Below are 72,089 nucleotides of genomic sequence, written 5' to 3' on the forward strand. Positions count from 1 at the left end.
AGTGGAAGGCAGTGGTGCACAGAATAACTAGAACTGAGAATTCCTTTTGAGATGTCTAATCAGTGTCTAAGTAAAAAGTAGCAAATGGAGATTTTCTTTTCTTTATAGAGTCAGTAAGATCATTATTAGATCTGTTTTTCTCAGTAGTAATGATATTACTCATTTTTATTCATTTATTAATTCACTCATTCAAGAAAAAATGTGCAAATTATTTACTCCCTCAATAATGGTTTCAGATATTTTTAGCCCTCTCCTCCCAACTGAGCTTTATTTCACCAACCATCTATAGAATGTATTCATTAAGATAATTTACTAAAAATGTACCAAGCTGGACTTTGTCCTAATTTGGACCCTTTCTTCTGTTTGTCTAATGGCCCTGTTGAACTTTATTCAAGCCCTGTAATGCTAGAAAATAGGAGATATTAAGAAATTATCCCACATTTTATGCTCTAGGAAATTGCTTACTGCACAGACTACCTCTCCGCATATGACTTAGATGAAACTCAAAGAGGCCCCCATTGTTTATCTATGATAAAGCCAGACACAGACCCTCCAAATCTCCATTTATTTCCTCATAAATGATTAGTTTAACCACTTGATCCCCAATGATTAATCAGAACAAAGTGCTTATTAATAAAATATTAAGATTCTTTCCCAAGTCCCTGGTTTTGGTACATCTTCATCCTGAGCCAATATACAATCACTTCTTAAAGGCTTCTTCCAAGAATAGACTCTGTGCAGGGTAAAATATTCTCTGACCTACTATCCAATCATGCCATTTTTTCATCCCATTTTCCCACACTCAGTTCATCCAACCTTGTTCAGTCACCTCTATAAAAGAAAACCTGTTTTAGAAACAGACCCACAAATACAACAAACTGTTGGTTGCCAGAGGGAAGGGGGTTGGAGGGATGGGCAAAATGGGTGATAGGGAGTGGGAGGTATAGGCTTCCAGTTATGGAATAAGTCACAGGGATGAACTGTACAACAAAGGGAATACAGTCAATGGCATTGTAATAACAATGGATGGTGACAGATGGTAGCTACACTTGTAGTAAGCACACCATAACATTTAGAGATGCTGAATCACTATGCTGTATACCTGAAACTAATGTAACATTGTGTGTCAACTATACTTCAATTAAAAAGATCAAATCAAATCAAAATCATTACTGAAAAAGGAAAACCTGTTTTCTTCCCAAGCCTTCAGATACTTGCAGAGCTTATTTCAGTTCTCCCTAATGCAATGGTTCTCCCCCACCCACCCATTTCATCAGTCCCTTCCTCCTCAAATAAATAATGCTTTTGAACATCCCCCCTTTACTAAGCCAGGATTTGCTTCCTGGATACCAGATACTCTAACTTCAGTCTAAAAGATTTAGAGAAATCTTTGATTTATAGTATCAACTGTAATTTCTATATATTAACCAAATTCTATCTCACTCTGTTTCTCCAGAATGTGTTTACCTTCACCCTTCTACTCTCCGCAAGGATTAGGTAATATTGCCACAACACAAAGAGCCATAGAACAGGGAACCAGCCACTATGACTAATGAGTATAACCATTTTACCCATTGCTCAACATTGCCAGATGATTTTCCTTAAATGATTTTCCCTAAATCTCATCTTGTGATCTACATGTCTAAATACAAAATATTCAGGAAAGAACAACAACAATTTTCTAGCCTAACGAAAAATCCAGAGAAGGAAAAAGCAGGTGGTATCAGCTAACCTAAGCTGGAATCTGGAAAATAGGTAAAGATAGAGAAGAACTCAGATATAAGTTAAAACATCATTTAAATGGATGGTCACTGAATCTATACTGAATAAAAATAATGGATGAAAAAAAATGGGAGGATTCTAGAGTATGAAATTCCAGTTGAAGAAGTAACATTAAGAAAATAATTTTGAGGATTTCTGGGAGAGATATAAACCAAGACGGTGACATAGGAAGCTCTAGAACTCCCTTCCTTCTATGGACACATCAAACATGCAGCTACACACCAGGCAATTACCTCTTAAAGAAATCCAGAAACTTAATGAATGACTTCTCCACAGTGAGCATCAATATGGGTAGGAGAGGCTGAGATACATTCTCACTGTAAACTCCAACCCTGGCCCCTGGTTTTATGGCTGCCACCCAAGGGGTGGGTCTCCAGACTGCCTGGTTCTGACAGTTAAGAGGGCTTTCATTCATGAGTTCCAAATGACTGTGGCAAACTCAGGATTTCTTAACTGGTTATCTCTTCAGGGGTCAGCTAAGAGGGAACAGACAATAATGTCTATCTCCCAGCCTCATCCTGAGAGGACCATCTGCATACTTTAAATGTTATTGCCTAAGGGTCAGGCTTCTAATTTAGCTGAATCTATGGTCCAGCTCTGATCTCTCAGGCAATGAAGAAACCAAGGGTCATCTCCCCAACCATCTCCCTGTATCACAATACAAGGCACCAGTATCTCCCTGAAAGGAGCTTGTAACACCTCTGTGCCACAACTTTTGCAGTTGCTACCAAGAGATGGGTTTCCAGATCAGCTGACTCTCTGAAAGACAATGGGGGCTTCATTCACAAGTTCCCCAGGACTGTAGAAACAAAGAAGCAGTTCCTAACTGGCACAGGTGAACCTCACCCCTTCCCCAGCTGTACAGCTATACAGCCTGGCCCAGGGCAGAAGTGGCAACAGTGCCCATCTCCCAGTTTCTCCATGGAATGGACTTATTTTCTCAGCTGCTGCCTAAGGCTCTGACTTCTAATTAGTCTGCATTGAGCTGAATGCAATCTTCCCCTTTGGGACACTCAAGATCTTAGCATATCCTCAGCTACTGTGAGTCAATAAGAACAAAGAATATGGTTTGGACGTTACAAAAATTGAGAGATAACCCTAGGCTCAGACAAAGTTGATTGATGAGGTTCATTTATTACAGAAGATCACTCTGTCAAGATTGAGAAAGGGGCTATTTTATTTATTTTTGACAAAGGAACCAAAAATATACAATGGGGAAAGGATGATCTTTTCAATAAGCGGTGTTGGGAAAACTGGACTGCCATATACAAAAGAATAAAACTGAAACCCTTTCTTACGCTATATACAAAGATCAACTCAAAATGGATTAAAGACTTTAATGTAAGACCCAAAACCTTAAAAATCCTAGAAGAAAACATAGGGGATAAGCTCTTTGACATTGATCTTGGCAGTGATTTTTTGGATTTGACATCAAAGGCAAAGATACTAAAAACAAAAACAAACAAGTGGGACTACATCAAACTAAAAAGTTTCTATACAGCAAAGGAAACCATTCAGAAAATTAAAAGGCAACCTACTGAGTGGGAGAAAATATTTGCAAACCACATATCTGATAAGGGCTTAATATCCAAAATATACAAAGAACTCATATAACTCAATAGCAAAAAGGGACCCAATTGAAAATGGGCAAAGGACATGAATGGATGTTTTTCCAAAGAAGACATACAAGTGGCCCATAGGTACATGAAAAGGTACCCAATATCATTAGTCATCATGGAAATGCAAATCGAAACCACCATGAAATATCATGTCACACCTCTTAGGATGATTTTAACAGAAAGACAAGAGATAAAAAATGCTGATGAGAATATGGAAAAATGAAAAAAAGGAACCCATGTACATTGTATGCAAATGGTACAGCCACTATGGAAATAGTATTGAGGTTTCTCAAGAATTATCAACAGAACTACCATATAGCCAGCAGTCACGTTTCTGGGTATGTATCAAAGAAAACAAAATTATAATCTCAAATAAATAGCTGAACTTCATTGAAGCATCATTCACAAAAGCCAGAATATGCAAACAGCCTAAATGTTTGTTAACAGATGAAAGGATTAAGAAAATGTGGTGTATGTATGTGTATGTGTGTGTATACATGTGTGTGTATATATATATATGTATTGCATCTGTGTGTGTGTGTGTGTGTGTGTGTGTGTGTGTGTGTGTGTTTATGTAAATCCAACCTTAGGAAGGAAATACTATCAATTGTGACAACATGGATAAACCTAGAAGATTCACAAAAACCCTACAAAACATATTTAGCATTATGCTAACTGAAATAAGCAAGACAGAAAGAGACAAATAATGTATGGTACCACTTACATGCGGACTCTAAAAGAAAAAAAAAAGTCAGACTCATAGAAACGAAGAGTAGAAAAGTAGTTGCCAAGGGCTGGGGAGTGGGGGTAAGGAAAACAGAGGTGAGTAAAAAGGTACAAACTTTCAGCTATAAAATAAATAAGATCTGAAGATCTTATTATAATATTGTTACTGCAGTTTATAACACTGCTTTGTGTACCCGAAATTTACTGAGAGTTAGAACTTAAATGTTCTCATCAACAAGTTAAAAGGGTAATTATATGAGGTGAAGGATATGTTAACTGGATGGGGGAATATACAATATAAAGAAAAGAATCTGCCTAAGAATAAAGCACAGAAGAAATCAGCACACAACGTGTGCACACATCAAATCATACATATGTACATACATGCATACTGTACACTTTAAATGTCTTACAATTTTGTCAATTACGTCTCAATAAAGCTGAAAAGAAAGTAAATTATTTTGATAATCTAGGTTAACAGACATTAAGGCGCCCATTAAATTTTTATAATCCATAAGGATATGAGAATTGATAAGGCAGCAGAGTTGAGAGCTTTTTCACAAGTTCACACTTGGTCAAGTGTATAAAGCAAAGATCGGAAATGATTTTATATTTCAAGCTTTTGTGACTAAGCCCAGAGACACAAGGTGGTGCAATTTACTAAATGGATATTTACAAAAAGGGACAAGCTTTGGATAATTGATAATGTGTTCAGTATTAAATATACTTCATTTAAAGTGCCTGTGGGATACTTAGTCTAAAAGGAAATTTCATATATGGTTGTGAAGTTCAGAGAAGTAGTTAAGGTTGGAAATTTAGGTATATTATTTATCAGCATATATAAGGTTATAGAAGTTAGTTTAAGATTCTGAGAGTAGATAAGAAAGATGAAAGATTAGATTGAAAAGTTCTGGTGTGGTATCTCACCAGAACTGATCATTAATCTCCCTCATTATCCTGATTATTGTTGAAGTCAGTTAAATTAATTCCAAGTCAGCAAGTATATTATGCAGCTACTCTGTGCCAGCTATCTGGTTTTCAAGTTTTCCAGGTTTTCAGGATATAATAGTAACAAATATAGATTCACTGTTTTTCCTTTAAGAGACTATAGAAATCTTTGAGAACAGATCTTTATATCCATGATTGATGGTTTCCTAACATCTAGAATATTATTATTCCAACTCCTATACTGGGCGTTTAATTATTTCCACGACTTGAATGAATGCTTATTTACCTCTAGTAGGTACATATACCTCTTGTTTGCTCACAGCAGTTTGACTCTTCTTCTGGAAACAGCACATGTTTTACTTAAAATCTCTCCTCAGCCCTCAATCCAGGTGTTTACCTGGTGAGGGGAGGGAGGAAGTGACCCCACATGTAGTTCAGAGTGGGCTTGTGACTGAAAGCTGAACCACTGGAGCCTTTTATATCAGAGACCATAAGACAGACAGAAACAACTGGCCCTAATCATACCACCCGGAGCTAAAGGGACTTCTGGAGAAGCATGGTAATCCTTGGAAAAGATCATTTCCCTTTCGTAAGTACTGCTGCTAGGAGTTAGACTGTAGGCTGAAGCTGCTGGAAGCTAAATATACAATATAAAGAAAAGAATCTGCCTAAGAATAAAGCACAGAAGAAATCAGCATCAACATAGATTACTGTGGTCCCAAAGTATCTTCTGACTGAATCCAGTTCTACCTGAAACCAATTTTGTTTTCTAGATATTCCTAAGTAGGCTGGGATAAGGATTTTGTTGCTTGTAAGCAAAATCTTCTACCCTATTTGTAGCATAGATATATAAATTCAGGTTATGAAATTAGATGTAGTATTTAACTTCTCTTGTTATTAAATGAATGAAGTTAAGTAAGTTGCTTAACCTTTCTATGCCAAAGTGTCCTTATCTGTAAAACAGGGAGGATAAAAGTGCCAACATCTTGAGGCACTTGGGTGGCTCAGTCGGTGGCTCAGCCAACTTTGGCTCAGGTCATGATCTCGCAGTTTGTGGGTTTGAGCCCCACATCGGGCTCTGTGCTTCATATTCTGTGTCTCCCTCTCTCTCTGCCCCTCCCCCATCTCTGATGTGCCCATGGTCTGTCTGTTTCTCTGTCTCAAAAAAAAAAAAAAAAGAATAAACATTAAAAAAATTTTTTTTAGGGGCGCCTGGGTGGCGCAGTCGGTTAAGCGTCCGACTTCAGCCAGGTCACGATCTCGCGGTCCGTGAGTTCGAGCCCCGCGTCAGGCTCTGGGCTGGGCTGACGGCCCAGAGCCTGGAGCCCGTTTCCGATTCTTTGTCTCCCTCTCTCTCTGACCCTTCCCCGTTCATGCTATGTCTCTCTCTGTCCCAAAAATAAAAAAATTAAAAAAAGTTGAAAAAAAAAATTAAAAAAAAAATTTTTTTTAAAGTGCCAACATCCTAAGGTTGATATGGGGACTAAACAAGAAAATGGGCTTTGTTATCAATAGTTGACACAAAAGCAAAACAAAGTATGACAGACGATGATGATGACGATGATGATGATTGCTATTCACATTTTAACCTGTAGCTCAAATGGAACAACTCAGTTTCTGTGAGTTATTTTGTACATGCCTGTCTCAATGCCCTTATTATGCTTAACCTAGCATCATTATTTCAAGTAACAAATATTTATTACACTTTATTTTGTTAAGCATACACAGATGAAAATATGTGATTCTTGCTTTTGACATGCTCAAACCAAGTTGCAATGCAGAATAAAATATAATTAATAGTATTTATAAAAGTGTATGTGTGCATGTGAACATACAAATGTGAAGACAACAGAGAAATGAAATAACAGAATACAGAAGTGAAACAGAAGGAAAACATGGACTAAGCACTGAAGGAAGAGAATTGGGTGGATAGTGAGGTTTGTTTGGATTTGGCCTGAAATAATTATGCCATAAATAGTCATTACACATATATTTCTAACAATTATGCAGACAAAAAGCTAATGCCATGTTATAAAAAAGAAGAAAGGCAATTGTGAGGAATCTATGATAATGCAGAAATGCCAAGTCTCCCAACTGTTGCTCTGTAGAACCTCTCTAATTCTCATCAGCCTGTGATTGTACATAATGAGCTCCTTATTATAAAATGGTGAATTTTTATCTTCTATGCATCCTTGTAGTATAGATTGTTCTATTAGTCAAAGGTCCTAAGGACACACATGCAATGGAAGAGTAGGAAGAATTCATATATTTTGCTGACAGAAGCTGTGTCTGTCTAGCCCCTATCCAGAGACTATCTGGAGTTTTCTAGACTTGAAGTTGTTGATTTCTGTCCCTGAAATATTCTCCCTCAGATATCTAATATGCTCACTCACTCTCATAAAATATCTTCTTCTGAGAAATATCTATCTTCATATTATCAAAAGTGCCCTACCTACCAATGCCTGATCCTTTATTCCATTTTATTCTAGAATTGTTATAATAATCTCTTCATTTATTTATTTTGTGTCTCCTAATGTGTAAGATAATTTGGAACAGAGACTATGTTTCTCTTTTCACAATTTTAACACCAGGGCTCAAATGCCATATTCACCCTAAACACTCGGGACATATGTGTGAAACACAACAGATGCTAATAAAATATTTACTAAATTAGTGATTAAAAGTAAATTAAATAAAATTTATTTTGAATTTTTTAAATCTTGAGACAATTATGGATTTACATGATGCTAAAGAAAATATAAAAATTTTGGACAAAACACTATTAATTAAATTGCTTATTTATTTATTTTCCCATCATGGAAAATAGCATTTCTATAATCAGCTATTATCTGCTCCCTTGAAAATTACTCTGAAAACACTGCTCTACCAGTCAAGTTGAATATATTGCTCTATTTTTTTTATGTCACATTCCACACTCTTCATATGATTCATCAACCATATCAATTTAACAAAATTACAGGAAAGAAATCACATGCCAAATCACAAAAAGAAAGAGAAAAAAGTTTCTGCAATTCTTGTATTTTTACATGAGGATATTTTACAAAGATATAAAGAAAAGTATGAATATTATAAACCTATGAAGTCATTCTATTTTCAGATTTTTCATTATATGACTACTATATATACTTCATGATAATTTAAGACACAGAAAAGGAAATAGAAATTATAGTAAAAAAACTCTATAAATATAAATCCTAAGATGAAATTTGTTTAAAGTAAAACTTTACTACCTAATAATTCAAATTGCTGTCTAGGATCATGTGTTTGTTTTATTCATCAAATATTCATTCAGCACATAAATATCGAGCACTAAAAATGTGCCAGGAACTATTGTTATAGGGGTTGTATGGTTCAGACAACAAAATAAAGATCTTATTTTCATGAATCTTAATTTGTAACTGGATAATATAGACTCATACAGAACATATATATAGATGCATGCACACTCAGCCAAATCAATAAAATATATACTCTAATGGTGCTGAGTCTGTGGAGGAAAATAAGTCAGGGAAGACAGAAGAGAATGGCCAAACAGTGAGGAGAATGGGCAGCTGTAATTTTAAACAGTTAAACAGAATGGTTAGATAAAGTCTTCTTTGAGGTGACATTTGTTTAAAGACCTGAAGGAAGGAATCAATGAACCACACTCAGTCTGTGGGAAAAGCAGGCCAGGCAATAGAGACTCTGAAGCAGTTATGTGCCTACCTCATTTGAAAGAGCACAGCGAGATGGGGATAGAGAAGACGGTGCTTTGGTTAGAAAGGAAACAGGAGATGAATAATTTAGGACTCTGCAGGCCAATGTGAGGCCTTTGGCCTTTATCCTGAATCTGATAGAAGGGATTTGAGTATTCTGAGCCGAGGAGTGTCATGCCCTTATTTTCGCTTCTCTGGATCACTCTAGCTGTCAATAAGGACACAAGAGACCAGTCAGAAGTTTTAAGCTGTAAACTAGATTCAAACCGTCATCAATTTGTCAGAGTGGAGAAATGGAAAAACAAAAACCAACAAAACAAAAAACCCTCCTTATTACTATATGTATGGAGAACAGTGAATAATACCTCAGAAAGCTTTCAGTGAGTATTAAACAGCCGAAAAAAATTTTCCCTGGAAGAAAGCTCCAGGCTGCCCCTTTCATCATTGTCCTTTTTAACTATATAAAACTTTACACATGTTCTCCTTAACTGTGTGTAAAACATGCATATTTCTTTCTCTCCGTTGTATTCACCTTTTTGTTTAAGAGAGCGTCAGTGTTAAGCTTCAGCTATTCTCTTTTCATCTTTTAAAGCTTTGTGCATTATGCATAATCCATACTTTGTATCATACATCAAAACAATTAATGTACAGTACAGACTTTATAGAATTGAACATAAAGAACTTTATCTCCACTTGATGTACAATATATGCAAAATTTCCATATGAATTAATGGAAGTCATACGTGGGCTTTGTGAAAAGATCATTTTCAAGAGCTTTTAGAAGATTTATCAGAATATGTGTATAGCTAAGTTTTTCTATATGTCTATTGACTTTATTGTTTAATTGGTTTATAACAGTGCTTAAAATTGACCTGATTAGAAAACTCTTATTATTTCAATGTAAAAGAGTATCTTCAGATACAGTATCTGTACAACTAATTGCTTAATGTCTTGCTTTTATATAAATGACTTACCTCCATTCTTGTGATTTTTTTCCCCACTAATCTCCCACTTAGTGGTCATAGCCTCAAATATTTACACTCTTTAATACTGTTCAACTTCAATGCTCTCCTTCTAATGCCAGCCCATTTGGATGGCCATCTAGATACAAGGAAACTTAGTAGATACTGCAAGAGACTTAAAAAAAAGATAGAGAATACTTATCCTAACAGAACTTGCAATCAATTGTCTTATTATTATTATTATTATTATTATTATTATGCTTATTTTTTTAAGTAGGCTTTACTACAAGCACAGAGCCCAACACTGGGCTTGAGCACACGGCGCTGAGATCAAGACCTGAGCTGAGATCAATAGATGGAGGCTTAACTGACTGAGCCACTCAAACACCGCTGCAATAAGTCCTTTTAGTTCAAATCTGGGTATATTAACTGTTATATTCAAAGTATCGACTTAGAAATTTTTCTAGAACAGAGAATCATGGAACTGGGACTGAAGAAAGAATGAGTTCAATAATTGGATAGGATGTGCTCAGTCATTCCCTACCCTAAAGATAACCTACCCTACCTATACTTTGTTTGAAAGTGTTTTTTTGTTTTTGTTTTTTTTAACAATCACAAGCACCATTGCATTTGTAATTCTGAAAACAACTTTGAGTAAGCCAATTTTTCTTACTTATTTAACACACTTTTGTAGTGCTTATTACATGCCAGGTACTATTCTAAGAGTTTTTCATGCCTCCACTCATTAAATAGTTGTAACAATTTTCTGAGATAGATACTATCCTGACCCCATTTTACTGATGAGTATTTTCTACACTTGCCCCCCTACAGCACATTCTCCACACGGCAAAGCAAGCCACTCAGGGTATATGGCTCCCCCACTTTAAACTCTCCAGCAACTTCTCAAACCAACTAAAATAAAACCCAAATTCCTTAGTATGGCCTATAAAATATTACGCAATCTGGTCCCTGCCTGATAGTCCGTACATTTGACACTGGCTTTCTTTCTGTACCTGCGGGTTTCCGCATTTACTATTTCCTCTTCCTCTAATGTTGTTCTTACCTTGCTGTCCCGGCTACGGCAGCAGTCCCAGAGGTCCTTTGGGGATGCGGCTGCAAGGATTTGAGATTGACCGGCTTGATCTGCGAGCACCACCGCAGAGGTGAAGTGTCCTGGCACCCGCAGTCTGACTTTGACAGCTGCTGGGCCTTCCTGTTCCCAGGTGTGATGCTGATAGAGGCCTTCGTGACCCAGGAGAAAGAATCCAAGATGGCACAGCTGATGGACCTGATGGGCCACGAGCCCTGGAAGCTCTGAAGTCTGGATGGAGGAAGCAGGACTACTTGCCCAAAGTTAATTTTCGGAAACAAGCTAAAGACCGCTTCAGGGGCCTCCTCAGCTTCAACCGCGCGGGGTGGCAGGGCTCCTGGAGGACTTCCTGCCCTGTGGAGCAGTGGAACCCGGACTACTGCCCTAAGCGGCGTTCGACCCATGCCCCCGACATGAACGACGTCTGTCTTGCGTGGGGAGCTGCTGCTGAGTCTCAACTTCCTGCCCAGATGGGGCTGCCCATGTCCGCAGAGACACCCACAACCTGCTGCTCCGCCTAGCTGCGTCTGGTGTCCCCCAGGCCTGGGTGGAAGGTCGGCCCCCTTACCCTGCCGCTCTTTGCCTGGGCGTTCCCCAAGCCTCTTGCACCAGTGGGAGTGTGCCTTCCACCTGACACACGGAGGTCCGCGCACGCGCGCCACCTTCCGGCAGCTGCTGTGAGCCACCTCCTTGGGGACAGGGGCTGGCTCTGGGCCTGTCCACGGATGCTGGCTACCGAGCTGACCATTCACCCCGATTGAAGGAGAAAAGCCCAGTGCCAGAATCTCTTTCCTGACGCCTTTCTGTTTGTGTGAGTGTGTTTCCCCAATTTATTTTTATTTTGAGAGAGACAGCGCAGTAGGGGGAGGGGCAGAGAGAGCGCTATAATCCCAAGCAGGCTTCGTGCTGTCCGCCAGGAGGCCTGGGGCTTCAACTCGGGAACCCTGAGATCATGACCCGAGCAGAAATCTCCACCTGGTCGCTTACCCACTGGGCCAACCAGGCGCACCTGCACTCATTACGTTTTAACAGAGATCTTAACCTGTTTCTTCTGTGGTGTGGGTGCTGCTTGAGAGCTGATTTTGTTGGGGATGTGCCTCACATCAGTATCTTTTGACCTCCTGCATGCCAGCTTGTTTGGGTTATTTAATTTGCCATAGTTTGAGGGCAGTGGGAAAATTTGAGTTTAAAAATGCAGACACCACTTAAAAACAACAACAGGAGATCTCAATAAAAGGTCTAATCTGCAGAGAAATCCTTTGTTTATATAATCCAAGTACACTTCTCCAACTGTTAGATCCTTTTTTATTTCATTCTCCTACATAAATTAATGTCCTTAACAAACAAATGGACTATTTCTCACCCCAATGCTTTTTCCCTAATTCTAGTTTGTCTCCCCTACTGTAGTGTTTTTAACTTATTGAGGGCACAGACCTTATTCCACAAAGTCTCATGTGGCTATGAGAGTATGTAGAAGAGTAGGATCTTGGTAAGTAGCCGCTGACTGACTGAGTGGACATATAAAGTAACTTTTTAAAGCTTTTATAACTTTTCACACCTCACAGTTCATAAACTTAATTTCAACATATTTACTTGATTTTAAACCATTGTTATGAGTTAACATGCTCAATGTTTAATAGTACTATAGAAATTACAATTTTATATCTAATAATTATTAAATAGTTGTTATTTCCATGTACAGTGCCATACTCATGAATGACTAATTTTTAGAACAATAATATTAATTGAATATTATTGCAGATGAAAAAACTCAGTCTAAGGTAAGGTTGTCCAAGAGATCACAGACAAATGAGCAGAGTTGATGGTATTTAATGCATTCAGTCTAACTGTTGAGCCAGTGGTGTAGATGACCCCACTTTAGATTCTCTTCAGTGTACATACTCACTATCAAGATTTCCTAACATGATATGCTTTTATGACTGGCACTAGTGTTCTAATGAAAAGCTCTTAAATTTCAAACATATCTGGGGGTGGAAGATGCATATCTTCCACACTGAGGCAGTTACTAGTTACCCTTATTTTCCTACAGAGCGCTTTTAAGGCGATGTTTTTTGGAGGGAGTAGCTTTGAGGAGGGAAGCTGCAAAACCACATCTGACTTTACACTGGCAACAAACAAACCTTCACTTTGTTGTGTGACTGTGATCACTTGGTTAATTTATTACCACAAAACTACAGCATAAGTCCAGTCTAGTCTAATAACACTGGTAAATTACAGTTTGGGAAAATATGCAATTATTTTCCAAAATCTGTTATGTCTATCTATCTAGTAGAGCCACATAATAGCATCAACAGATTATACTTTTTCAAATTATGTAATTTTCTACTATGTAATGCCTGTCTAATAGAGCCACATACAAAGCACACTAATTAATTAATCAATAGCACTATATATTTCCATCCTTCCACTCACAGTCCCTTGGCCAAAATTAGTGATATGGCTCCAACCTACCCACAAGTGACATATAAGCAATCACATCAAACATATGTATGGGAGAAAACTTTTCCCTTCTTCACTTCTAGGTTCTCTGGCTGGTCTAATAGTTGTATTGACATAACACAGATTACCAGGGGAAAAACAATTTTAATTTTGTATATTCAGAAGCCTCACAAAGACATGAGAGGCTCCCTGGCAGTCAGGGGTAATCGATGCTTATATAACATTCTGATCTAAGGAGAAGGGGATACAAGTGTGGAGTGTCAAAAGGGAGGAAGACAAATCTCAGGAAGATGAGACAAGCAGACGTTTGGTAAACAAATATTTGCCAGGCCCTACAAATAACCAAAAATTTTCTTTGGCATTAGCTCTCTTTTGCTATAGACTATCTAAAAGTTTTTAGGCAGTTAAAGGGGAGATAAAAAGCTCTTCTTGAGTCTGTTGGCTTTCGTCTTCAGCTGGAAACAATCCACATGCCAAAGTGGCATATTCCAGAATCTTGTCTTTACTTCGCCTTGCATGCGATGGTGAGTCTGTCTCCAACATTTCTAACATTTCAGAGTGTTGTATTCTCAGAGGAAACACTGTGAAACAAACATAGACTCTAATTGTATTTCACTAAGCATAAAGCCTTCATGTCAAATCTCAAAATATATTTTAAATCATTTACTAGAGAAATATTGCAAGTAAAAATCCACCTCAGTGCTTTTCTAGCTGAAAATTATGCTTAGCTCAACAAGTATTTTACTATCAGGGTTAATAATGTAATTATGTAGATCATGAATTAAATATATATACTTTAGTAGCCAGACTCCCAGTTACAAGTAATTGGAAAGTTGCAATAAAAACAGCACTTATAATTACACAACAGTCATTATAAGTCAATTTGGTTTGGGCTGTGTACATCTAAACTAATAATTCTATGAATTTAATTATTATTAAATGAAAGGGTACAAAATAGCCATGCCTTACTAAATGATATTTCTACTAAAATAAAAGTTTATCTCAATTTTCATATTTTTGTGGCTGCTTAATATATATTGAATAGCTACACTGTAGCAGATTCCATTTTTCAAAATTAACAATTTGTTCCTGGAGTAAAGGCAATTTACACACCATGTAAAAAATGAATGGGTAACGTCTTCGTCATTTGGGGCTGCTATAACAAAAATACCATAGACTAGGTAGCTTAAACAAGAAACATTTGCCTCCCCCGTGCAGGGGGCCGTGAAGTCCAAGATCAAGGTGCCAGAAGATTTACTATCTGGTGAAAGCCTTCTTCCTGGTTCAAAGATGGTAATCTTCCTGCTGTGTCCTCACATCGTGGAGGGAGAGAATTCTGGGACCTTCATTATAATCCTATTATAATCCCAATCCCATTATGGGGACTCCACCCCACCCATGACCCCATCCAAAGGCCCCAGCTCCAAATAGCATCACATTGCAGATTAGGCTCCAACAGATGAACCTGCGGGGACAGAAACATTTGGTCCATAGGAATGATGCCTCAATACAGAATTTGACTTTCCTTTATTTTTATAGGGACAAAATAAAAGTGATTCTACAATTTTATTTCTTTTAAAAACACACAAAAAGCAATAAAAAAGTAACTCATTGTCATAGCTAACAGTTGCCCAAGGAGACATGGCAATAAAAGTTTATGTGGTATCCTGGATCAGAAAAAAAGACTTTAGGTAAAATCTAAGAATTCCTGAATAAAGTATGGATGTACTTAAAAATATTGAAGCACCTGGGTGGTTCAGTTGGTCAAGTGTCCAACTCTTGATTTAAGCTCAGGTCATGATCTTGCTGTTCGTGAGTTCAAGGCCCACGTCAGTCTTTGCACTGGGATTCTCTCTCTCCCTCTCTCTCTACTCTTTCCCCACTCTCACAATATCTCAAAATAAATAAATAAAACTAAAAAAATAATGTATCATTGTGGGTACATTAATTACAACAAACACATCATATAATAGTACAACAATTGAGGAGACTGGGTATGTGGAATGTGGACACACTTTGTATTATTTTCAAAATTATTCCAAGCCACTAGTAAGCCAAACTATTCTAAAACGAAGTTTATTTGAAAAAGTTAGTCATAACATAATCCTGAAAACCATATTTTTTTTTCAAAATAACATAACTCTTCTACCTGAAGGCAAACTTTGCCTTTTTCTAACTGAATATCATTGTTAATGATGTTCTTGATACCAATACTTCAGTGTTTCATAATTCAACAGTTCATAAAGAAATAAAATTTGAAATCTCATAGAATATAATGAATATAACAGTTATGAATATAACATTGCTTGCATCCTTCAAAGTGATGTACTTGAAAAAGTAATGTGTTATAACTCTCAATGTATGTATAGTATTTGACCATGGATATTAGACTGATATTTGCCTTCTCCACCGCCCCCCTCAAATACTTATTTCACATTGGTTGATCGTTTAAAATAAAGGACAAATAGTTATCAAATGAATGATTTGATTGGAATGTGTTGTTTGGTAAATCAATTAAAAACTAAATTTTCTCCTGCCCCTGATAACCTCTGCAGAAGCAGAAGAGGAAGAAACAGTTGTATCATTGAATAAACATTAAAGTAGAATGTAATCTACATCACAGGCAATCTGCTAGAGATTGCAAAGACAAATAAATCTTACCTTTAAATAGTAAGCATATGTAGCCCATCACATACATGTTTTCAAGATAAATTATAACTAGTCCTTAAGCAAGAGGACTTGCCAGCATCACTCGTCACACATAGTTCATCCGAAATTCACCAGGTAATTGGGTGACAGTCTGTGTTAGCTAACTGATTTTATCCAAAGGAAAAATAAATGCATATCTTTATGACAGAAACTAGTTTTAGAGTAAGGCGCCCATAAATTTAACCTCCTATGCTCTCATGGAAACACAGAGATGGGGCAGTATCTTCTTTGATCACCTCTAAATACATGGTTCTGAGACATTTGAGAAAGACGTTGCTGGGTCATAATGCTGGCAAAAGTCTTGTTTAGCTTTTAAGGGGATTTACATTCATTTTCAAAAGACAAAGAAAACACAATTATACGTTTTTCAAAGTAAATGATCTAGGGAAAGGGCAGAAGGGAAGTCTCTTCCCTTATTTTCAGCAGGGAGAATTATGCATCTTATTTTTAATTTGTATTTGCCCTGACAGTATCCACATGTACTTGAATCATTCAAAGTAACACTCTCGGAAATATCAGAGGACCTTAGAAGTAGGCACAAGAGATAGATACAACTAAGTTGGTTTGAAGAAGAAACAAGAGTGAGTGAGAGACAAATTATCTAGATGTTTAACTTACAATGATATGGCTATTGTAACAACAGACTGAAAACAAAAATAATTACCTCTCCTAAGTACCATGTTAACATGTAATTATTATGACAATAATTATTGCCCTAGGGTTCTAATTATAAGCAAATGAGTTAAGTGAGATTTCAATACTAGAAGTCCTTCACTGAGAAGTTCCACTCCTGTTAATTTTTTGTGAACTTATTTCAATGTATGAAGTATCTGCAACGCTGTACACGTTGCACATTAGTGTTATTATACCGATGTAACCAACACAGTTAAAATATGGAACTCTATCAGTACCTATTTCAAAAATCTTTCTTGGGGCGCCTGGGTGGCGCAGTCGGTTAAGCGTCCGACTTCAGCCAGGTTACGATCTCGTGGTCCGTGAGTTCGAGCCCCGCGTCGGGCTCTGGGCTGATGGCTCGGAGCCTGGATCCTGTTTCCGATTCTGTGTCTCCCTCTCTCTCTGCCCCTCCCCCGTTCATGCTCTGTCTCTCTCTGTCCCAAAAATAAAAAAAAATAAAAAACGTTGAAAAAAAAATCTTTCTTTACTCATCCTAAATTCAGAATATTCTTCTAGAAGCTTTATTGTTTTACATTTTACATTTAGGCCTATAAATCACTGGAAACTGAACAGGATTTTTTTTTCCCCATATAGGCATCTGAATGACTCATGACCACATATTGAAAAGACTATCTTTTCTCACATTGCAGTGGTAATTGTGTCATTAATCAGTTGACCACATATAGCTGGATCTGTTTCTGGACTGGGTATATATCCATTGTGGTTTTTGTTATCCTGTTTCTTTCATTTATTCGTTGAAGCTTGTACCAATACCACAAGTTCTAAAATACTGCAGTTTTATAATGAGTCTTGACATCTGGCACTGTAAGTCCCCCAAGTTAGTTCTTCTTTCTCAAGCTTGATAATTCCAGGTTATAATGATTCCACCTCATGCATATTCTGTGTTATTTCAGTCACCATGTTTTCCTCTTCTGTGTATGTTCCTTTCCTCAGTGGGTAGGGGCTATGGAAAATCATTATGATGGCAATAGGAATAAGTACATGGTGAATGTTGAGGGTTGTTGATAGATATTTGCTAATCCCTTCTATGCATGGGATACACTATTATTTGATTTATTATTTATTGAGAACAGGTCATTTTTCAAAAATGGTTTTTCAGCTAGTTAGAGATGTAACATGACCCCTCTGTGACTTTAGTCAGGTTCCCCTTAAGATATCTAGACCTTGACCTGGTCACAGGTCCTTGTGAGATCTGTATTGTCCTATTTTAGCAAGAATCCTGCTAAGACAGTTTAGGCAGAATCACTTAACTGTGATATCTTATCTAATCATGTTCCTCATCTGTCCTGTCCAGTTCCTCTGGTGATAATTAATTGATTAGCTGACAATCCTGGCCTTACCTTTAGCAAGAATCCTATTAGGTCTATTTAAACAGGATCTGCACCCCACTCCTGATGTTTTCTCTTAGTAATTTTCTATCCACTAACTCCCACCTTGTTCTGTCAATGAATCTCTTCTTGTCCATGTTTCATTAAAAATGGAGCCAAGTTCTGTACTAGTTCTCTTTTGCTCTATTATAATAGATTCTGAATAGATTCTGTCTCTACCATCTTACCGCCCAGCTCTGGTTTCTTGAACAGTTAGAGTGCTATGACTCAGACGGGATCAGATTTGTCACTGGATCCCTGGACTTCTCACCCAGGACCTCAAGTGCACACCTGTGAAGCCTTTTCTTCATTACTGGCTGACTGATCAGAGATCTACTGGTGAGTCTGACTCCTAAGCCACTGCTCTGGATGACAGCCCATTGAAGTACAGTAAGGGCAGATTTTGATTCTTAAGATTCTGAGTATACTCTCTGAAGATGAATTAGAGGACTGGACTTCTTTGTTTGAAAGGTACCTACTGGGCGGGCTAGAAGCTTTTCTTCCTGGCTGTGTATGTCCTGTGGGGATTTTACACCCTGATTCATGTAAAACTCGCTGGAAACTCCCACCACGCCCCACAGATCATTGTTTCAAGTTAGAACTGACTCCCTAGGCTAGAAAATTCTTCTTGATTCATTGCTTCATGTGGGAATTCATTCTCCAACTCTTGGTCTAGAAAAATCTTCCTCAATCCCTGTGAGTCCTCTCTGTTCTCTATATTTGATCATGTTTCCTCATGGGAATTTCTCAACTAAGTGAAACCTCATTCTTGAAACCATGCTGATTATATCCTCCATCAACTCTGTCTTCTTCCTTCCCCCCCTTTTTTTTCCTAATGTTTATTTATTTTGAGATACAGAGAGAGAGAGAACAAGTGAGTGTGCATGCATGGGAGAGGGGCAGAGAGAGAGGGAGAGAGCAAATCCCAAGCAGGCTCCATGCTGTCAGTGCAGAGCACAACGCAAGGCTTGATCCCATCAACCCTGAGATCATGACCTGAGCCAGAATCAACAGTTGGACACTTAACTGACTGAGCCATCCAGGCACCCCTCTCTTCTTCCTTTCTTGATGGCTTGACTTTATGAATAATAATATGGAAATTCACTGGCTTCTTTGGGAAACCTAAGATCTCCCCCACAGGTCCCCTGTGAGACCTCTTTCCCTTCCCATTGCTTCTATTCTTCCTTCCTCCTTTCTCCACCTTTGATCTTCCATTCAGTTCCCTTGAATGCTATTCATATGTCTTCCTCCATCCCTCTTGTTCACCCTTGCCAGACTTTCCCCTTTCACTCCATCAGTCTCTTAAGGAACTCAGGAACCCCTAAAAGCAACTGCCTGTGCAACCGAGTCCAAGCTCATTCTGCTAACCAAAGGGCAAGGCAGTAAGGTAAGAGGCAAGATGTCAGGGCATAGAAAGCAACTTTATTTGGAAAGCCAGCAAACTGAAGAGATTGTAGACTATTGTCCTACGGAACCATCTCCCCTTGGCATGAAATTCGAACTTCTTTTATGTTAGCAAAGGGAGAAGTGGGAGGGAGTTGGAGTCAAAAGGTGATTGACATTGGCAGACATCAGAGGAAGGCCATGTAACTATGTTGTCCTTCGTTAATTGATCTTTTCATGCAGGCATCTGGTCATGTCTTTCCTAAAAATCTTAAACATAGCATAATCATTTCGGTAGGTACTTCCTTATCTCTTCACGTAAGGTAGGTTTGGGGTTAAAAAAAATGGTTCTTGCAAATCTTAGCTGTAAGCAAAATTACTTCAATGATTAACATGCCTACCTGCAGGGCTAAGCAGAAATTTCTGAGCTATAGGTCACAGTAGCAAGGGCAATAGAAGTGACATGGTATCAGATATGCTAAGTTTTTTTTTTTTTCCTTATTACACCTGAGACTGAATTGAAACAAACAAACAAACAGGGGCACCTGGGTGGCTTAGTCACTTAAACTTCCAACTTTAGCTCAGGTCATGATATCACAGTTCTTGAGTTTGAGCCCCTGTAGGGCTCTGTGCTGACAGCTCAGAGCCTGGAGCCTGCTTCAGATTCTGTGTCTCCCTCTCTTTCTGCCCCTTCCCTGCTTGTGCTCTCTCTCTCTCTCTCTCTCTCTCAAAAATAAATAAACATTAAAAAAATAAAAAAAAAACATATGAAAATAATTAGAAACATACTGAATATTTTATCCATTCATATGGTCTTTGGAAATACCCAGACAGCTGTGAGATGTCCCCTCAGTCTCTCATCTAAAACACAATCCACACCTTCCATTATTTTAAATATTAGGCAAAATAAAATCTTAAAAGTCTCTTCCATAAATATTGATAAAAAGCTTTAGCATTCATATTGAACAGGTAATCTTAACTTCTTCCATTTGCTATAAACACAATTCAGATACACATATAAAGAAAAGCAAAAATGGGAGTATATTACTGTGTTTGTCTGACTTACAGTTAAAATTGTAGAAAAAAGAAGTATGATCTTTATGCCTGTCTGTATGCATGCTTATGCATGTATGATATATATATATATATATATATATATATATATATATATATATATATATATATGTAAACTTTTTCTACTTCTGAATGGTATTACCAAATTAAGTTATAAAATCCTTTAAAGGAATAGAGTTCTGTTCAAATTAGCTTAGAGATAAATGAGCTCTGATATTAATGAAATATTGCTAAAACTCTCAGAAACATAGAATATAACTCAAATACTTTTAAAGTTCATGTAACTTGAAAAAATCTTTGGCAAATAGGATTAGTTTAGTATTGTTGGTTTAATTAAAACAGCTATGTCTTCTGAGTTATCTCCTAGTATTAAGTATCATATAAATGTGAATTTTGTAACTAGGCTTTTTATGTTCTTTGCTTTTGTGATACTTACCTAAAGTGCATGTTCCACAAAAAATAGTTAACAAGGAAATAACTTGAACTGATAACTACCTTTGTTTAATAGTATGTGTGTGGGGGCCACCTGGGTGACTCACTGGGTTAAGTGTCCAACTTCTGCTCAGGTCCCAACTCATGGTTCATGGGTTCAAGCCCTGTGTCTGGCTCTGTACTGACAGCGAGAATCTGCTTGGGATTCTCTCCCTTTCTCTCTCTCCCAGTCTCTCTCCCTCTCTCACTCTCTTGGTCCCTCCCCCGCTAGCACTTTCTCTCTCTCAAAATAAATAAATAAACTTAAAATATATATATATTACATGTGCATGAAAATAGTTTCTGAAGTCTTTTTTTTTTTTTTTTTTGGTAACTTGAAACATCTAATAACTTAAGTTCAACAACAAATATTCACTAAATATTTAGATAATTTCTAAGCAACAAATTGCTGAAACACTGCTAAGTAGACATTTAAGTTTAATGCTTCTTATTTTTGTATTTTTAAAATTTTGTCTTTATTTTCTTTAAAGAGAGAGAGAGAGTGCATGTGTACACACAAGCAGGGGAAGGGCAGAGGGAAAGAGAGAATCTTAAGCAGGCTCCATGCTCAGTGCAGAGCCCAGTGCAGGGCTGGGATCCAGTGACCCTAGGATCATAACCTGAGCCAAAATCAAGAGCCTGATGCTCAATGAACTCAGTCACCCAGGAGACCCTATTTTTATATGATATAGAGTAGCTGAATGTATTTGGTTGGGTTAATAAATATGATCCTTTGCCACTGTGAAAAACTGTACCATGGGGAAGCAAATACCTATAAAAATTGTGAGATGGCTATATTCATAAAATTACTAGTTTGCTATGGAATCCCAGTGTGTGACAGACATTGCACAATTATCTACTTCCTAAAGTTCACTGTAAAGAAAAAAAAAGTTACTAATGGTTTGTTCCAGAATGAGAAAGAGGAAAATATAGGATAAGGTTTTTGGGAAAAGTATCTTAGAAAAGTAATCTTCCCTCATGTAGTCACAGTCATGTAGCTGGCTAAGAATGGGTGGATTTATGTATAAGGCTTAAAGATGAGTTCAATAACATGGTGATATAAAACTAGAGTTCTTTTTCTCTCAGTTAAAACAACAAAGGTTTCTTGTACTCTTGGCCTGTTCTTAATAGATTAAAAAAGGTTTTTCTTCACCTTTTAAGTAAACTGCCTAGAATCCAAGATTTTGTGTCTTATCCAAATCATTTCCTGTACTATACGTTAATCTTTATATGCCCTCAAATATTTAAGAGAAACTAAGGATTGATTCATAGTAATCTATGATCCTATTGAATCAAGTGTTCAAACCTTTTGACATGTTTGACAACTTCCCCAAATCAAATTCTAAATTAAGTCTTCTTGTTCTCAAACTGACCTTGAAATTTCCCAGAGGATTCTTGGAAAATCTCAAAAGGATTTGTTCTCTCACATTGTAAAAAGGAGATACTAAACTAATTCACTTATCTGATATATTGAATTACATAAAAGGACATTGTCAAATAAGAACTGTCTTAACCTTCACCAGGTTATATTTATATGGGTAAAGAGTATTAATGTAAGTATTTTAGAAATCAGATCAACTTCATAGAAATTTGTCAATACCCTCACTGTCCACGATAGGTCTTGTATAATATTGTAAGTCACAATTCTAGTTATCAGTTTTAAATGTTTGTGCCATAGAGGAGCGCCCATGTGGCTCAGTTGGTTGAGCACCTCACTCTTGATTTAGGCTCAGGTCATGATCCCAGGGTTGTGGGATCAAGCCCTGTGTCAGGCTCTACCCTGAGTGTGGAGCCTGCTTGAGATTCTCTCTCTCCCTCTTCCCCTCTCCCCTGCTTGCACACACTCTCTCTAAAAATAAATAAATACATAAGTAAATACACAACCAGAGTTCTTTGTCAAAGGAACCCTCAGATCTTTTACCATGCTCTTGTCACCACAGATACTTTTTCTTTTACTCTAATTCTTCCTTGACTGCATTTGTCATCAGTTACAGGCCAGAATGCTTCATCTTCAACAAAAAATGACTGTCTTAGAGAATATGGAAAGGATTATGACAAGGGTTTGGGGGTATAGGCTTCTGATAGCATTGCTTAAATAACTTTAAGAGCTACCACCCTACTGAGTAAAGATTTCCAGAAGTCTAGTGGAGAAGCTAATGAATTCATAAAACTGCTAACCCATGATCAAGCAGAACACAAGTAAATTACATTGGACTGAATGGACTGGTAAATAATAATTACAATTTTTGCTTGTAACATGACTAGCTCTTTAATGTTCTAAATTCTTTATATCAGGAACTCTTTTCCCCTTTGTCTCAAGCTGTCTATAACTCAGATGTGTCAGTAGATATACTTTTGTAAACAAAAATGAAGCATTTATCTTTCTTCCTACCTGATCCCTCCAGAATTGGGGAACTATTGTGGAACATCCTTATTTTCATGGCAATATAATTATTTACAGAGGTTATATAATAATCTATTCTTGTAACAGAACATAATTGGAAACATCAGTTATGTACACCAGGCTCTGACTGGAATGTCATATTTGAAAATGATGCATAGAATCAAGTATGACCAGATGGTTTCAAGGAACTAAGGTTGACTTCAGGGAGCCAAAGCTTACACAGCTCTCTTGGAACAACTGGCCTGGTATTTGGCTTATATGTTTCCAAGCCTCATGAATGAGTAAGGAAGGTTACTTCCTGGATGGCCTAGCACCTTCAAGATAGACCTCAAGAAGAGAGAAATTCCTCCAAATCTGTAAGTGATGAAGGAAACGTCTGATGGCAAGTCTTTGGCTTGGTGTCCCAAGGCTCAAGAAGCTTTAAAAAGTCTAATTTGAAAAAAGTTCCAGCAAAGCAAACTCATAAAGCTCTATGTGATCAATTACTATTCTTGTTATGCTTATGTAAATAATAAGACCAAATCTAGTAAGACCACACTTATTTTTTTTTACTTATTTTGTGATGGAAAATCAAAAGTGGGGTGACTTCAGAGAAAAAAGTTATATTTCAATGAAGAACTTTATACATCCTTGCAGGTTATTAGATTATAATCTTGTTATCTGTCTTTGAGCTATTTTTCATCTCTAGGTAAACTCTTTTTACTTTCTACTTTTTATCTACCTGTAAACTGGTCTGGATCCTGCTTTTTTAATGCATTTGTTAGCAATTAACATTTCCAATTTTTTACCCATCCTCATGACTTGGCATTCTTAAGAACTAAAATTGCCCTTTTTCTTTAAATTCTGAGAGCCGAAGCTGGATTACTTGATATAACTTCAAAATATCAACACAACATAACATGTGTGGGCAACCATTATGCCTGCTGCCATGTGGGACAGTCAGAAAGTTCACTGTGAAACCCAAAGGCATAATCAAATGTATTTATGCTGCAAACCAGGAAATACATGGGATTACCACTGCTGTCCTCACTCAAGTATCTAAAGATACTTCCAGCCGAACGTCCAGAAATCTTCCCAACTGACAGCCCTATAGACTGAGATACTAGTCACTGTATTTCTTTCACTTTCATAGAAACTTCTCTCATTAAATGCCTGATTCTACACCATTTAGCAAATAACTTCTAATGCAAAGTTCCAGTAGATGATTCAGCTGATCTTTAATGAAACGATGACTGAATGAGAAATGGACTTAAAGCCAAAGAAAAGAATGCCTCTCCTTTACTTAACTAGAGGAGGGACTGACAAGACACTCTCCCTGACCTAACTTCAGTCAGGCCTCTAAGCCTTGACCTCGGCATCTGTTCTTGTGGGGCCTGTATCACCTAAATTTAGCATGAATTCTGCTAATTCAGTTTAACCAGAATCTTCCACCCAACTCCTCATCTCCTAGGTGATAACTGATCATTCTGGCTTGATGTTAGCAAGAATTCTTTTAGACTTGTTTAACCAGGTGATACATATATCACCTTAGCAATAAGAAAATACATATATAATTAAAATGCCAAGAGTAATATAAGTGTTAATTAGTTGAATTCAAGCTAATTTATTTAGATCTAGAAAGCTAAATATGATTTTATTTTAAGGCATAGATTACAATATAAATATAAATGTGGAGATAAAAATGAAATGATATATTCAGGTGGAAGTTAAAGGAGTAATCTAGCTGATTCTGTAGCTTTTGTAATAGACAAAATCCTGTGAGTACTAGTAAGAGTTAAGATGTATTGAGGGGCGCCTGGGTGGCTCAGTCGGTTGAGCAGCCGACTTCAGCTCAGGTTATGATCTTGCACTCTGTGAGTGCGAGCCCCGCGTCGGGCTCTGTGCTGACAGCTCATAGCCTGGAGCCTGTTTCAGATTCTGTGTCTCCCTCTCTCTCTGACCCTCCCCCGTTCATGCTCTGTCTCTCTCTGTCTCAAAAATAAATAAACGTTAAAAAAAATTTAAAAAAAAAGATGTATTGAGCACACTGTTCTAAGTGTTCTGCAATTATTATGTCTTTTAACCCTTACAAGCACTTTATACAGTAGGGACTATTATCCCCATTTTAGATATAGATTTAAAAATAAAACTCAAAAGGGAAAATTAACAAAGTTTATCAACCAAGTGTATTCTGTAAGATGAGGTTGGGCAGAAGTCTAGGAATGAAAGAGAAACCGTGCTTTTAGAAGGCAAGTACTCAATGCAGAGGTGATACATTCTAATATAATTATAATTTCCACAGTCAAATAACTCCTATCGAAATATCTCATTACTAGCTTATCTAGCTTGCTGTAAGCCAGCTCACTCAACAAAATAAAAAGTCTTCATTTGGTGCTTTCTATCTCCTTATTTAATTCTCATTTCATGTCAACATATTTCCCTGTGGCCCTAGAGGTGGTAGTGGTTCCTTTGTCACCACCATCAGGGTATTGCAGTATTTCCTAGTTTTCCTCCACCTTAAGAATAGTTTTGTAAATAGTCCCTCCCTAACCTGAGATTTGGGGGCAGGATAATGGCTAAGGGGTCGTGGTAGAGCCTATATCCTGAGCCTTAGGGCTCTCTACTACAGTGTGCCAGGAAATTTCCAAATTGTTACCTTAACTACAAGTCATATCGAGTCCAGCCAGACCTTAATTAACTAACAAAGTAGACTAATTCCTTCTATCCTAGGTGTTTAAGACAACCCATTAAATTCAAAATCCTGGATAAGATAGGTCCATGGCAAGAAATATGGCCCATTGAGTCCTGTGTTTTGCCCAGCTTGCTCTATTACCCTTATTATACACCCCACTTAAGTACCTCAGACTGCTGCAGCAATAGATTTGTGGGGCAAAGGGGCTGTCTTTGCCTATAGGTTTTTACCTCTCATACTGGTTGTGCCAGGATGAATATCACAGGCTTACAGGCAATAAGAATGGTGTTGGTAGATTCAGAGGAAAATAAACTTGGACTTTTAGAGTAATTTCTCCAGATGAAATTACAGAAAGGCTTTTAAAGCAGAAGTGGATGGATGTTTGCCTCCATTGGTAAGAGGTTTAGGGAAATTTGTAAGTTCAATATTCTTAGCTTTATCTATATCTACCCAAATTTCCTCATCCCATGTTCTAGGGTGCTATCCCTTTGCTACAGTGTCCTTACTTTAGCATAGGAGATTTGGAGTGGGGAGTGTGGAGCATTTAATTGGCAATCAACTCTCTTACTCTCAGATTAATCCTGACATTCCCAGCTATTATAGGAGACCAAGAACTCCTTTAAAAATTTCATGGAGGCTCCTAATTGTATATCCATAACTTTTCATTTCACTTTTCCCTTGGGATACACTTTAGTACCTTCCTAAGTAGCTAGGTGACACTATAAACTTAATAAACAATATTTTTAACATAAAAACTAAGTACCATAGTTACTTGCTCTCATAATAATACCTTGATCTCAACTTGCTACATTGCTACCAGTGTTGATCATTTGATTGATCATGATTATATTGCAAATCATAGACAGTCTATGTCTACTATTACCACTCTAACCAATATGTTACATTTCCTCAGCCAGGTAGTTATCTCTGAACTCCTTTAATATACGACCATCCTAATCCAAAAATTCTATTTGGAGGGTTTCCTTCCTGGGCCCACATTCAGTATCAGTAACTATATCAAATGAGTCGAATCATAAGTCAGATAGTGCTCCCTGAAATTTAAAAGATTCTAGGATTTGCTAAAATATGAACAGTAAATAGGGAAATCACAGAGAAAAATATAGCACATGAAGGCTAGAACCTGTACAGCTGCAAAAACTCCCTATACCCAAAGAATTTAGGACCAGGGAGAGTATCTAAATGCAGAAAGAAGGGAGTGATGTAGAGGAACATTCTGATAAAAGCAGTGACATTCATACAAGAAGCACTAAAAGCACTGAAAGCCTGATATCATCTCAATGAGTAGGAGCAGAAATAATAAATACCCATAATTGCTCTCCTTTCTCCCTCTCTTCTCATGCTGAGTCTCCCCACTGGCTAAACCAAAGAGAAATAGAGAGAAAGGGAGCTCAGGGCACAGATCAAGGTGAAAAGGGAAGAAGCCAATGTTGAGAGGCTAATAATATATGTGATGATAAAGAAAAACCAGAGCTAGACAGTAGTTAAAGTAGTACAAACAGGTTTCATTCACGACCTATTACAGTAGGGAAAGGAGACCTTTATATAAAACTGGGCTCAGTTCCAAATACAGCTTGGACAAGTGAGGATTTATAGCCAAGAACTCAGTGAGGGTCAGTGAATGGAAAATTACCAAGAGGAAACCTCAGGGGTAAGGAGGGATTCTGGCTAAACCAACTTGACAAGATTCTTGCTGAAAGCAGACCAAGATGATCTGATACCACATGGTGGGTGAAGATATACATCAGATATCAAGGGTTCTCCAATACCCAGAATGAGGGTTCTCCCTTAACAAGGTTTTGCCTGAAACTGGGCTATGCAGGTCTGGCAAGGACAAGATCTAGCTCAGAATGGAGTTCAGAGGAGCCTGACTGAAGTTTGGTCAAGGAGTCTTTTTCATGATGTTGTTTTCACTAATATCTTTATTCAGATATCTAACTGGTTTTTTAAGCTTAGTAGATCCAAAACTAAAATCTGTTCCTCCTCGAGTTCTCCTTCTAAGTCAGTAAAACAAAACAAATAAACAAAAAACAACAACAAAAAATGAACTTGGTGTTATATTTGACTCTTCAACCTCTATCACATTAAATTATGTTGATTATACTGTCTGAATGAAGTACCCAAAAGAAAAAATGCTGACTCTGACCACTTACTAAGTTTTCTACTATTACCATTCTAGCCAAAGTTACCACTGACATAGCTTTCTTAATATTCTCCCTGCTTACAGTATTAAATACTTGTAGAATATTTTATAATCACTGTGATCTTTTAAATATATGAGTCCAATGTCATTTCATCATTTCTATTCTTAAAATCCTATAAAGACTTCCATCACATGTAATATAAAATCCAAAGTCCTTATTATGGCCTATAAGGCTCTAAACATCTAAAATACGACTATCTTTATGTCCTGATGTCCTAATTCTTTAGTTTCATGAATTTTGCTTTAGTCACACTGGCCTTCTTCCTTTTCCTTGACCACTAGCAGACTGACTTCTGCCTCTGGGTCCTTGCTAATTGCTCTATATGGAATTCTCTTTTCCCAATTATTCGGAGGCTCACTAAACTCATTCAAACATTTGCTGGAATACTGTCCTCTCAGATACCCATGCATAATCAATGTATATAATATATAGCTGCATATGTTATAATTCTATATGTGTGCATTTACATAAATTATGTATGTTAATATATAATAATTATTATATAACATATATAGTTAGTAAGTGTGATGTGGCCAATTGATCTGAACAATAATTCTCTTTTATTAAGATTTAATTAAGTTAGAGACCCCTGGGTGGCTGTGTCGGTTAAGCGTCTGATTTCAGCTCAGGTCATGCTCTCACTGCTCCTGAGTTCAAGCCCCGTGTCGGGCTCTGTGCTGACAGCTCTCAGCTGGCAGCCGAGAGCCTGCTTCAGATTCTGTCTCTGTCTCTCTGCCCCTCCCCAACTCAAGCTCTGTCTGTCTCTCTCTCTCTCGAATATAAATAAACATAAAAAAAATTTTTAAGATTTAACTAAGTTAGAAAAGAGTTTTATAAAATCATTTTAATTAAATATAAATATAAAGCACGTTTTTCTCATATAGCAAATTTAAAAATAATTAGGATAAGTGAAGGAGTCTGTGGATAATAATACTGACATCTTGGAAAGAATTTAATGGATGTATTTAAATTATATTCTTATTAATTGTCCTTTAATAATTCATCCCTAGTTTTGAGTCGAAAACTCAGACATTTTTAGTTTTCTGAAGCACTAGGTTTTTTCAGTAGCTAAAATTTACATTGGAACTGAGGCAGAGATAGAGCTGTTGGCTTCAATTATGTCCATTTTTTTTAAGTTTATTTATTTTGAGAGAGACAGAGACAGCACAAGCAGGGGAGGGTCAGAGAGACAAGAGAGGGAGAATCCCAAGCAGGCTCCGTGCTGTCAGTGCAGAGACCTATGCAGGGCTTGAGCCCATGAAACTGTGAGATCATAACCTGAGCTAAAACCAAAAGTTGGAGGCTTAACCAACTGAGCCACCCAGGCGCCCCAAATTATGTCCATTCTTTTTCTTTGGCCAAATGTTTCACATAACTTCTTAAAGTAGTATGAGGTTATTACAGAGACAACATGCTTTATTCATTCACATTTCTTATTCAAGAGTCTATAGTTTGTTTTGACTCTAAATGTAGAAGAAAATAAACAAGAGGAAATATACATGACAAAATACAATAATAATTATGCATAACTTTATTTAAACCAGTAAATATTTTGACTTAACTTTCCAGACTTTTTAAAGATATTTGTACTCCCAATTACTGTGAACTTTGACTCTACACATTTTATCACAAAATATGTAACACTTAAAAGTGTCTTATCTAAGACTTAATATTTGTCTAAGATTTAAAACATGTCATTTCAAACTGCTTTGGAAATGGAAACTTTCAGAAACTCTTCTATGAAAGGCTTGTATTCCCTTTTTAAAAAAGAGGGGGAATATAAAATCATATTTAATCAAGTTTTTTTCTTTTAGCAGAAACTTAAAATTGGTTTCCTCATAGTTACAAACTTATCTATCTTAGGCAGTGACTATTGGGAAGATAATGACACTTCTTCTCATGGGGTTAAATTTATTTCCAAATTGAGAAACTAGGCGGAATTATGATACTATTGCTACCATCTAAATAAAGATGATGTAGATGCTGAATTACAGTTTACCTCTGAGGCAGCAATTAGAAACTAACAGATTCAAATAAAAAGCGAATAGAGGCTCTGTAGTTTTCATGGATGCCCACGTCTTCTTTCTATTGTTCTAATTATGGAACAGCAAATACCAAGTAAAACTTAGTGTAGCCGGGTGGTGGTGTGACTCAGCCTTGACTAGTAATACGAAGGAGGCATTCAGCTTGGGTACTTTTTTCATCACACTGTGGGCTATCTAGTGCTCTGTCTCACAACGTCTTTTTGTAAGAGTAAAATAAAGGCAGTTGTACTCACAGTTCCTGTTATCTCTAATTCCATCAGCATTCATAGTATTTGCTTGGTTCCTTATTAGTATGAAAAATCAGGCCTCCATACTATTTACAAAGAAAATAATAGAAATGTAGACAGGTGTATTCATAAAGAGGCTGATTTAGGAAAAATACATAATGGCAGCTAATGAAATTAAAATAGAAAAGGATGTCCTTATCCTGTTCCTTTATAGTGCTTTGCAAATAAGACTGTAGAGTTGAAAGTCCCATTAACTATGTAAAAAACAACTTTTTTGATGTAAACATTTTATCCACTTGTTATCTCACTTCCTGTTACTTTCTTTTGCAGATTAAACAGATAATATTTCTCTCCAAATAATGTATTTACAGTTTTTATTTCTTTTCCAACCTGAAAGACATTTAAGAAAAAAACTTGCAAACTCTAATTTTTGATGCTTAGAACATGTATAACAAACAATATATATGAATCTACTCTGTGCAATAATATTCTCCAGGTTTTATTTAAAAATCATTGCACTTGCCAAAAAATCATTTGTCTAAATTATTAACAGATTATAATTTTGAGTCAATAATGTTAATAATCTGAGTCACTGGTTTTGAAAAGAATGAAGATTACTTATTTATTGACCCAGTGTTATACACACAACAATATAATAAAATAGTGTCTGTTTAAACAGCCTACCATCTTCCCAACTAGCCATCTTAAAGTCCTTTATTTTAGCCTGTTCATTACTCATATACTAACAACTGTGTATACGATGGGGCATGAATATATATATCTCAGCAAGATTTCTGAGTTCAAATTAAAAGTAATCAAATGATAGTCATCAGATTATTTGTTGTAAAAATCTATCACTAGGAAAAATTTGTCTCTGCACTGTTCCACCTTCAGTGGTTTCCCAAATAAAAACTTATTGCCAGAAATTATGTACATTTTGTAGGCCAGTGTATATGCTGAATAAATCATGTCTTCTATAGCTGTTGTCTTCTGTATTATTTTAGGATGTACCATGTTTTTTATAAATATCTAAAATATGTAAATTTCTTCTCTGAATGTGTGATTAGTTCCTTTCTAGCCAAAGGAGACTTCCCCCATGATCAAATTCAATCATTTTTCTATGTTTTGGAATTCTGCCTGAAAATGCTTATTTTTATTTATGAAAGATGTGCCAGAAGATCTGCAAGAGCAATTTTGTAACACTTATAAGCATATTTTTTTCCAATTTGAAATTGAGCTTACAGCTAGAAGTAGCAGAACAAATGTAAAAAATATCATTATGAATTTGTAAATGCTGTGAATTCAATAGCATGGTTAGAAAATGAATGGCAATACTTGGGCGATATTGTATTTTAATATCACACTAAGAGTGGACAGAATGTGTTTATTAAGTAAAAACTGAAATATATCTGGAATATGTCATTCCAAACGTTGTTCACTGAGCACACAAGAGTTTATATTGAAAAATATTGGAAACTGAGGCTGAATAAACTGCATACATTGAGATGATCCTACAGATTTTTATTTTTAATTTTTTAATACAGTGTGACAGTCATTAATTTATTGTCCCTCAGCTATTTCATCCTTTTTGCCTGCTCTGTGAAAATGAATCTGATGCCCCTAAATATTTTCCTGTTAGCACCTGACACTGAAGCTTTATCAGTAGAAGAAAGTGGAGAGGAACTACAGAGTGGAGTCTGTTTCTTGTTACTGTTGTGCTCCTCTGGCACGCTCCTGCAGTGTGCTGGGCTTTCGTGAACACCAGGCTCCTGTAGTGCGCGCGGATTCTCCACTGCCTGGCTTCGGCTATGTGTGGAGAGCAACAGCTTCTAGAGACCAGCAGTTTCTTTGACACCTTTTCCAAACATTTCTGTAGCAAAGTGCCCCTTGTGAGACACTCCCCCAAGAAAAGCTTTCATTAGCACTCTAGAGAGCAAATTTCTGGCAAGTTTACTGCAGTGACTTCTCTTTTAGTGAGCCACAATTCTGCCTCTCCACAGGTCTTGATATAAGACCCATGTGTGTGTTTTGAGAGGAGAGTGCTATTTCTTGAGTGCTCTGTCTCAGCCCGAGGCAGGATACCTGTTCTATTATTTGTTATTCCTATAGTCAGTGAACTTACTAGAGATTCTGGAGTAAATATGTTTGCTTGTGTAGCTAGATGTCACTCTTTCAGCTAACTTGGTTGGCTGATTGAAATTTGGACTCAGGAGTAGTTAATGAGACTGAATTGTCAGAGCAGTCCTAGCATACTGTGGAGAATGAAGTGCAAAGACTTAGGGATGTAGGAAAGCTGAACTGAATTTAACATCTAATATTCAATTATGGATGTGATGTAGTTTTTGGAGCAAATCAACGCAGCCATTGTTTTAGTTTCTTCATTCTGCTTTAACAAATTACCAAAAACTTAACGAATAAAAACAACAAAAATGTATCATCTTACAGTTCCTGGGATCAGACATCCAAAATCAGTCTCAATGGGCTAAAATCAAGTGTCTGCAAGTCTACATTCTTTCTAGAGGCTCCAGGCAACAATCTTTTCCTTTTCTTTTCCAGCTTCTAGAGGCCATCTGTATTCCTTGGCTTGTGGCCACTTCCTCTATCATCAAAGCTGACTGATTTGGCTTCCTAACTGACTTTGGCTTCTGGTATCACATCTCTCTCTGATTCTGATCCTTCTTTCACCCTCTTATAAAAACCCTGTGACTACATTAAGCCCATGTGAATAATTGAGGATAATTTTCTCATCCCAAGATACCTAACTTAATCACATTTACTATGCCCCTTTTGTAAAGTAACATTTTCATAAGCTTCAGGATTAAGATTTGGGCATCCCTGAGGTACTATTATTTACTTTACCACAATTTCTGACACTTGGTATGCAACTATCGACCCAGCTAATCCCTTTTTCTCTTTACCAAGTTGCAGGGATTGCCAGGAGCAGTTTGCATTTACCTGCAGGGCCACTGGTGTAGTTCTAGAAGATTGATTCAGGACTGTGTTAATTCTACTTGCCATAATGCAGTCTATAGATTTTGATCATCTTGACAATCCACAAACACCTAAGTGGTCCACTATCCTAATGACATTATGCTGATTGGATCTGATGACCAGGAAGTAGCAGGTGCATTATGCAAAGAAGAGGATAGAAGATATACTCACAGATTTCATGAACCTGTCTCTGTAGGGTAGTTTCTTGTATCAACAGTCTAGAGCATGTCAAGAAATCCCCTCCAAAGAGAACAAGTTGCTGCAACTTTCACTGTGTACTATGAGAAAAGAGGCACAATACTTGGCAGGCCATTTTGGATTTTTGTGTAACATATACTGTGTTAATCTGACTCATCTAGAGTTACCCATAAGGTTTCCAGTTATAAGTAGGTACCAGAACAAGAGAAGACTCCTTATCACATTCAGGCATCAGTATAAGCCATTCTACCTCTTGGGCTTCATAATGTAATAGATTTAATAATACTTGCATATAAGTATGTTGTATGGGCCTCCAGCAAACCAAAAGTAGGAAAATTGCAGGGAAGACCTTTAGAATTTTGGAAGAAAACCTATTCTTTTCATTGAAAGATAACTAGTTTCCTTTTGAGAAATAGATATAGACTTTCTACTAGTCTTGTTAGAGATTGAAAGCCTAACCGTGGAACCTCAAGTGACCAAGACATCTAAGACTCATGTCATTTCACACAGCATTGAGTATGACCAAGTAACTCATTTCAGATCAAAGGAAGTACAGCAATGGGCTCATATTTGTGCATTTAATTGATTTTACCATATACCCAATCAATTGAAGAAGCTAGCCTAATTGAAAGGCACAATGATATATTGAAGACTCATTTTGTTACCAGTTGGGAGACAACCACTTAAAAGAACAAAATTCTATTTACAGGACTCAGCATATGCTTTTAATCAGAATTCTGTAAGATGTGGAAGTGTGAGTGGAGTCTGTCATATTATACCTAGAACTCACTTACGGAATATTTTTTTCTTACCTGGTAACTTTGAGCTGTTTCTTTGGAGACATTAATTATCAAGATGGGATGATTCCAACAAAAGGCACACAACAATGGTTCCACTAAACTGAAAGATGAGATCACCTCCTGGACATGTAAGGATCTTTCTGCAACTAAGCTAACAAGAAAAGGGGGTATTAATTTGCTGGCCTGCACAATTGACCCTGTCTGCTAAGTGGAAATATGTTCTACACAATAAATACAAGGCAGCCTACATCTGTATTCCAGGGGATTCTCTATGGTACTTCCCAATACGTCCATGTCCAATGGTAAAGGTTTATGGAAAACTAGAGCAATCAAAAAAAATCAGAACATTGAGGGCTTGGGCCTTTCACAGATATAGAACGCCAAGCAGCAAATATTCTTCCAGAAGACAGAGGAAATACTGAAAGAGTAGTTGAAGAAAAGAGACATAGTTGTCAATTAGGACCTCATGAGTAATTACAGAAATGAAAACTATACGAGCTTTGCATATTTTCAAATTTCCTACATGTATTTATTTGTATATATTAGCCATTGTGTTTGCTTTCTTCAGTTCTCCATTAGAAACCTCCCTATGAAGAGCTTTCTCCAATATGTTAAAGGGCAGGTTTCTGGCAAGCTCCAAAGGATGGGTTTCCAGGGAATTCCAGTCATACAGCCAAACAGTGACAACGCTGCCATTCTGCAAGGCACAGTTTTGCAAACTCCAACACATTCTGGCTCTTTGAAATGTATGCAGTTCCCTATTTCAACCCTATTGGAAGTGACTGCTTCTATATCTGTTAGAAAATTCTTCAGAGTTATGTTTACTTCTTTTTTTTAATTTTTAAAAAGTTTATTTATTATTGAGAGACAGAGAGACACAGAGCGTGAGCAGGGGAGGGGTAGAGAGAGGGGGATACATAGAATTGGAAGCAGGCTCCAGGCTCCAAGCTGTCAGCACAGAGCCCTATGCGGGGCTCAAACTCACAAACTGCGAGATCATGACCTGAGAGGAAGTCGGTCACTTAACCAAGTGAGCCACCCAGGCGCACCTGAGTTATGTTTACTTCTTACTAGCCAATTTATCACATATCAATCCAACTCCTATTGTAGTTTATCATTCTTTTTTTTTTATTTTTTTATTTTTTTTATTTTGGGGACAGAGAGAGACAGAGCATGAACGGGGGAGGGGCAGAGAGAGAGGGAGACACAGAATCGGAAACAGGCTCCAGGCTCCGAGCCATCAGCCCAGAGCCTGACGCGGGGCTCGAACTCACGGACCGCGAGATCGTGACCTGGCTGAAGTCGGACGCTTAACCGACTGCGCCACCCAGGCGCCCCTTAGTTTATCATTCTTTATATGATTCTGTTCAAACCACTGTGCGGCTCTCTCTCTCTGGATAAGTCAAAGATTTATACATATGACAAAATACATTGATTGATTTGGTAATGGTAAACTAACCTGGCATTCTTGGTATTAACCCCCTACGGTCATGATACACTCACTATTCTTTTAAGTATTGTTGGATTCAATTTGCTAATTTTATTTTATTTTTTTTTTCCCACGTTTTTATTTATTTTTGGGACAGAGAGAGACAGAGCATGAACGGGGGAGGGACAGAGAGAGAGGGAGACACAGAATCGGAAACAGGCTCCAGGCTCTGAGCCATCAGCCCAGAGCCTGACGCGGGGCTCGAACTCACGGACCGTGAGATCGTGACCTGGCTGAAGTCGGACGCTTAACCGACTGCGCCACCCAGGCGCCCTCAATTTGCTAATTTTATATTGCAAATTTTGCATCCATGTTCAGGTAAGATATTGGCATGAAGTTTTATTTATAGTATCTTTAGCAATGGTATCAGTGTAATGTTATAGGTGTAATGTTGATCTCATGAAATACATTAGAAAGTACAATTTACTTCAATTTTCTGAAGAGTTTGTGTAGAATTGGTATTATTTCTTCTTTAAATGTTCAGCAAAATTCACCAATAAAAATTTTTTGGTTTGACGTTATTTGTGTCATATAACTTTTAACTATAAATTCAATGTTTTTTATAGATATAAAACCATTCAGATTATCTATTTCTTCTTGAATGAGCTTCGGTAGTTTGTGCCTTTCAAGGACTTTTTTCTATTTCATCTAAATTGTCTTATGTATTAGCAAACATTGTTCAGTACTTCCTTATTATTCTTAGTGTATGTGTAGAAATTGTAATGGTGTCACCTATCCCATTCCTGATATTGGTGAATTTGTGTTTTTTCTTTATTTTCATTATCGGTCTCTTTAGAATGTAATCAACTTTGAATTTTGTTGATTTTCACAAAGAGCCATTGATTTTTTTCCTTTTATTTTATTTTTTTTCAATCTTGTTGTTTTCTGCACTGATTTAAAGTTAGTTGTTCCCCAGAGCCTGGGTGCCTCAGTGGGTTAAGAGTCCAACTTCAGCTCAGGTCATGATCTCAGAGTTAATGGGTTTGAGCCCCAAGTCGGGCTCTGTGCTGCCAGCCCAGAGCCAGGAGTCTGCTTTGGATTCTGTGCCCCTCCTCTGTTCTCACTGTCTCTCTCTCTCTCTCTCTCTCTCTCTCTCAAAAAAACATAAAACAAAAACAAAAACAAAACAAAACATTAAAAAAAAAATTAAGTTAGTTGTTCCTCAGAGAAAACCTGCAGAAACAACTTAACAGAATGGCACTAAATTCATATCTATCAAAAATCACGCTGAATATAAATGGACTATATGCTCCAATCAAAAGAATGGGGCATCAGAATAGATTAAAAACAAAAACAAAAACAAAAACAAGACCCTTCCACTGCCTACAAGAGACTCATTTAAGATCTGAAAACAACTGCAGATTGAAAGTGAGGGCATGGAGAAATATTTATCATGTTAATGGACATCAAAAGAAAGCTAGAGTAGCCATACTTATATCAGGCAAACTAGATTTTAAACCAAAGACTGTAAGAAGAGATGAAGATGAACACTGTATCATAATAAAGGGGTCTATCCAACAAGATCAAACAATTGCAAATATTTATGCTCCCAGTTTGGAAGCCCCCAAATATATAAACCAATTAGCAACAAACACGAAGAAACTCATTGATAATAAAACAATAATAGTAGGGTACTGTAACACCCCACTTATAGTAATGGGCGGATCACCTAAGCAGAAAATCAACCAGGAAACAATGGCTTTGAATGACACCCTGGACCAGATGGATTTAACCCCTATATACAGGACATTTCTTCCTAAAGCAGCATATTACACATTCTTTTTGAGTGCACATGGGACATTATCCAGAATAGATCACATACTGACTCACAAATTAGTCCACAACAAATAAAAAACAAAACAAAACTGACATTATATCATGCATATTTTCAGATCAGAACACTATGAAATTTGAAGTCAATCACAAGACAAAATTTTGAAAGACCACAAATACATGGAGGTTAAAGAACATCCTACTTAAAAATTAATGGGTTAACCAGGAAATTAAAGAAATGAAAAAAAAATACATGGATTTGGAAACAAGTGAGAATGAAAACATGATGGTCAAAAACCTTTGGGATGCAGCAAAAGTGGTCATAAGAGGAAGTATATAGCAATACAGGTCTACCTAAAGAAGCAGAAAAATCTCAATAGACAACCTAACCTTATACCTAAAGGAGCTAGAAAAAGAACAGCAAATGAAGCCTAGCCAACAGAAGAAAGGAAATGCTAAAGATTAGAGCAGAAATAAATTATATAGAAACAAAAAAAACAAACAAAACCCAGTAGAACAGATCAGTGAAACCAGGAGCTGCTTCTTTGAAAGAATTAACAAAATTGATAAACCTCTAGGCTGGCTTACCAAAAAGAAGAGAGAAAAACTCAAAAAATAAAATCACAAATCTCTGAGAGGAGAGATCACAACCAATATGACAGAAATACAATTATAAGAGAATATTATGAAAAGATATATCCCAACAAATAGAGCAATCTGGAAGAAATGGATCAACTCCTAAAAACATATAAACTACCAAAGCTGAAACAGGAAGAAAGAGAAAATTTGAACAGACCCATTACCAGTAAACCAGCAAAGGAATTGAATCAGTAATCAAAATTCTCCCAAGAAACAAGTCTAGGGCCAGATGCCTTCCCAGGGGAAATCTACCAATCATTTAAAGAAGAGTTAATACCTATTCTCAAACTGTTCCAAAACATAGAAATGGAAGGAAAACTTCCAAACTAATTCTATGAGAAGAGAATGACATGGAAATACATAGCTAATTAACCTTCCCTATCTGATTAAACAGGAATGTTATATTATATATGTCAATAGAGTATTTAGGGAAAATGCTAGAACAGTTGCCAAAAATGATAAGATTATTATATGCTAACCACTTTGAATGTATGATAGGTAAATGTAACTTTAAGCATTTAAAAGAAAATTAGCTTAAAAACTTAATATTAATTCCAAGTTTAACAGAAAATTTCTTACAACTATTACTATTTCTGAATTACTATTGTTTTTTTATTCAATTGCTAATAAAACATTTGGAGACAAAACAAATAAGAACCTAATATAAAGATTTTCTGTAGATACTGAAAGTAATCACTTGTACGCTCAATATAAATAAATTACCTATAATATAATTTATAGTAATAAGCATAAAATATGCAACTGAAGTGATTAATCACTTAAATAAAATTAATGCTTAACACTGTGTTTATTTTATGCCGCTATACCTTTATTACAACTTTAATTTGATTATGGTTGTAATGAAGATAATGCTATTATATGCAACAAATGCCATTAGTGCTAATAGCTGATAACATATTCCATGATGAGAAACATTTTAGGTACTATTTAGATTTCCAAAAGCTCTACACCTATTTATAATATTAAAACAAGAGCAACTGCACCGATAAATAGTGTTTCTTTAGCAGTGATAGTTATTTTCTGACTTTGGTTTAAATTTTATCTTTCAACTCAAATTGCCTATCAGAAAATTGCTAATGCAATTTTGAATAAACAAAACAATTTATATATGCTCACATTTTTTGTGAATAATCGTCAAGGAAATTCTTCAAACTAAATGGATCACATTATATATATATAAGCCTTCTTCACATCAACCAACATATAGGTATCAAAGTGATATAAAATAGATTAGGTTGCATCTCAAGAAATAGAATGATGCTATTAAATTCAAGAAAAACATTATAGTAACTACGTAGAATGAGAAGTGCAAATCTGTGATACACAGATTAATGTAGAAATAAAGTTCCTTAAATATCCAATGCTTTTGAGCCAATTACAGGGGATCCCTATCCAGTGCAGAATTCAGCAGAGTAAAACCCATGGGGGAAAAAAAAAAAACAACCAAACCTGACCAGTGGCTTATTTGTGTAAATAAAGTTTTATTGGAACACAGTCTCACTCATTTATTTACAATCAACTGTATTGTCTAGAGCTTATTTCACACTACAGTAGCAGATATCATATGGCTCTCAAAGTTTAAAATATTTTCTATCTGGCTCTTTGCAGATCGCTGATCTAGAGCAATTCTTGGGCAAATAACTTACTTGGCAGCTCCCAGATTGATTAATATTTCTCTCTTTCCCTCTTTTTCTTTTCCTTCCCTTCCCTTCCCTTCCCTTCCCTTCCCTTCCCTTCCCTTCCCTTCCCTTCCCTCCCCTCCCCTCCCCTCCCCTTCCCTTTCTTTTCTTTCCGTTTTGCTCATTCCTCAACCAATTCTCATTATGCCTTTATTGTCTGGATTTCATAATTTGTAATTAAGTCCCGCATCTTCGGTTTTGGATTTCCTTATACCTACAAAAATTAGGAGGGCTATGTACCTGACTAGGTCTCATTAAAGCTGAGCAATGACAGGTCTACAAAATAGGCAGACACAAATAAAATCCTTAGTGGATGTTCTGTGATTTTCCTGAGAATGCAGTTCGTGAGAACTGAAAAAAAACAAAAACAAACAAACAAAAAACATGAGTAACACATTGGTAGAATATTTAAATATACATAAGACAGGTAGATTGTTTTCTTTACTGTATCTACTTTCTTTTATATTAGTTTTGCAAGAGAATATAATAAAATATTTCCTTGCTAATTTTTATTTGGCATTTTAAACACGAAGTCTGAGAAAATTATTTTTTTCAAGTGGTGTGTTGATCAAAACAAGCTACGTTTTGCTATAGCAATAAACTGCTCCCAATTCTCATCAGTTTTAAAACAATAATGTTCATCATTTATATTAAATGTTAATTGTGGGTCAGCTTTTGCTCTGCTTTACAGCACTTTCATTCCATATTTGCTATGAGCAAAGCACCCCCTATCTGCAACATTGTAGGACTTGTGGAAAAGACACATGGCAAACCAATCACTGCTTCTTAAAGCATCAGCTCTGAAATGGCAAAAAAAAAAAAAAAAAAAGTTACCTGGGCATACTCCTAGCTTCAAGAGCAACAGGAAATATAATTGTCCTACAGGCAGAGAAACTAGCAAGCCTTCTCCAGGAACACAATGCATGTATCTATATATTTTGAACAACAGTATTTTAAAACATTGGATTTTAATCTTGGATTCTTGGTAGGTTATATGCATGCATATTATAAAATTCCATAAATGTGTGGGAAATAAATAATTTAGTAGAGAATCAACTACTTGGGGGTAGGCTCTAAGAAACAATAAATCAGTAATATAGGTCAGAATTTAATGTCTTATGATGAAAGCTTCTTGAAAAATGTGTGCATGTACACACACACACACACACACACACAATAATTAACAAATGGCAAGAAGAGCAAAAGCAGAAATTAGAATATATTTCTGAGCTCAAAAGATAACATTTCAAATGTATTTCTTATTCCACACAGTATGTTATTGCCTTTCAACTCCAGTGTCTCAAATTATTTGGGTTTTTAAAAAATTGTTTTAATGTTTTTATTTATTTTTGAGAGAGACAGAGACAGAATGTGAGTGGGTTGAGGGCAGAGAGAAAGGGAGACACAGAAGCAGAAGCAAGCTCCAGGCTCTGAGCTGTCAGCACAGAGCCTGACGCGGGGCTCAAACTCATGAGCTGTGAGATCATGACCTGAGCCGAAGTCGGATGCTCAACTGACTGAGCCACCCGGGTGCCCCTGGGTTTTTTTTTTTTTTTTTAGTGTGAGTGCTTCCTTTTTAATTTTCTTTAAAGTTTATTTATTTTTGAGAGAGAAAGAGACAGAGTGTGAGTAGGGGAGGGACAGAGAGAGACACACAGAGAAAGAGAGAGAGAGAGAGAGAGAGAGAGAGAGAGAGAGAGAGAGAATCCGAAGCAGGCTCCAGACTCCCAGCTACCAGCACAGAGTCCTACGCGGGGCTTGAACCCACGAACTGCCAGTGGACTTTTGATAACGCTGTATCAAATAAAGTCATCAATGAATGAAATTCTATGAATGAGCAAAAAACTCAAAACAAAACTTGTGAATTTAGCATGTAATGTTATCTCTCCAATTTCCTCTTTGGAGAAAATAAATGTCAGCATATTGAAACCACAATTACATGACTAAAACAGTGATTTTTCTGAGGTACCCTTTTGAGAGGAGGGTTTGTTTTGTGGCCTTTGGCAGCAGCTAGAATAAGTGGCCACTCAAAATATATGGTTTGGCTTTCTCTCCTTGAAGCAGGGAGCAGGTAGATATCACTGGATGCCTTCAAAAGAAGCTCCAAGGAAACAATTACTGAAAGTGGTCCTTGGAGGAGGAGGCGAATTCTCTTGAGTATGAAATAGATATGAAAGAGATACCATGCGTCAAACTCTGGTGAAGTTGCTAAACTCCAGGAACAAAGAAGATATACTACAAGCTCCCAGAGGGGAAAAACAGGACCTTAAAAAGGGAAGAGATTCATAACATAACACTGAATCTATCAACAGTACTGAAATGTAGGCAATTGTAAAATAGTGTCACAATGTTTTATAGTTGTATCGCAGAAGTATCTCACAAGTGACACATTTGGCATATTTTATTTTTAAAAGAAGGTCACTAGGTCTGGTCCACACACAAGAAGACAGTATTACACAAGGGCACAAACACTAGGAAGCAAGAATCATTGGGGGTCACCTCAAAGATGATTTCCACAAGGACCTATGATAATTAAATTTAGTACCCAGTTTCTAGACATTCGTGGGACACAGGATCCATTGGAAATGAGGGAAGAAGTCAGCTGTTAAACAAAAATATATAGAAAGGACATAGACCTACAAATAAATCAAGAGAAGAATATTCTGGCATACTTCATAGAAGTCAATTTTCATACTGATTAGAAGACCTAGTTTCATTACATGCATATATAGATCTAATTAATAGTTTAACTTTTATCATTAATTGATTTTTTGAGGTTATTTCAAATATATTTTATCATGACCTTTCCCAAATCATCTTCTTCTGTATCTATCTACAAGACTTGACTATGGTTTTTAGAGATCTATGAATTTTTTCAGTCCTCCACGAATGCATTTTTACATTATTACAAGTGTGTTTATAAATGTGTGTGCTTGATCAGAAAAGTTATACTTCACTAGTGACCCTATTCCCGTATGCTATCTACTTTAAAATACAATTTGGAATTTGAACATTGAAAATGGAGAAAAAAATGTTAAATTAGTACAGTCTGTTTTGTTACTTTATTTTTTTTTTTTTTTTTTTTTTTTTTTTTTTATTTTTTATTTTATTTTATTTTTTTATTTTATTATTATTTTTTTTTAATATATGAAATTTACTGTCAAATTGGTTTCCATACAACACCCAGTGCTCATCCCAAAAGGTGCCCTCCTCAATACCCATCACCCACCCTGCCCTCCCTCCCACCCCCCATCAACCCTCAGTTTGTTCTCAGTTTTTAACAGTCTCTTATGCTTTGGCTCTCTCCCACTCTAACCTCTTTTTTTTTTTTTTTTTTTTTCCCTTCCCCTCCCCCATGGGTTTCTGTTACGTTTCTCAGGATCCACATAAGAGTGAAACCATATGGTATCTGTCTTTCTCTGTATGGCTTATTTCACTTAGCATCACACTCTCCAGTTCCATCCACGTTGCTACAAAAGGCCATATTTCATTCTTTCTCATTGCCACGTAGTATTCCATTGTGTATATAAACCACAATTTCTTTATCCATTCATCAGTTGATGGACATTTAGGCTCTTTCCATAATTTGGCGATTGTTGAGAGTGCTGCTATAAACATTGGGGTACAAGTGCCCCTATGCATCAGTACTCCTGTATCCCTTGGATAAATTCCTAGCAGTGCTATTGCTGGGTCATAGGGTAGGTCTATTTTTAATTTTTTGAGGAACCTCCACACTGCTTTCCAGAGCGGCTGCACCAATTTGCATTCCCACCAACAGTGCAAGAGGGTTCCCGTCTCTCCACATCCTCTCCAGCATCTATAGTCTCCTGATTTCTTCATTTTGGCCACTCTGACTGGCGTGAGGTGGTATCTGAGTGTGGTTTTGATTTGTATTTCCCTGATGAGGAGCGACGTTGAACATCTTTTCATGTGCCTGTTGGCCATCCGGATGTCTTCTTTAGAGAAGTGTCTATTCATGTTTTCTGCCCATTTCTTCACTGGGTTATTTGTTTTTCGGGTGTGGAGTTTGATGAGCTCTTTATAGATTTTGGATACTAGCCCTTTGTCCGATGTGTCATTTGCAAATATCTTTTCCCATTCCGTTGGTTGCCTTTTAGTTTTGTTGGTTGTTTCCTTTGCTGTGCAGAAGCTTTTTATCTTCATAAGGTCCCAGTAATTCACTTTTGCTTTTAATTCCCTTGCCTTTGGGGATGTGCCGAGTAAGAGATTGCTACGGCTGAGGTCAGAGAGGTCTTTTCCTGCTTTCTCCTCTAAGGTTTTGATCGTTTCCTGTCTCACATTCAGGTCCTTTATCCATTTTGAGTTTATTTTTGTGAATGGTGTGAGAAAGTGGTCTAGTTTCAACCTTCTGCATGTTGCTGTCCAGTTCTCCCAGCACCATTTGTTAAAGAGACTGTCTTTTTTCCATTGGATGTTCTTTCCTGCTTTGTCAAAAATGAGTTGGCCATACGTTTGTGGGTCTAGTTCTGGGGTTTCTATTCGATTCCATTGGTCTATGTGTCTGTTTTTATGCCAATACCATGCTGTCTTGATGATGACAGCTTTGTAGTAGAGGCTAAAGTCTGGGATTGTGATGCCTCCTGCTTTGGTCTTCTTCTTCAAAATTACTTTGGCTATTCGGGGCCTTTTGTGGTTCCATATGAATTTTAGGATTGCTTGTTCTAGTTTCGAGAAGAATGCTGGTGCAATTTTGATTGGGATTGCATTGAATGTGTAGATAGCTTTGGGTAGTATTGACATTTTGACAATATTTATTCTTCCAATCCATGAGCAGGGAATGTCTTTCCATTTCTTTATATCTTCTTCAATTACCTGCATAAGCTTTCTATAGTTTTCAGCATACAGATCTTTTACATCTTTGGTTAGATTTATTCCTAGGTATTTTATGCTTCTTGGTGCAATTGTGAATGGGATCAGTTTCTTTATTTGTCTTTCTGTTGCTTCATTGTTAGTGTATAAGAATGCAACTGATTTCTGTAGATTGATTTTGTATCCGGCAACTTTGCTGAATTCATGTATCAGTTCTAGCAGACTTTTGGTGGAGTCTATCGGATTTTCCATGTATAATATCATGTCATCTGCAAAAAGCGAAAGCTTGACTTCATCTTTGCCAATTTGGATGCCTTTGATTTCCTTTTGTTGTCTGATTGCTGATGCTAGAACTTCCAGTACTATATTAAACAGCAGCGGTGAGAGTGGGCATCCCTGTCGTGTTCCTGATCTCAGGGAAAAAGCTCTCAGTTTTTCCCCATTGAGGATGATGTTAGCTGTGGGCTTTTCATAAATGGCTTTTATGATCTTTAAGTATGTTCCTTCTATCCCGACTTTCTCAAGGGTTTTTATTAAGAAAGGGTGCTGGATTTTGTCAAAGGCCTTTTCTGCATCGATTGACAGGATCATATGGTTCTTTTCTTTTTTTTTGTTAATGTGATGTATCACGTTGATCGATTTGCGAATGTTGAACCAGCCCTGCATCCCAGGAATGAATCCCACTTGATCATGGTGAATAATTCTTTTTATATGCTGTTGAATTCGATTTGCTAGTATCTTATTGAGAATTTTTGCATCCATATTCATCAGGGATATTGGCCTGTAGTTCTCTTTTTTTACTGGGTCTCTGTCTGGTTTAGGAATCAAAGTAATACTGGCTTCATAGAATGAGTCTGGAAGTTTTCCTTCCCTCTCTATTTCTTGGAATAGCTTGAGAAGGATAGGTATTATCTCTGCTTTAAACGTCTGGTAGAACTCCCCTGGGAAGCCATCTGGTCCTGGACTCTTATTTGTTGGGAGATTTTTGATAACCGATTCAATTTCTTCGCTGGTTATGGGTCTGTTCAAGCTTTCTATTTCCTCCTGATTGAGTTTTGGAAGAGTGTGGGTGTTTAGGAATTTGTCCATTTCTTCCAGGTTGTCCAATTTGTTGGCATATAATTTTTCATAGTATTCCCTGATAATTGTTTGTATCTCTGAGGGATTGGTTGTAATAATTCCATTTTCATTCATGATTTTATCTATTTGGGTCATCGCCCTTTTCTTTTTGAGAAGCCTGGCTAGAGGTTTGTCAATTTTGTTTATTTTTTCAAAAAACCAACTCTTGGTTTCGTTGATCTGCTCTACAGTTTTTTTAGATTCTATATTGTTTATTTCTGCTCTGATCTTTATGATTTCTCTTCTTCTGCTGGGTTTAGGCTGCCTTTGCTGTTCTGCCTCTATTTCCTTTAGGTGTGCTGTTAGATTTTGTATTTGGGATTTTTCTTGTTTCTTGAGATAGGCCTGGATTGCAATGTATTTTCCTCTCAGGACTGCCTTCGCTGCGTCCCAAAGCGTTTGGATTGTTGTATTTTCATTTTCGTTTGTTTCCATATATTTTTTAATTTCTTCTCTAATTGCCTGGTTGACCCACTCATTCGTTAGTAGGGTGTTCTTTAACCTCCATGCTTTTGGAGGTTTTCCAGACTTTTTCCTGTGGTTGATTTCAAGCTTCATAGCATTGTGGTCTGAAAGTATGCATGGTATAATTTCAATTCTTGTAAACTTATGAAGGGCTGTTTTGTGACCCAGTATATGATCTATCTTGGAGAATGTTCCATGTGCACTCGAGAAGAAAGTATATTCTGTTGCTTTGGGATGCAGAGTTCTAAATATATCTGTCAAGTCCATCTGATCCAATGTATCATTCAGGGCCCTTGTTTCTTTATTGACTGTGTGTCTAGATGATCTATCCATTTCTGTAAGTGGGGTGTTAAAGTCCCCTGCAATGACCACATTCTTATCAATAAGGTTGCTTATGTTTATGAGTAACTGTTTTATATATCTGGGGGCTCCGGTATTTGGCGCATAGACATTTATAATTGTTAGCTCTTCCTGATGGATAGACCCTGTAATTATTATATAATGCCCTTCTTCATCTCTTGTTACAGCCTTTAATTTAAAGTCTAGTTTGTCTGATATAAGTATGGCTACTCCAGCTTTCTTTTGGCTTCCAGTAGCATGATAAATAGTTCTCCATCCCCTCACTCTCAATCTAAAGGTGTCCTCAGACCTAAAATGAGTCTCTTGTAGACAGCAAATAGATGGGTCTTGTTTTTTTATCCATTCTGATACCCTATGTCTTTTGGTTGGCGCATTTAATCCATTTACATTCAGTGTTATTATAGAAAGATACGGGTTTAGAGTCATTGTGATGTCTGTATGTTTTATGCTTGTAGTGATGTCTCTGGTACTTTGTCTCACAGGATCCCCCTTAGGATCTCTTGTAGGGCTGGTTTCGTGGTGACAAATTCCTTCAGTTTTTGTTTGTTTGGGAAGACCTTTATCTCTCCTTCTATTCTAAATGACAGACTTGCTGGATAAAGGATTCTCGGCTGCATATTTTTTCTGTTTAGCACACTGAAGATATCGTGCCAAGCCTTTCTGGCCTGCCAAGTTTCAAAGGAGAGATCAGTCACGAGTCTTATAGGTCTCCCTTTATATGTGAGGGCATGTTTATCCCTTGCTGCTTTCAGAATTTTCTCTTTATCCTTGTATTTTGCCAGTTTCACTATGATATGTCGTGCAGAAGATCGATTCAAGTTACGTCTGAAGGGAGTTCTCTGTGCCTCTTGGATTTCAATGCCTTTTTCCTTCCCCAGTTCAGGGAAGTTCTCAGCTATAATTTCTTCAAGTACCCCTTCAGCACCTTTCCCTCTCTCTTCCTCCTCTGGAATACCAATTATGCGTATATTATTTCTTTTTAGTGTATCACTTAGTTCTCTAATTTTCCCCTCATACTCCTGGATTTTTTTATCTCTCTTTCTTTCAGCTTCCTCTTTCTCCATAACTTTATCTTCTAGTTCACCTATTCTCTCCTCTGCCTCTTCAATCCGAGCCGTCGTGGTTTCCATTTTGTTTTGCATTTCATTTAAAGCGTTTTTCAGCTCCTCGTGACTGTTCCTTAGTCCCTTGATCTCTGTGGCAAGAGATTCTCTGCTGTCCTGTATACTGTTTTCAAGCCCAGCGATTAATTTTATGACTATTATTCTAAATTCACTTTCTGTTATATTATTTAAATCCTTTTTGATCAGTTCATTAGCTGTTGTTATTTCCTGGAGATTCTTCTGAGGGGAATTCTTCCGTTTGGTCATTTTGGACAGTCCCTGGAGTGGTGAGGACCCGCAGGGCACTTCCCCCGTGCTGTGGTGTATAACTGGAGTTGGTGGGCGGGGCCGCAGTCCGACTTGATGTCTGCCCCCAGCCCACCGCTGGGGCCACAGTCAGACTGGTGTGTGCCTTCTCTTCCCCTCTCCTAGGGGCGGGATTCACTGTGGGGTGGTGTGGCCCGTCTGGTCTACTTGCACACTGCCAGGCTTGTGGTGCTGGGGAGCTGGCGTATTAGCTGGAGTGGGTAGGCAAGGTGCACGGGGGCGGGAGGGGCAGGCTTAGCTCGCTTCTCCTTAGGTGATCCACTTCAGGAGGGGCCCTGTGGCAGCAGGAGGGAGTCAGATCCGCTGCCGGAGGTTTGGCTCCGCAGAAGCACAGAGTTGGGTGTTTGCGCGGAGCGAGCAAGTTCCCTGGCAGGAACTGGTTCTCTTTGGGATTTTGGCTGGGGGATGGGCGGGGGAGATGGCGCTGGTGAGCGCCTTTGTTCCCCGCCAAGCTGAGCTCTGCCGTCCGGGGGCTCAGCAGCTCTCCCTCCCTTTGTCCTCCAGCCTTCCCGCTTTCTGAGCAGAGCTGTTAACTTCTGACCTCCCAGACGCTAAGTCGCGCTTGCTGTCGGAACACAGTCCGTCCGGCCCCTCCGCTTTTGCCAGCCCGACTCGGGGGCTCTGCTTGGCCGGCGAGCCGCCCCTCCGCCCCGGCTCCCTCCCGCCAGTCCGTGGAGCGCGCACCGCCTCGCCGCCCTTCCTACCCTCTTCCGTGGGCCTCTCGTCTGCGCTTGGCTCCGGAGACTCCGTTCTGCTAATCCTCTGGCGGTTTTCTGGGTTCTTTAGGCAGGTGTAGGTGGAATCTAAGTGATCAGCAGGACGCGCGGTGAGCCCAGCGTCCTCCTACGCCGCCATCTTCCGGAACTCCTCCTGTTTTGTTACTTTAAACTTAGTCAGGTTTCAGGAAATTAGGTGGAATATACCAGTTTAAAATAATTTACAGACACATATGTATATTTAAGCTTTATTTCCTAAGCAGCAACAGTGATAAAAAATATTCAAGACATTATCTCCTAAATGCATAATATGGCTGTGTTATTCCCACATCAATCCAAAAAAAAAAAAAATTCTCGGTTTCTTATCACATCCAAGGAGTATTATAATTTTCGTTTTTAACACTTTAGGAAAGACTTATTGTAAAATCTTATTAAGCATTTGTAGAATATATTATGCTCCCAGATGAATGATTTTACTAAATAATCTTGAAGACAAACCTCTAAAGAGAATCCCAAAGGAAATATTTTGGATTTACTCTTCAATGAACAAAATAGGAAAAGAAACATTGTATCCTAATATTAGTACAGATAGATTAGTAATATTAACTCCTGGAAAACCAGTGATCATAAAATATCTTTTTTAATTTACTTAAAATTTTTTTTTGCCAATCTTGTAAGAAAAAATTAAAAGCCCTTATTTAGGCAACAAATACATTTATCAATACATCTATCTATAGCTTTATGAATACAATAGATCTATAGAAAATGTGTTTTTTAAAAAATAAACATGTCTATAAATGTGCTTCTCTGCATACATAAAATACTCAAAACATGGAAAGACTGCAAATTAGAAGAAAGCCTTCAAGATTTTGCTAGAAGCCCTTGAGTTTATAACTATCAGTGCTGTTGTATGCTTGCTGAAGATTTTTAAGACAATGTTGTATACGATTAAATATATATTTTGAAGTTAGAAAAAAATCACTTTAGTAGTTCACTTCAGGGAGAGAATAGGCTTTTTTTCTGAAGGGAAAAGGCTTTTAAAATTATCTTTTACTTACATAAAAGTTTTAGTAGTATTTACATTTAAATTTAAATTTAAATGTTTAAAATACGTTTTCAGACATATTTTTACAATTATTTGAATGAATTTTATGCTACTCTGTTCTAAGCCTTTAGCTTTCTGATGTAATATTTACATGCTTCTTATCCATAAATTTACATGTATCATCAACATAATTTGAATTTTATTTTTCTTGCTTCTTAATGGAAACACTGTCTGATTGAATAATAGAAATATTTGAATATGATCTATCTAGTGTTATCCAAATCCACTTACAAAAAATAGATCTAGATTGTGAATTCAAAAGCATTAGCTGTTATGGCCTTACTAGATTAAATCTGGCCTTTAAATTGATTTAAAATATATTTTTAAAAAGCAGTAATTCACAGAGGAGATCTGAACATCCTTATCAGGTCTTTATGTTGTATGCTATAACCACTTTGGTGATTTGGGATAGTAACACACCTAGTGACAGATAGTAGGTTAGCTTTGGGGGCTGCTCACCAGTCCATTTATCCATGTACCCATGCATTCTTGCTTTTTTTTTTTTTTTTTTTTTCCTCCAAAGCCTAATCCAACTATTCAACCTCTGTAAAGTCAAAAGCTGCTACAGTGTCAGTGGTGCTGCTGCATCTCAACAATGAAATTTAGTCCAGGAATGTATTCTCTCTTACAAATGATAAGAAACCTGAGTGCCTGGGTGGCTCAGTTGGTTGAGTGCCGACTTCAGCACAGGTCATGATCTCACAGTTCTTGAGTTCGAGTCCCACATCGGGCTCTGTGCTGAGAGCTCAGAGCCTGAAGCCTGCTTCGGATTCTGTGTCTCCCGCTCTCTGCCCCTCCCCACTCACACTCTGTCTCTCTCTCTCTCTCAAAAATAAAATAAAAATATATAAAAAAACAAATGATAAGAAACTAATTACTAAATTTTACATCTGAAAATAATATAACATTGAATGTTAATTAACTGGAATTTAAATAAAAAATTGGAAGAAAACTAATCAGTTGGAGATCAGAACAAATGTTGTGGAATGTGGAGTAAACTAAACTTGTAAACATTCTGGACATACAGAAAAATGAGATTAACGTGTAGAGATGAGTTCCATCAAATATTGGTTGTTTTTACTGACAGTCGAGTGCTATGGAGGAGCTAAATAGCTAAATGATCATTGTTGGTTGTTACTAACATATGTAATATTAAAAACAGAATACTTAAAAGTTCTTAGGGAGAGACAACATGAAAAAGAGGTAGTATTTTACGGGTCACATGGTAAATTCCCAAACAAGTTATTTTGCTTAAAATTTAGAAAAATATGAGATTAAAATTATTTACTTTTAGAAAAAATGTGTAATACATTTTTTAAGGAAACATGAAGCAAATATCTGACATTAATAAAATGGGAAATAAAAACCTTAAATTTAAAATCTGATTCTTTGAATAAATCAATGAACTTAAAGAGCAAAAAGGAGCAATATACATATATAAAAGGTATATACATGTATATTAGAAATATGAATTGGGTAAGCTATAAGAAAGAGATCAAATATTATGCTAAACAAATTAGAAAACCTAAAGGACACTGTTGATATCTTAGCAAAATATACACAAAGAAATATGACACAAGACATACTAGTACACTCAAATTGGCTAATATATCTGAAAATAAAAACATTCAAGACTAATCTTTCATAATAAGCATTTGGAGCAGATATTTCTAAAACTGACTTCCAACTCTCTGGTAGAGAATAGATAATTCAACATTATTTTAAAGATCCAAAACAGAAACATAGGCAAAGCTCTCCATTCAATATTAGAAAACCAATACAAAACTTTAATGGCACAACTAATACTACTAAACAAGGAAAAATGATTATATTCTGTTTATGACTATGAATGTAAATATTTTCATTAAACATTAGCAAATAATTTACAAAACAATATTCTATTATTTTATTAGGGTAAGTTTCTAAGACAAAACCCCAAATAAATGTTTATTTCTCTTGTACTAAATGGTGCAGTACAAATGGGTCCTCTAGTGACACAGGCTAACAGGACAGTTATGCCCTCCATAATACATGCCTTTCAGGATTTACCATCGATTGCTATTTGCAGGCAGTGGAACAAAGAGAACTTCAAGGACAAGAATCTTGGTTTTTTTTAATAAAATCACCTAAAAGCTAAACACGTCATTTTTTCATAGTTCATTACCCTGAATTCTGCCATAAAAACACAATTAGCTGAGGGAGGCATAAAAAAAAACTGTAGTGTTTGACCAATAGCTAATTGTGCCACTTCAACTATGGATTCTATTACCAAAAAAACGAAGTAGATACTAAATACCGTGAAACTCATTTTGTCGTGAAAAGTGAGTAAACTTTATTCTAAAAATGCAAAGGAGTTTTAAAATACATTAAAATAATTCATTGCACCCTCAAAGAGACTAGGGAACACTTAAGCCATGTTGATTTCATCACCAAGCATCTCATATGGGTCCTTAGTGCCAAAAGCAATCTTTTTTTACTAAACCATCTACTCTCTGCTATCTTAGATAAATATTTTGTAGTTTGTACTACCTTCAAAAACCTCCAAAACTCTTCTTTCATTTCAAATATCAATAAACTGAGTCTTTATCTCATGGAGAAAATACAGGAGAAGGAAACTTTCTCATCCTTTGCCAGCCATCCCTCAACTATGTGCAACTGTACGATATGGGCTACACTCTTTTGTCATTACAGTATATGAACTGATCATATTCCTACCTAAGGGCAGAAACTTTACTTACCTTGAGGACTTGGTTCTTTCCATGATAATCTTATTATCCTATATCATTACATTTTATTTCTCTATAGGATCAGTGCCAATGGCAAGGAAGCATAGTGTTTTCATTTTTCTGCTAACAAAATAAATCTTCTCTTTACCCCAATTGCTTTTAGTTAAATTTCTCCCTTCTCCTTTAGAGCAAAACTCCCCTAAATTGGTCTGCATTTCCTCACTTGACTCTTGAACCAACCTGGTCAAGCTCTAGCGTCAACCTTTAGGCTAGTGGGTCACCTAGGATCTCAGCATTGCTTAATCTGACAACCAAATTTCAGTCTTCATTTTAGTTAAATTCTCAGCAGCATTTGATGTGGTGGATAACTCCTTCAATGTTAAAGACTCTTCATTTGGGTTTTGGATTTCCATTCTTTCCTGATTTTTTTTTATCATCACTGGATATTCCAACTTATTCTTCTATGTCTAATTCTTCGTTTAACTACTTTGCAGTGCTTTTCTTTGGAATTCGGTGTCCTGCTATCTTTTCTATCTATATTTATTCTTTGGATAATTTCATCCAGTCTCACAGTTTTAAATATTGTCCATATAGGCTACTCCAGATCTAAATCTCTCTGAAGTCCAGACTTGTACATACAACTGCCTAACCAATAACTCCTCTTGGATTTCTAATACGTTACTTTACATTTTTTTCCAAACATTCTTCTTCACCGATGTTCCCAAGGCCAGCAAATGGCATCGCTATCTGTTTGTTGGCTTTTGACTGCACCAAAATTTCAGAATCATCCATCATTCCTTTTTTTTTTTTTCACCTCATCAAATCTATCAGCAAATCTTGGTGGTCCTCTCTTCAAAATCAAATGACTCTCGGGGCGCCTGGGTGGCGCAGTCGGTTAAGCGTCTGACTTCAGCCAGGTCACGATCTCGCGGTCCGTGAGTTCGAGCCCCGCGTCAGGCTCTGGGCTGATGGCTCAGAGCCCGGAGCCTGTTTCCGATTCTGTGTCTCCCTCTCTCTCTGCCCCTCCCCCATTCATGCTCTGTCTCTCTCTGTCCCAAAAATAAATAAAAAACGTTGAAAAAAAAAAAAAAACAAAATCAAATGACTCTCCAATATCTCCATTTTTGCAAATAGTATGTGTTGATATCAATGTTTTAGGATATTGCAATGGCCTTTTAACATGGTGTCTTGCTTCTATTTTTGCTGGCTAATGATAAAGCAGACAAACTGATAAGATAAATCGAATGTATCAGAATTCTCACTTCCTACTAGCTATAATATTTGAGAGCAGACTAATGCACTATTTCATCAACTAGAAAAATGGGCAAAATAACAACAAAAAAGTCACTTAGAAACATCAAAAATATCTTGAAGTAAGGAACACTAGATAGTCTAACATTCCATAGAAGTGAAGTACTCATGTCAGTAAGTTGTATCCACTTCTCTAAGGGAAGAAATTACCAACTTCTGGTATGAGCAAAAAGCCATTGCATAGGGTGGTTTCTGGGAGTCAGGGAAACAATCAGATATTATGAATGTCATGTAAAATGAAGAGACAAAATTAGAGACATAAGGGGATGCAAATAAAAATATAAGGTAAATAAAAGAGTCAAACCAAACCAAATAGAGAGAAAAATGGAAAATACAGGAGAGTACATGAGAATCAAATATGGATCATTCAAAAATAACTACCCCATACTCATATTTTATCCCATACTCACTTCCTACCTTTCTTTGAAGATCACCAGATTCCTCATCATAAATTATAATTTCTGAAAGCTAACTACTTTTATCTTTAATGCCAAGAAAATTACAGGATATTGACTATTGTTATTTTTGTTTATCTCTGTTTAAGATGTTCTAGTGAATCCAATCAGCCAAATCAAGAAATAATTTGTACAAATATTGGTATATCAAAAAATTTTTTTCTCCTTTTGATGATCATATGCTTGCATTCCTAGAAAACCTGGCAACCAGTAAAAAAATTCAATGATTATTAAGAGAATTTGTCAAGGACAGCAATCAAACTAAATATAAAAAAATCAATAACCTACCTTCCAAACTAGCACAACTCATACATTTTATTTATAGAGAAAATATTAAGCAATAGTCCATACTAGGCCAGGTACTATTCCAGGTACTTGCAAAACATCAGTAAACAAAATATACAAAGATTCCAGACTCCTTGCAATTTAAATTTGAGAGATTGGAATCAACAGAAATAATAACAAATAATTACAACGTATGTAACAAAGTGATAATTGTTAAAGAGAAAGGAAATTTAGAAGTGGATTAGGATAAATGGAATTTAATGCATTATTACAAGTAGAAGTATAACTATATCTCTTCCCTACAATTCATCTTCTGCATTCAAGTAAGAGAACTTTCTGAAATGAAATCTGTCTACACCAATTGTTTGCTGAGAACCCCTCTTCTGTTCTCAAATTGGCATGACATAAATGATGCTTCATTATTTTGTTTCACTGTTCATATTCTAGAGCCTTCTTAACTACTATCCACAATTGATGAGATACTTTGGAAATGCTGAAATGCTTCTTTCTCTGTTTAAGATATCCTGTTATCTGTTATTACTAGATAGTTTGTATTCACACCACAACCTCTGCTGAGTTTTATCTTTTCTGAAACCTTTTGTGACCTTTCTCAAAGAGAGTTAATCAATCTCTATTTCATCTATGAGTTTTATATGTACATTCACTTATATTACTACACAGCAATCTTATGTTTATATAACATACAGTTATTATGAAATTGCCATTATTATATACATAGTATATTGTTTCCTTTTCTAGGCAGTGAGCAGTGTGAGAACTGGCACAAGGTCATTTTTATCATTTCTTATCTCATAAGAATAAAAGAATGTTTGGTATATTATAATGATTCAATCCATGTTGAATATAATGATAAATAAATTAAAATAATAAAAAAATAATTTTAACTAAGGACTGTGAGACTGTCTTTTCAGAGGGCCATCTGTATTCAGAGATGACATGTACTGCTAAGTAAATATTTTTTTACAAAGTAGATTATGCAGATCACCATGACAGTTTACAGGCTCTAGAAGGTGTAGTAGTAGCAAGTAGCAAAACTTTTAAATGAGAAGCTCATATCTATGTCACAGATTTTCAATAGCACATAGTATTTATGAATGTAATATTGGAGAGAATCTTAAATTTTAATGAGCTGTTGACATTAAATGCAGATGAATACCTCAATCTACATAATACATATAATTTCTTTTTGTACAAAAACCAAAGGGTTTGATTTGATTAAATGTAAAATCTGGGCATATGACTAAAAAAATGCTCACAGAATGAAGTCTTACTATAGAATCAAACAAATCTCATGCAAGGATTGAAGAAAATATCCCTATTTTCTTTAGACCATGAGTACTATTTTTAATGGTTGAGTATTCTTTGGTTAATACTATGTTCCAGAGACCAAAAAATTTAAAAATAAAGTAAGGATTATAACATAATATAATATTTAGCCCCAGGAAATGGGAAAGAATCTACCATTATTAATATTAATATTACTTTTAAACTTTGAGTAAGGCAACCAGACAGCACAAAAGAATACTATCATTTGTCTATGAGAACACAGATATCGAGTATTATATTTTACCTTGTATGGTATGACATATATTTGAAGTGTGAAATTTTGAAGTATATAAACCTTCTCATAAGAATTAACGAGGGTTGGGGTGCCTGGGTGCCTCAGTTGGTTAAGCGTCCGACTCTTGATTTAGGCTCAGGTTATGATCTCATGGTTAGTGGGTTTGAGCCCCGTGTCAGATTTGAATAAATAAAAATAAACTAAAAAAAAAAATTAAATAGGGTTACTTGTGTATGATACAAAGTAGTATCACTGGTCATAATATTTTAATTATGATTTTACTGTAATTTAAAAATTATATTTAATTTTCCAAGAGGATTTTGATTTAAAATGTTTCCTAAGAGGGCTTACCTTCAGAAAAATCTATTTTGATAGCAATCTTTTTTTGATGTTTATTTTATTTACCTTGAGAGAAAGAGTGAAAGAGAGCAAACAGGGGATGGGCAGATAGAGAGAGAGAGAGAGAGAGAGAGAGAGAGAATCCCAAGCAGGCTCCGTGCTGTCAGCTTGATCTCATGAACCGTGAGATCATGACCTGAGCTGAAATCAAGAGTTGGACACTTAACTGAGCCAGCAAACTCCCCAAGAGTAGTCTTTGATGTCTCTGATATTTGCACTAAAAAATTCATAAAATTGTGCCAGTTTTATGATTTTACCTAGCTAAATATAAATTATGAAGAATAGAAAAGAGCTATCAACAATTAACAATGAGAAGTAATTTTAGGGAAAATGAGTTCACAATTTAGGTAAATAAATTAACATCAAGCTAAAACTTAACAGAACTGTAAACCATTCTGAAAAATTAAAAGGAAGAATTGAAGTGCTTATCTATGATGTTTTTTAAGTAAAAACTATTAAACACAGTACAATACGATTAATTATTTTTATTTGCCTTATATTATGATTCTATGCATGTATGTTTTATTCTTTTTATGAGTACTTTGGAGCAATTATCTAACACAGTTTTTGTTTTTTGTGGGGCTTATTTTGGTCTCTTGTTTTGTAATTCCAGTGTAGTTAACATACAGTGTTATATCAGTTTCAGGTGTACACTATAGTGATTCAACAATTCTATACATTACTCAGTGCTCATCATGAGCCCATCACCTACTTAACCCATCCCCCCAACCACACCCCCTGGTAACCATCTGTTAGTTAAGAGTCTGCTTTTGGTTTCTCTCTCTCTCGCTCTCTTTCATTCTCTCTTTTTTCTTTGTTCATTTGTTTTGTTTCTTAAATTCCACATATGAGTGAAATTAAATGGTATTTGTCTTTCTCTGACTGGCTTACTTTGCTTAGCACTGTACTCTCTAGATCCAATCATGTGGTTGCAAATGGCAAGATTTCATTCCTTTTTATGGCTGAATAATTATCTAATTGTGTGTGTGTGTGTGTGTGTGCCTGCCATATCTTCTTTATCTGTTCATCTATTGATGTACAGTTGAGCTGCTTCCATGATTCGGCTAATGAAAATAATGCTTCAATAATCACAGGGGTGCATACATCTTTTTGAATTAGTATTTTCATACTCTTTGAGTAAACAGCCACCTAATACACTGTTTGATAGCTTAACTGACCTTGTCAGAGGACAAAGGTTGGGTGTCAATTTAATAATATGCAAACGAGTTCAATGAATCCCATTATATATCATCCCATATATATTATTATTTAAATAAGAATTTTTTTGCTTGTCTAATAAAAAGTAAATATTCTGGAGACGATCTATTCAACAGGTAATTTTACAGGAGATTTTCTTGACAGCTAGCCATGATCAAAGCCCAAGAAAGGTAGACATAGATGACTACATGGAAGAGGAAGGCAGTATCCAAAGGCTACAGTAAGAAGTAGTAATCTGGAGAATGAAGAGGGATCTACAACAGAGACAATGCATGTATTCATTTCCCAAACCGGTTTTTCTCCTCCAATGCCCATTACAGGGATCCCCTGCTTTTCAAAAGTTCAGGTTTACCACTTTGCTTTTAAGAAAAACCTACATTAGTACCTGTTTCCACTCACTGAAAGAAATCTGAAGAGGTTTTGGCTTTTATGGAAGAAGGTGAAAAGCAAAAATAGCATTCAACATTTGTTTTGCAGCAAGCCACTGTAGTGGTAGCACACACCCCAAGCAGCAAAAGTGGCACCGCCAAGCTCCTTCCCTGGCAACTATTCTCAGCATCTTGGCATCAAGCTGCCATCTGGGAGCTGTCTGTGAGCATCTGTGCGTTATCTCGATTTATTTTGTGCATCCGTTGGCAAGATGTGTTCTAAGGTACCAGAAAAGCCTAAGAGAGGTTATTTTGGGGGTCTGAAAATGCTCAAAATTTTTCGATATCAGTTAATGGTAATTTTGTCTTTGCTTTACACCATTTCTGCTTACCAACGGTTTTATGGAAACACTATTTTGGATAGTAGGGAAAACCTGTTTAAGAGTCATGTTTCTAGGGGCGCCTGGGTGGCTCAGTCGGTTGAGTGTCCGACTTCTGCTCAGGTCATGATCTCGCGGTCTGTGAGTTCGAGCCCTGCTTCGGGCCCAGTGCTGACAGCTCGGAGCCTGGAGCCTGTTTCAGATTCTGTGTCTCCCTCTCTCTGCCCCTCCCCCACTCATGCTCTGTCTCTCTCTCTCTGTCAAAAATAAATAAACATTAAATAAATTATAAAAAAAAAAAGTCATGTTTCTAATTCTAGGCACAGAATATGGCAAAAGTGACATTTTTAGTATATTTGAGAGTATAAGTTGAGTACTGACTGACCTTTATCTTCACTTTGTCTACCAGCAGATGAAGTAAGCAGATTTGTGACTTAGTACCTTCCTTCTTTCTTTTCTCCTTTCTCTCCTCTTTCTTTTGTCTTTCTTCTCTGATTTCTCCTTCTCCTCCACCTCCTCCTCTTTTCTTCTTTTCAGATGATTCATTAGTTTTCAAAGATGTCTAGATGCCCAAGTTATTCTTTCTATTCAACAGATATATATATCTGTATACCTCCATGTAGGATCATCTGCTTGAGATGCTGTAGTTTATGAAAGGTCATTAACTGTGTAGTGCACATTTTTCCGAATATTTTAGAAGTAAAATATTTAGGGTTTTTTCCTTCTTTGTTTCCATTAGTATAAGTGACAGAAATTCCATTTATTTAAAACTGAGATACTATACTGCAGATTCTAAGTATGTCAAAATTTTGGTTAAATAAATATTTTTAATATATATTTGGGAATTAACTTATATGAAGTATGTTACAAATGGGTGGACATTAAGTGACATTTACTTATTTATATAATGGTAGTAATTATTAAAGCCATTATTTATATGTTTATAAGAAATGGCACGAATAACTGAAAAATATATAACTGTGAAGATTAAAAATATAACTGAAGATTAAAGCTGTGAATGGAGGCAAACTGTACTATTTATAAATTCATTTCCTTGACCCTTTTTAGTAAATTTTAAATTCATTGTAGTATGCATATGTGAAACTTCTCTGAAACATGAAAGCTACTGGCAGCATCACTGCTTTATTTTTTTTCAACTTTATTTATTATTATTCTTTAATGTTTATATATATTTTCAATTTTATTTTTATTATTTTTTAATGTTTATATATATTATATATATTCATATGATATATGTATATGTAATATGTATATATTATACACTTGAGAGTGTGAGCCGGGGAGGGGCAGAGAGAGACAGAACGACCCCGAATCTGAGGTAGGTTCCAGGCTCTGAGCTGTCAGCACAGAGCCCAACATTGGGCTTGAACCCAGGAACTGTGAGATCATGACCTGAGAGGAAGCCGACGCTTAACCGACAGAACCACCAAAGTGCCTCTCTTTTTTTTTTTTTTTTCAATTTTAAAATGATATAATTGTATCATCTTCTGAAATGATGGCTTAAGAAAAAAATTTTATCTTGTCACTTTCCTCAGGAAGCTGCAGTAGGAGAAAACTACTTTATAATAGAAATATTCAGACATTCTTCCAGTAGAGTGTAGTATGTCACGTTTATAGCCCTTTATTTTAGGGCATGTGAAACTCTCCATGTGCTCTGTAAAACATTTTATACTGTTCAACTTGTGTGACTTGCAATTAATCTCAGTGTAACAGAACAGCAGGAAATATTTCTGAGGTTTAAGAATGTTTTCTTTTCCCAATTTTTCTTACAATATAGAATCTGGACATGCCATGAGAAAATTACTTTTCCTAAAATTATAATAAATACTGTTGCAACACCTGGAATTTTTGTAGAAAGTTGCTCTTCTGCATGTTTCAGTGTTATTATTATAGTGAGGTGATCATTTCACTCTGACAATAAACTGTATTTTCATTGGTGTCATCAGCTGTACTCTACTGCCTTATTGGGTATCTTCACTTGCTCTTTGGTCCTTTCAACTGAGCATGTTTCAAAATTTCATTCTCCATTCGTCATACTTCTCTGAATCTTGATTTCTTAATGTGTGAAATAGACAAATTATCCTACCTGATTTCTAATCTTTCTCCCAGCCTTTAAACTATATAATGTTTTTTTGTGTGTCTGGTATCCCCAAAGACAAGCTCCTCATTGTGAGTTTCTTCTCTGAAATGACACCACCATTTATCCAGGTGATCACATTTAAATTTTCAAATAAAAGAAAAAAAGAAATTTTCTTTTTAAATTTTCCTTTTCCTTTTTTAAAGTTTATTTATTTTGAGAGAGAGAAAGTGTGTGAGCATGCTCACACACACGTGTGTGGGAAAGGGACAGAGAAAGAGGGAGAGAGAATCCCAAGTAGGCTCTGAGCTGATCAAAGTCTGGACTTGGGGCTGGAACCCACAAACTGTGAGATCATGACCTGAGCCAAAATGAAGAGTTGGACCCTTAAGGGACTGAGTGATCCAGGTGCCCTTCAAAGTGTATCTTTTGCTTTATCCTTATTCCTTCACAAAAGAAACTCATACATTTTGTTCTTCTTAATGTTTGTTTTCTTCTCCATTCTCTTCTCATTTTTCTCACGTCAGTTTGGATACACATTAACTTGATCCTAATTCCTGGCACTGGTTTCAAATTCTTCAAAGGTTCTTCCTCTTCAAATCATCCTTTTCTCAAATCTGCCAGAACAGCCCCATTCATAATCAAATTCACTCCTGACCCCTCTACCTATCAAATTAACTGTAAACATAATAAAATTCTAGCATTCATGATTCCAACAACTATCTCCAACTCTAGTTCTATTGCTTACCACCAAACAACATACAACTCTGCTCCACCTGAACTGAACAATATACTTTTCTTAAAAAACATCTTCTGTGGGGTTTTTTTTGGGGGGAGTGGAACTTATTATTTGCTTGATGCTGTTTGGTTGTATTAGTTTGATTTGCATTATTATTTTATTTATCTGTCTATCTATCTATCTATCTATCTATCCATCACCTATCAAGCTATCTTTATCTGTAGAAATTCCATGCATATGCTACATGCTTTTCTTTCTTTGGGATTTTTTTTTTCCTGTCTAATCAAAGGACAGTGTATTCATGAAAGTACTATACAGTTGCCATAGTGATTTTGTCATCAAAAGTAAAAGCTGAGGAAAACCTAGAACCAACTCACTAATTTTTTGATACAAGAAAACTGAATATCCACTTGCCCGATGATCTAACAAAGTCATTTTTACTTGAAGGCAAACCTGGGGCTACAATAGATAGCCTACCTCAAAATATGGGGAAATTTTATGATATTGTATGGTGATTTGTTTCATTTAGCTGCACTACATACTTCCTACCTTTATTATTGTGATTATTCTAGTCTCCTTTGAACTATTTTATATATTTATAGTTTTTTTCCAATATATTATCTCCTTATTTGCAGAGAATATGACTCATTTACCCTTTTTATTGCTCTTTAAAATGGGGAAAGTATGTATGAAAGTATCTTTGGGTCATAAAGTCATAACCAAAGACTTCAGTTCACTGAAATACTCATGGACTTACTGGTGATACCTATGTCTATATCTACATTTATCTATAGCCATAGTTATATCCATATCTATATCTACAGCTATACATAGATGTAGCTGTATCTATATCTATCTATATGTATGCCTATATCTACAAATAGTCATCTCATAAAAATAATAGAACATAGTACCCCCTTTTCCACAAACATTTTAATTTTTTTAATGTTTATTAATTTTTGAGAGAGAGAGAGAGAGAGAGAGAGAGAGAGAGACAGAGCATGAGTGGGGGAGGAGCAGAGAGAGAGGGAGACACAGAATCTAAAGCAGGCTCCAGGATCTGAGCTGTCAGCACAGAGCCCGATGCAAGGTTCAAACTCGCGTTCGATCATAACCTGAGCTGAAGTCAGATGCTTAACCAACTGAGCCACCCAGGCACCCCTCCACAAACATTTGAAAATCCATTGAAGTGCATGGCTAAGAATGACTTCCTACACTCATATGTAATTGCAGAACTAATTTAACTTTTAAGTTTGAAAAAGATGACACAAATTATCGAAAAGGTTTGATATTTAATTGAAATATTAGTTAAGCATAGTTTACCAGTTCTACATGAAATCAGAATTTGCTCATTGTTAAACTACCTTCTTAGGCTACCTTTGACTTGTGAATGTTGCTCAGATGTTCTAACATTCTGTTTGTCTTTAAAGAAGAAAAAGTTCTTACTTCTAAGCAAAGTTGCAATTTAACTCTGACTTTATTGAAACAAGACCAAACACACATATACACGCACACACACACACACACACACACACACGTATACATAATCTTCCATACATATTTCTGGGGAGCGATCTAAATTTTCTATTATCTTCCTTTGCATGTATTATAAAACATATAAAAATATCTATATGTAACTGATTGCTACACTTTATCATCTTGCATGCTTAGTTTTGATTTTCTTAAATATATATACGGGGCATAACTGGTTGATTGGCTGATTTTTGTTTTTATTATCTCAAAGAGAAACCCCACATCTGTTAGCCATCACTCCTCAAACCCCCCACTCACCCCAGCCCTAGGCAGCCTCTAATCTTTACTCTCTGGACATAGATTTGTCTCTTCTGGGCATTTCATATAAATGAAATCATATAATATATGGTCTTTTGTGACTGAATTATTTTATCTAGAATAATGTTTTCAAGGTTTATTCATGTTGTAGCATGTGTCCAGACTTCATTCCTTTTTATGTCTGGATAATATTCTAAGGATATCCCACATATTGTTCATCCATTCACCAACTGATGGACATTTAGGTTGTTTCTACTTTTTGGCTGCTAGAGTATTTTTGTACAAGTTGTTGTAGACATATGTTTTCATTTCTCTTGGGTACGCACCTACGAATGGAACGCTGGGTCTACAGTAACTCTATGTGCAGCTGTTTGAGGAACTGCCAGACTGTCATTCACAGCAGCTGTATCATTGTACAATCTCACCAACAGTTTATGAAGGTTCTAATTTCTCCACATCTTTGCCAACACCTGTTATTAACTATGTTTTTACTATAGCCATTCTAATGGTGTAAAGTGGTATCTCATGGTGATTTTAATTTGAACTTCCATGATAGCTAATGATGAACATCTTTTCATGTATTCCTGGACATGAATCCAAATCCTTTCTGCATTTACTAATTCGGTTGTTTATTTTGCTATTTTTGTTGTTATTGTTGTTGAGTTGTAGAAGTTCTTTATATATTCTGCATATGAATCCTTTACCAGGTTTGTGATTTGAAATATTTTCTCCCATTCTGTGGATTACCTCCTTTTATTCTGTTGATAGTGTTCTTTGATGCACAAAAAAATTTAAATTTGAATCGGTTATTTTATCTATTCTTTCTTTTGTTGGCTGTGCTTCTGGTATCATATCAAATAAACCATTGCCAAACCCAAAATCTTGAAAATTTTCTCTTATGTTTTTTTTAGACCTTTATAGTTTTAGCTCTTATGTTTATGTATTCAATACACTTGAGTTAATTTTTTATGTGGTATAAGGTAAGGTTTTTGTCTATCTTTTAATTGGGTTATTTGTCTTTTTATTAATGAGTTGCAAATTCATTTATTTTTATGCACTTACAATATGATAGTTTCTTCCTTTGGCTTGTGAATTCCTTAGGGCAGAGCTACCTTCCCAATTTTGGCATCCTCAGAACTCAGCCTGATGATAGACATAAAGTAGATGCTGAAAAATATTTACTGAGTTGAGTTTATACAAGATATCTGAACAATAGTAATCATGTTGTTATTGAAGAGAGTATATGGAAGATTATGCACTCCATCTATTTTGTTCATTTAATAATGTTCAGGTTTGAAATCACCTAAAGTGCCTGCTTTTATTGCATTTCCTTGATGCTCTTTGGTCTCATTTCGTGGGTAAATTTCTCTTGCCTGCCCAATCCAGGACTAAATCACGTTGGTTCCTACTTCTTTCCTTAGAAGCCTTTATTGTCAATCTTCTTTCCTTTTCAATAGTCCTAAACCAGGATACATGGGTAAAGAAGTATCTAATTCAGGTAAAGCCAACCCCATGTGTATGAGGATGATATGCCCCATGACAATCTGGAAAACATCTTATCTAATGGATAGCCATACAGGTCCCCACACATAGCCTTAGTCTTTTAAAGGTTTGGTCTTCTAAATTTGGATGTTTATGGGAAATGGCTCAACTTTAAATGATTTCTAACAAACACCCAGGAGGACAACAGTTTGCGAATTTGCCCTTATAGGCATTTACTATATATATGAGTGTGTGTGTATGTGAGTCTGTATTTATCCTATATACTTACATTTAATACTTATTTTATATAATATATTTACATTTATATTTATATTTACATTTATATAATATATATACATTTCATACATGTATAAATGTATATATTACATTATATAAATTTATATAATATATTTACGTAAAACTTTTCATAAACATTTCTGGAGAGCGATCTATATTTTGTATTATCTTTCTTTGTGTAGATTACAAAATATGGATAAATCTGTATATATAACTGATTGCTATATTTTATCATCTGGGATGCTTAAATATCTTTGATTTTTAAAGATATATATCCTGGGCATGATTTTATATTAATTGATTTTTTGAGAAAGTGCATATTGTGTAAGATTGCTGAGAATCACCCAGAATTAAAACAAAACAAAACAAAACAAAACAAAACAACAACAACAAAACACTCATCCAAGAGAAACAGCAATAGGTGAAAAGATTTTGAAGCAGAGAGACATTTTTAAGCAATGAAAAACAAGGAACATTTTTCATCAATGAACAAAGCTAGGAAAAGGTCATCATTTTCATTAAAGGAAAAATATACATGGTTGGTGGAGAATGATAATGAAAATATCCTTGGCCTATGTTTGAATGTGTCTTTGTATTTTACTTCATGTACCAGGATTCAGTGGGAAGTTAGAGGTTGACCCTGACTATGAAATAATGAGATCAATACATTCAGTTAAATGGAAAAAAAGTCACCTTACTGAGAAAAAAATAACATCACTCAAATTGGTCATTTTTCATTGTGTAAGAAAAGTATTGAGATAATTAGCCCAAATTCTCAAGTAAACAAAATACTCCATCATTGTGAAGGCATCATCAGTGTAAGTAAAATATCAACTGGACAAGTTAGTCTCTCATATCAACACTGGACTTTCCAATTCTGGCACTTACAAGATAAGTGACTTTTACTAAGCCACTTATGTTCTCTGAAATTCAGTTACCTCATTTTAAAAATAAAATGTCTAATTCAAAGAGTGGCTGTATGTTTAAAGTAAAAAATAAGGATTTCAAGTGAACACAGAATCTATCATGTAGTAGAAACTCCTTTTTACCTCTTTCAGGCCAAGACCTCTCAGTCAGACATATGATTGATTAAATCATGTGATATTGCTATGGCTTTTAAATTTTGCTGTCTATGCCAATGGAGAGTATCTAAAGAAGCAAGACAAGTACTGTATAATAGAAAACGGTCTAATTCTATCCTGGGATTTGAGTGAACTAAATATATTTTATGATTAATCTAATTCATATAGTACATCAAATATCTCATTGTAATTAACATAAAAAAGTTATATAAGTACATACTTTTTTGAAGTTCTCTAATGTGACTTATATGTATTAATTTTACCTCATTGGAACATGCATGAAATATCTTATGTGTCAGGGACAGTACTAAGATGTAGGAGATATAATAACAAATCATGCTTATGTTATTACATGGCAAGGAATAATGGCCCAAATTTACTGGGGGTTACATTAAAATGTTACACAAAAATGCCATGAGACAGGTAAATGGAGGTTACATGCGGTGGAGGTGGGTGTAGAGTGGACCATTACACAAGTCAGGTTGTCACTAGCCCATGTGGTGTCTTTGAGTAAGTGAGGAAAGGGCATCCAGATACATTCCCAAGCCATACAGTAAGGCTGATGAGTTGAGTGACAACTGGATTTCAATCCTATCTGTCCCCTTGGTTAGGGTATCAGTACAATACATACAAAGTACAACAGCTTTGTGGCCCTAGATCAGGGATTATAACCCAGTTTTATTTTGGTAATGACATAAAAGAGTTTCACCACTGTGCTAACTAGCAATTTAGTGGATGGAATGTACAAACTATGGATACAGGTGGTGACAGAATGAGTCGCGATGGCAGAGTTGTCACTCTACACTCAGCTTTGGTAAAGCCTTATTTTTTATTTTAGTTCCCTCCTTTGAATAAGATAATGGGTTTCCTATCAGCCTTGGTCCGGAAAATTTTGAGTCAGGCAAACTATTCCCCTGCCCCTCTTGGTTCCTGCCTGAGTCCACTGATTGCCTGATGATTCACATTCTGTTCACATCTCATTCTCTGAATTAATGGTTTTCAAAGTATTTTTTCCTGCATAAATATTTCTTCAAAATATTTAATATGAATTGTGAATTTATTGTGAGGAACAGCCAGCTCATAGTCCCACTGATTTCTCTGCTTCCCTGCTTTCAGGTACCTCTGGGACATCACCAGGGCACCATAGACTGAACAGGCCACTCCAGAACTGTTAAGATTCTTTTTGTTTGTTCTACAAAAGATACATCTATCTCCCATTTCTCCCGGGATATCTAAAAATATATATTTAAACCCAAGGGTTAATGGCTTCTCCCTACCTATGCACTACTTGAAAAAAGGTTTCTAACACCTTAGCCTAAAAGAGTAGATCAAGTGCCATGGGGAAAAAATCATAATTTATCCTTTCGTTCACCATGAGGAGCTGATTCTGCTCCTATTTAGAAGTGGTCTTCCTTGATTCTGTTCTAACGACCTTAATAAAGTGCTCAGAGCTTGTGATTGATCAAGTTAGTTAATATATTCAGGTTTGAATTTCCATATACACAAGTGGATTTAATGTTACATATCTAGCAGAGTTATTATAAGACCTGAATACATTATATGTCAGAGACCTAGTGCAAGGCTATCAGGAAAGAGTAGTAATTATTATAGGAAAGTAACAGGGATGGGCACATTAAATATCCTTTCCTTTGGAGTTCAAAATTCTCCTCATGAACTAAAAACACATGCATTGGATAGGAAGCTCATGGACAGAAGTCAAGATACCCATTGACTTCAAGACTGCCACTTTGGCCAAGATCCATGGCCTTCCAATTAAGAAAACATTTTGTTGAGACTTGAGGAGGCAGTGATATGGGAGTAGTTTTACAAATGTTTAGGCAGGTATGACTTAGGAGAAATATAAGTTAAGAAAGTATATGTATTAGAAGCTAACTTCCAAAATTCATGTCCCTTTCAGAAAACTATGCTTTTTACAAGACAGTGCTCTCTTATGGAAAATAAAACTACCTTCACCAGCGCAAGAGTAAACAATACTTTGGAAATAAGAAGAAACATTAATCATTACCATCCCTTTTCTCTAACCTCATAATATGTTTCTCTAACATATGTTTCCCAAAGTTCAGGTAAAATACCTTTCGAGTAATCCATTCATTCCGAAGCCAAAAATGATGTCAGTGAATATTTTACTCTGTCTTCCTGGATATGATAGGAACCAGAAGCCATTCTATAACTTAAATTTGGCAAGTTTTGTTTTATTTTCACTGACATTATAATGTTGACACAATCAAAATTCATCTCTTGGAATGACTGAATCACTTTGCAGTAGTGCAAATATTGCTTTCCATGAAGTATAAGTAATAGACATTTTATTTTCCAATCTCTACTAACAGAAAGTAAGCCATTATTTTAATTTCTAGTAGAATGTTAGCAAGAAAATCCTGAGTACATTAACCGAAATCTTCTCTTTGTTTTGATTGCCTTTTTTTATATATAACTAATAGAACACACAGATTGGTTTCTACTTGTGTCTTTAGAAAAAAATTACCACATACACAGAGAGAAGGGGTGGAGTTTGCTAACCTATTAACTGTCTTTTAATGTAGTTATTTGGTACTCTGCAAAGTTTTATTAGCGTCATGTTCTTTTGATTGTGGATAGATGTGTATTAGTGAAGTGAGAACAAAGGCATTTGTAAGGAGACAATCAATCCAAGAGCGGTTTATGAGCAGCCAGCAATTTGAACCAACTAGGCAATTGGGAAGTAGATCTCTGTGTTGCAGGAGCATGGCGCAGAATTAAAAACCAGAACTGGAGTTAAGAGGCCTAAGTTTCCTAGTATTCCCATTACTCTTATATTACACTTTGGGTAGCAGTGCCACAGTTCTTAGATTTCTACTTTTTTTTTCAGTCATTTTTTCTGACTACTTTTAGTTTTGGGAGGCTTCTACTGATTTATCATCAAGCTCCGAGAGTTCTTTCTTTCTTTCTTTCTTTCTTTCTTTCTTTCTTTCTTTCTTTCTTTCTTTCTTTCTTCTTTCGAGAGACAGACAGAGAAAGAGAGAATGTGCATGTGCAGGGAGAGGGAGAGGGAGACAGCAAGTCTTAAGCAGTCTCCATGTGCAGTACGGAGCCAACATGGGACTCAGTCTCATGACTATGAGGTCATGACCTGAGCTGAAATCGAGAGTCAGTTGCCTAACCTACTGAGCCACCCAGATGCCCCTCAGAGAATTCCTCCTTAGCCATGTGCAACCTACTAATAAGCCATCAAAGACAGTCTCTTCTGTTGCTGTATTTTTTATTTCCTCTACCATTTCTTTTTGGTTCTTTCTTAGAATTTTCATCTCTCCGCTCACATTACTCATCTTGTCTTTTATGCAATGTGGTTTATCCATTAGAGCACTTCACATATTTGTTAATCATAGTTATTTTAAATTCCTGGTGTGGTTAAGTCCAACATCCCTGCCATATCCGAGTCTGCTCCTGATGCTTGCTGTGTCCCTTCCAACTGTGTTTTTTGCCTTTTAGCATGTCTTGTAATATTTTTTTTCTTTATAGCTGAACATGATTACTGGTAAAAGGAACTGCTACAAATAGATCTTTGGTAACACGGAAGTGAGGTATGGGGAAGGGACACATTCTGTAGTCCTAAGAGTAGGTGTCATTCTTTTAGCGAGTCTGTGCCTTGGATTGTGAACATCACAGTTCTTCTCTGTTCCTCCCCCTACTCCTTTAGGTAGGATCAGATGGCCTTGTAGATGGCTAGATCCAGCTAGAGTTGGATATTTCCCTTTCTTTACATGGGTCAGGTTCTGATAAAACCCCAGCAGATAGGTTGTGGTTAATTAGCTTCTCCTGATGGCAGCCTTTGTTAGAACAATGTGCTATGGTGTTATTTCTAAATGGTTCTTTTTCCCCTCCACCTGCCAGAAACAAAGACTCTGTTAAGCTCATGGAGGTAAAACACTATAACTGGGTCATGTAGAAATTTTTAGCTCTTGGACTTGCCCACATTGAGACTCCTTCCATTCAGTTGTGGTTCAGGTCTCCCCACTCCAGCAGTGGTTCCCACCAAGATGGCAGTTTGTGAGTCTCTGCTCCCATAAGTTATGATTCTCTGCATTCACTCCAATTTTGGGGACAGAGTTTGCCCTGTGACCTCACTTCTCTTAAGGATCTGAGAAGAGTGGTTGATTCTTCAGTTTGCTCAGGTTTTTACTTGTTAGAACAGGGTGCTAACTTCCAAGCTTCTTTAGTACAGACTGGAGGCTGGAAGCCCAAATATTCTCTAGAGTCTCAACTGCCTCATCAGTACAATAAAGAAAATGAACCAACTTGGTCACTAACTTTTTCACACTCTCACTGAGGTCAATGGAGATGGAAAGCTATTCATGAAAAGTTAGAGGACTGCTGTTGTGTTTGTAGCTTTTTTTCTCTCCTATCCAAGAATTACTCAAAACTGAACAGTTCACAAGTTCGTTTCACTTCCAGTAGGAATTATTTTATTTGTTTCTACTGTAAACATTTGTAGGCAGCCAAATTTTTACTTGTATATTAAACCAAAGAAGTTTGTAACTCTATTGTCTATATTTATTCAACTTGTTTCATACCTGTGTGGAGCTAGATATAATAACTTACATTTGTTTAGCACTTTACAAAGTAAAAGGTGTTCACTAAGAGCTAGGGAGTGACAGAAATGCTAGAAGCCCAATGTACTTGGAAAACAATTTTTTTTTACTATACTTTTTTGAGTTAACTATAATTTCTCGACCTATGTTCCATCACTGCTTATCTGTACATTGTCTTATATTTCTGTGCTCCCCTAATTGGAGCTGATCATAAAAAGAAATATGAGTGTATGCTTCTAATGATGTCCCAACAGTTCCAAGCTAATAATACATGTTTCTGTGCCTGATATATTTGGGTGGATGCCATGAAAGTGAATTTATTTAACCATTATTGATGAATTTTGCTAAATCTCACAATTTATGGTTTAATGATGTTTCTTTCCCACAAGAGATTTCTACAGTAAAAATACAGAGGTAAAATAATTTATTTTCAATGAGACAGACTGACTTTATAGGTTAATGTGCTTTCATTTTGAAGGTAAACTCTATCATTTTAGTCAATTAACTTTTTGTCCTTTGTTCAAAGTTCAGAAATGATAAGAAGTTACTTTTGTTACTTTATCCAATCTGAGAATTTCTCTGAAGTTGTAATTACTGTATTGAGAATTTTAGATTTATTGCACTTTGCCAGTCTTGAAGAGGCAACATGTATCCAGTACAAGTGGAATTTTCTGTAATGGATTTTATCTGGTGGTCAAGACCTTTTTAAAGTAATAGAACTAAGGTCTCACTGTTCATCTGATACAAATAACTGCACTGAAAGGAAAGGAGTTTTGATTAATATTCTTTTACAAATGCAGTAAGATTGTGCTTCTTCTGTAAGTGCAAAAGCTAAAGATGGAGTCTGGTTGCAACTGCAACGAGAATTTAGCACATACCCTAATTCAGAAATTCCACATTTCACAAGTATTTCAACTGATTCATAATTGGTTTATTGCCACTAAAATTCACTGTTAATCATATATGCATATTAATTATTTGAATTACTATTATGAATCTGAAACACAGATTTGAAAGCTTGGATTGGGACTCAGACTCCTGCACTTGGCATTAATGGATAAAAATCTGTTTTTCAGACTCTGAACTTTTTTCTTCTGGTT

General features: G+C 36.3%; 1 long non-coding RNA gene across 1 annotated transcript; it reads right to left on the reverse strand.

Moving 5' to 3' along the window:
• Positions 1 to 13,266: 13,266 nt before the first annotated feature.
• On the reverse strand, positions 13,267 to 40,507 carry LOC131493337 (uncharacterized). The gene is made up of 4 exons (XR_009252573.1): positions 40,403 to 40,507; positions 34,574 to 34,712; positions 30,579 to 30,658; positions 13,267 to 13,884 (listed from the first exon to the last, which is right to left on the reverse strand). It is a non-coding gene; the product is annotated as an uncharacterized LOC131493337 (long non-coding RNA).
• Positions 40,508 to 72,089: the final 31,582 nt, after the last annotated feature.

This window comes from Neofelis nebulosa, chromosome 2, assembly GCF_028018385.1.
Source record: "Neofelis nebulosa isolate mNeoNeb1 chromosome 2, mNeoNeb1.pri, whole genome shotgun sequence".
Taxonomy (NCBI): Eukaryota; Metazoa; Chordata; class Mammalia; order Carnivora; family Felidae; genus Neofelis; species Neofelis nebulosa.